The sequence below is a fragment of the Pygocentrus nattereri genome, chromosome 21 (genome assembly GCF_015220715.1).
Source record: "Pygocentrus nattereri isolate fPygNat1 chromosome 21, fPygNat1.pri, whole genome shotgun sequence".
NCBI classification, from domain to species: domain Eukaryota; kingdom Metazoa; phylum Chordata; class Actinopteri; order Characiformes; family Serrasalmidae; genus Pygocentrus; species Pygocentrus nattereri.
The window spans coordinates 3,681,119-3,741,753 of NC_051231.1; the positions used below are offsets into that span (position 1 = coordinate 3,681,119).

Here is a 60,635-nt window from a genome sequence, read left to right on the forward strand (position 1 = left end):
ATCGAGCCAGAATTGTTCACAGTGGTGGTGATAGGAACCAGACGTCCGAAGGCTTTAATGTAACTGTTTTGCGATGGTTTTAAGATTTAAGAAGGTTTTGGCCTAAAATCTTTTAAATCCATTCTTGGCGGAGGGATACACATAAGCCATGGTGAGGCGAAGAAAACATTTATTTCTCAGATTTATCACTATTTTACCATCATCAACATTACACTTCAAACCTCAGAAGACTTTGAGGTTTGTAGGTTCACTGGTGGTTTTGGATGGTAAAGAAAATGTCTATATTTGTGGTGTAGTCACGGCAACCCCTGGTTCCCATCACCCCCACTGTAAAGAAATCGGATTCACAGTTTCTCAACTGTCAACCATTTCACATCAAACCACTTTGTTCACATCTCAACCATTGAATTATGTAGATAATTTTAAAATTTGGTGGAGTTCCCCTTTAACTTTGAAGGTACTCTATGTAAATTTTGAAATCTCCCTGGAAAGATAACTCTCATGATTGTGAGTCATCAGGTCGTTATCAATATAATGTTGATTTTGCATTTGAGGCCTTCGTGCCTGTACGTGTGATTTTGATCGCATGGACCGATAAACTTCTGCTTTATCTGGCGTGATTTTTTTTTTTTTTTTTTTTTGTAAGTGGAGTCCAAGCAGTTTTTCTCGATGCTGTTTTCTAACATCACCTTTCACATACTGTGGTAAACAATAATGTTCCAGACCATATATATCTTGTCATACGAACATTTGCCCCCAAAAATGTCACTGGATCCTCTGACTTAGTCATTTAGCTGTGAAATGTGAATCATGCTACATGCTACCAGCATGACGCTGAAATGCTGTGGCGTGAAAATAAGTCTACCATTAAACTTCGACACTGATATTTACCAACATCAGCTATTTAAACCGCAGCCCACTGGAGCCAAAGCAGCTTCAATCGATCAATCAATCAACCTTCATTTAACCTCAGAGAACATTGAGGCTGACCCTCATTCCCAATGCGGCCGAGTTGATACAGGAAAAGAGATTGATAATGTCTAAAAACATATCAAATAATGAAAGGAAATCTAATAAAAAATGACTTAAATCAGGTAAGCATATAAAAAAAATGAACATTAATAATTGAAAATATTACAAATAAAACAAAAAGAGGATGAGATGAAAAAGAAAAGCTAAAAATGAATTAAAACGACTAAGATAATAATAAAATAATCCAAATTAAAATAAGAATAAGAATGAGCATAAATAAACAAACAAGTGAATAATAAAATAATGAAAATAAGACAATAACAGTAAAAAAAAAAAAATCAGCTAAAACTTAAAGAGGAATTCCACTGATTTTTACACATTTCTGCACAGTTCGATCTCTGATATGTAAACACAGTCATTCAGAGTGGTTTGACATGAAATGGTGTGTTTTAGAGAAACTTGGACTTGGATGTCTTTACAGTGGTAGTGATAGAAACCAGGGGGCGCAATGTCTACAACATTAAATATAGCCTTCATTTACTTTGCCTCACAACACCCTGCATGTACCTCTCCAGCGTGAATGCATGTAAAAGCCTCATCTGAGAGCTACCGTAAAGCAATGTCTCAGCAGAGGATTCATAACCTTTCCTTGTAATAAACCTTTTTTGTGTGGTAGTTTCATAGATGCATCAAACACTTCTGGTTCCTATCACCACCACTGTCACCGATTCTGACTCAGTATGCTTCTCTAGAAAGGAGCATTTCACATGAAACCACTCTGAACTCAGGCCAAACTCGCTGGTTCACTCATCATAAAATACGCCGATCGGGCAGATCATTATGACCACCTCACTGTCCACTTTATCAGCTCCACTTACTGTATAGCTGCACGTTGTAGTTCTACAGTTACAGACTGTAGTCCATCTGTTTCTCTGATACTTTGTTACCCTGTTCCTCAGTGGTCAGGACCCCCATGGACCCTCACAGAGCAGGTACTATTTGGGTGGTGGATCATTCTCAGCACTGCTGTAACACTGACGTGGTGGTGGTGTGTTAGTGTGTGTTGAGCTGGTCTGAGTGGATCAGACTCAGCAGTGCCGCTGGAGTTTTTAAACACTGTGTCCACTCACTGTCCACTCTATAAGACACTTCTACCTTGTCGGTCCACCTTGTAGATGTAAAGTCAGAGACGACAGCTCATCTGCTGCTGCACAGTTTGTGTTGGTCATCCTCTAGTCCTTCATCAGTGGTCACAGGACGCTGTTGGCTGGATATTTTTGGTTGGTGGACTATTCTCAGTCCAGCAGTGACAGTGAGGTGTTTAAAAACGCCAGCAGCACCGCTGTGTCTGATCCACTCGTACCAGCACAACACACACTAACGCACCACCACCATGTCAGTGTCACTGCAGTGCTGAGAATGATCCACCACCCAAACAGTACCTGCTCTGTGAGGGTCCATGGAGGTCCTGACCACTGAAGAACAGGGTATACAGGGTATAGAGTCCAGCTATACAGTAAGTGGAGCTGATAAGATGGACAATGAAAAAGGAGGTGGTCAGAATGTTGTTTTTTTGAAACGGTGATTAAACAAACCGAGCGATGAAGTTTTCCATCAACTTTTTTTTTTTTTTACTTTTCTAAGGTCAACAAAACATAAAATCTTCCAGACTTAAAACAAGTTACTCCATTAAAACCATGCACGGATTCTAATGTCAAACTTCTAAACTTCACGGTGCTGTGGATTCAGTGCCTGAAAAGCAGTGAATCACATGATCCAGCGCTTTAGACAGGACTTCATTCTCTGCTCTATACGCTCGCATTTGATAAGTGTGCCTGTGTGCACGGGTGAAGGCTGCACTGTAGTGGACAATAAAGGTCTCTTTTTTTTTCCGAGACGTCCTCACAGTGTGGTCAGAACGGCGGTGGCGGTGTATCTCCCAGTCTCGTCGCCACCTCACAAAGCTCCGGGCTCAATAATCCTTGGGGCCAAAGACATACGAAGAAAAGAGGGGGAGGTGGCACAGAAGAAAAAAAAAAGTCGCCAGCTTCACCTCAACCCAGCAGGAGAGACAAAGGTGGAAGACCTGAAAAGCGCAGGAGCGAACAAAGGTTGCAAGCGGTTCGGGATAAGCCCCGAGAGTTGCTTAGTGACAAGAGAGTGACACGGAAAGAAAGGGAGAAAGAGTGGTCAGGGAGAAAAGATGGACTTGGAGAGAAAGGTTGGGGGGGGGTGGACAAAGAGGGGGCTGAAAGAGAAAAGAAGAGATGGAGAGGGTGAAAGAAAGACATGGAGGAGAAAAAAAGCCAGAGAGAGAGAGAGAGAGAGAGAGAGACAGAGAGAGAGAGAGAGAAAGAAAGAGAGAGTGAAGAAGTGGGGGGGAAAAAAGCTTCCGTAATCCTGGAATAGTGGTTGTCGACCATTGCCATGGAAACAGGCACAAAGGCCTGTGGTTTCCTATTGATGGCTAATTGTATTCCTCACAGCTCTTTTGTTAATTGTTGTCTGCCCAGCTCCCACTTCCTGCTGGGCGGCCACACAAAGGCAGGAACAGAGGGGATTAGAAATGGCACAATGGCTTTAGACTCCGGGCCCTGCGAGGCTGCGGCTCACCCGGCACAGACCGGCGGGGGAAAAAGTGAGAGAAAAGAGACGTAACACAACCCCGGGGCTGCACTGCTTTGAAGGGTAACTGGCACCTTCACCTGGATAATTCACTCCCCCGCCTCAACCTCATAGGCCGATGCCACCCCTGTGCGTCCCAAGTGGGGCGAAAGGGCTCAGCAAGTGGTGCAGGGCCTCCAAAGAGGCTCAGAGTCTAATGAGGCAGCATGGGGGGGCATTTTCAAGCGAGGATTTACTCGATAATCACCCGGTATCATCCCTTTAATCGTAGTACGCCACTTTTTGTTGTTGTTGTTGTTGTAAGGGAGTGAAATATCACAAATATCTCATGAGGGGGAAAAGTCCCTGATTAATTCCATCAACTCACACAATGCCTACGAATGACCACACTTCAGCTTCTGCCGGTGTGAACGAGGCACTGTTCCCGTTTTCGACTCGCCAGCGGTGTAAAGCGACTTAAAGGCACAGATTTCACACAGAACGTCTTTCAGTTTTACCGAAGAACAACTAAACAGCCACTGAGGCGACCCGAGGGAAGTTAGCCGCTTGCTAACTAGCGCCATTCATGGCCCCTCTCCAGCAGCTTTTTTTCCGAAGAGCTTTCCCTTTAAGAGGGAGGTGAATGGCAGGAGACGGAGAATGTGGGGAAACAAAACGGCAGAAAGTGACTCCCGTGTGTTTAGGGAGACCGGACAGCGCTCGGAGAGGACTGTGTGTTTGTCTTCGAGTGGGTCTGTACCGTGTTATCGTCGCCGATTTGGATGTATGTCACTTGCTTAATAAACCGTCGTCTCTGCTTTGGCGGGAAGAGCCGCTGCCGTCTCCCTGACAACGAGGAGGATTCTGAAGTTTTGGGCTTCACGGCTTTTTTTTTTTAACTGCTGTGGTGAGTCAAGAAAACAAAACTCGAGCTCCAGTCACCCGAAATAAGTTTGAAACGGACCGAAACGTCGGCTTTCACGACGCGACGGCGCTGACTAACTTGTGTATGGAGCTATAACCGCGACCCCCCCCCCCCCGAAAACCGGGGAAAACCGGGGAAAACTTGGCCGCTCGTAACGTTTTCGCGATAACGTTCGCGTTAGCTTTAGCTCCCGAGACTCCTGAGGGGCCACCGGGTTCCAGGAGCTAATAACGGCGAATATCTTCGCACGGTTATAACGTTCGCCGTATTAGAGTGGACATCAGCGTCCAGGGGGGGCTGTTTTAACGATGTTTCGCCCACTCGTGCTCCTTCTTGCGAGTTGGTCCGCGTTAGATACGGACTTTAGCCTGTGGGCTAATCCTGAGAGCCAAATCCAGGAGCTGTCAGACCGACTGTAGTCACAATTTAAACATCTTTAGCAGCAGGCTAACACTTTAAACGCTGGCTGGCCTTTAACTTTTTCTTCCTTAATGCCACCGGCTTTTCTAGCACGTACACCTATAGCGTCAAAACTGGACAAATCGATTCCTAACAATTCCTGTAAACCTGTCCTGAGGGGGAAAGGTGAGCTACTTCTGAGGAGAAAGGGGAGCCAGTCGTGGTAGCGAACGCGTGTGAGAGCTTATGGAGAGCGTAGGGAAGGTTCTCAGCGTTTAGGGCGTGTTGAGAAGTGATCTGTTTGGGAAGGTCCGGGCTTATTTAGCGTTAAGTGACCTGTCAGATGACCGCGCTCCGCTTTTGTGTTTGTTGAAGTGTGAGGGAGCTGCGCACCTGCAGAGCTGCTGAGCCGGCTGTCAGATTCCATGGAAGAACTAAACGTCGCGAAAAGTCTTTGAAAGCTGCTTTTTGTGGCTCCCAATGCACCCAGTTCAGCTCTGCCGCCTCCCCAAAGACTCCAAGTTAAAACGGGTGCTAAAGTAGGAAAACGCCAATGGCCATGTTTGAGAGCCACTGAGTGACCAGATCAGAGGCTACTTTGGTTAAATATGTGCTCAGTTTTTTTTAATTTGACATGTTTCTAGTGCTGGGTAATATTGCCTGTACCTGTGCCCTGATATTGGTGCTACAAAACTGCACTGATTATAGCTTTGATAGATTCCAAACTTGTTTAGCTGCAATATATATATATAATGTGTGTGTGTGTGTGTGTGTGTGTGTGTGTGTGTGTCGCTGCTGTCGGAAGAAAACCTCACATTTTTGCAATTTTTCAGTTTTTAAAAAAAAAAAAAATTTGGAAGTACCAATTGTCCTTTACATTGTCTGTACATTTAATGATGAATGGACCAAAAAAACCAGCCCAAAATGATGTGGAAAAAATTCTGGTTCCATTGACTTACATTGAAAGTAAAGCGGGTTTTTTCCTTCTCCTTTAAAGTTACCATTTTGGAGATACGAGGTTTTCTTCCGACAACAGCTCGCTCGCTCTCTCTCTCTCTCTCTCTCTCTCTCTCTCTCTCTCTCTCTCTCTCTCTCTCTCTCTCTCTCTCTCATTCATATATATATGTATATATATATATATATATATATATATATAGCTGGGTGCTTCAGGTAATTTTAGAGGGAATAGATAAAAATACACAAGTAGTTCAGTCAAAACAGGCTGTGTCAGGTTTGTATGACATTCTTTTAGCACAGAGTGTCAAAATGGGTTCATTAACCTCATGAATGCACACTAAAATATCATTTTAAGCAGAGAAATATTAGGAATTGTACTGTTCAGTCTTCCTGACCGGCACTAACGTGTGTGTTTTGAAGGCTTGAGGTCTGGGGACATCAAACGGTCGCTCTCTGTAAGAGTTAAATCAGCCCTGGCTGCGCATCTGTGTGAGGTGATATCGTCCAGTCTGATGAGTGACACCTTTCGCATCGCAGTGCTGGGGATGGACGCTTGCCTGTAGCCTCCAGCCTCCAGCACCTGAGCCTCGCGCTGCCATTGTGGCCGGGCATGTTGACGGCTCATTAAAGGGGAAGTTGGCAAAGTGGCTGCAAGTGTTTGGCTTCACAGTGGCTGACTGCGCACAAAGCTGCCTGTCAGCGGGGAGTCCCTGACCTTTCCCTCTGCCATTCTTTCGTTCCCCCCCCCACCTCCATCTCTACATCTTTCCCTTTTTTTCCCATTTATGTTCCTCCTCTTTTTACCTCCTTTCAGTCTTTCTTTCTCCCTCTCTTTCTGTCTTTCTGCCCCCTTCTTTCACTTATTCAGCCTTTCTTTCGTTCTTCTTTGTGCCTTTGTTCCCCTGCAACACTGTTCAGGAGAGGGCAGAAAGGGGTTTAATAGCATGGTAGGGAGAAGAAATGCAGGATCATAGCTTCTCTCTGTATGTCAATTACTGTACGGCCCATTCTGCACAACCTGATGAATACACTCGCGCTCGTCTGTGACTGGCTAATAGACACTGACCTCAGAAACACAATGGAAAGCCAGGGGCAGCGCATGCTTTTGTGAAGTGCTATAATGTTGAACTCGCTGTGCAGCATGCTGTTTAATTTCTAAACATTCCTGTAGTTATTGCTGCTTCGCTCAAAAAATGGACCAGCACTGCATTCCGAAAGGGTCATCACGGCTTTGCAGCTTTCGCATGCTGGTTTTCCCACTTCGTGTCCATTCCTCCCCTCGATGGGCCTGCCGGTACGCTGTTCACTTCTGTTTGTGCTGCCAATAAGAAAGCGAACCGAGACTGTGGACTTCCGATAAAAATCTGCTTGCACCATTGACACCTTGCTTTCTGGTGATTTCCCAATGCAAACCTCTGACAGGGCACGTTTAAGCAGTCTGTTAGGTGAACCAGCTTGAACAGGAAATTCAAAGTCTATATAAAGTTTAGGGTAGTGGAGATTCATAGGTCAGGGCAGATTCAGTAGGGCAGGAAACTTGGTCTATAGTATTTACGTGAAGAGAGGAGCGGTGACTCATCTTAATGGGCCTGATGCCCTTCTGAACACACAGGTTCCCATACATTACACAAGGCAGCAGAGTAAACAGAAATGTTCGGTCTCGTATTCAAACTTTGACCCTGTCCGTTCGGCCCCGCGTTGTTTTTGGTGTCCTATTGAACTGGAGGTGCGTTTCCTTGGGCCTGTGGGAGCGTCAATGAAATCTGTTAAAACAGCACCGCGTCACATGCATTCCTTCATTGCTGCTGCCCGTCAAATCCTCTGAGCGATGCCCTTGTCTGAGTTCCCTTTGTCAAACTGTTCAAGTCTGAACTTAAGGCCTCAGTGTACTCAGGCCTTGGTAAACATACAGTATGTCATTGTGTCAAGTGAGATTTTAAGAACCTGTTCCTTTTTTGTGCTCTCAAAAACGTACAAAGTATGCAGCTTTTTTTTTTTTCTTTTCTTTTCTTCTGTCAAAGCGCTTTTACTTCTTCGATTTCCAGTTTTAAAAAAACAGCAGCAAAAGAAAGCCCACCCCCAGCTCTTACTCGTCTGCAGTAGCGCTTTAAATGAAACGTTGATATGTCAGAATTTGGGGTTGGGGCTTGGTTTTCCCGTTTGTATTTGGAAAGTGCTGTCAAACTTCTTTTTTTTTTTTCGCAGCCCACATGTTCCCAAACACTCTTCGCTGCTACCTACTACATCTCTCCGCCGCGGAGTGACACGAAGGCAGACCCGCAGCGGAAATTAGACAGCCTGCCATAAGAATAGAGCTCATTGAGTAGCTGCAGAAAAGGTGAACAAATAGGCAGCTGCCAAAGTAACCCATCACTATTGTCTCGCTGTCAGCAGAGAGGTATCTGCATTAGGTAAGCTTAAGAGTCTTTGAATTTACTGACAGACTTTGTGAAATATTCGCATTATAACGCTTGTCAGGTTGTTTTGGGAAATTTATTTATTTATTTTTTAAAAGCCCTTCAAAGGTCGTGACTCTGAGGGTTTTATTTTGGGGAGAACAATAGATATTGTTGCTTTGCAAGAACAGGCAGTTTTATAAATGTTCCTTGATGGTAATTTAGCTCCGTATCAGCAGCTGTTTGGGTTTTTATTATTGTTTTTCAACTTTCTGCAGCAGCAGTTTTGCTTTATTAAGCAACCTGTCAGCCGCGCTACAGGTTCCCAGCCACCAGCATTTTTACTGCAAAAAGCAAATTAAAAATAAACAAATTTCTTGTACTTTTTTTTTATTTTTAAATTGCGAATTTTTTTTTTTTTTAGTGAAATGCTGCAAAGAAACAGCAGCATAACTTGTAAACTTTGTCACTTTGTAAGTTTTCTCAAGGTTAATTTATCTCTCTCTGGATATGATTAAAGTAACCAGTTCAATCGTATTTTTTAAACTGAAAAAAGGAAAAACTGCTCTTAATTTTCTACACGCAGGGCAGGGCAGTGTGCAGCGGGTACATTCATGTGGCATAGTATTTACTAAAAGCCGTAAATCTGCCCGAACAAGAATGAAAGGAAACTGATCCCTTTGAATTACGGCTTCCACTCGCAAACCGCCAAACAAGTTTTAGTCCAAATAAAGAAGGCAAGACTGGTCAGTTTACTGAGCATATCATTTTTATCTCATGCCCCGTGCTTCCGACTTTATTTATTGACGCGGAGGCGTCGGCAGGGTTTCGCGAAAATCAGCATGCGAGCTTAATCGTGATTTTGAAGGACCCTTTTTGGTTTGGGGTGCTTTGCTTGACTGCGTGATAGAGGGTGAATGAAAACGGAGTAGTTTAAAATAATGCAGTGTTTTTCAGAATTCCCTTTATAATATATGAATAAAAAAAAACATTAAAAAGTGAAAAAACGTCAGTATCCAGGTCTTAAATATACTACTGTCCATTGCACTGTAATGCAAAAGAGCTTTTCGTTTACTTACAAATGGATCAGTTTTACTTCATATAATATGCAGCTGTTTTTGCATTCAGTTATTTTATTTACTATGATTAGTGGCCTCAGTTCCTCCTTCCATCGATCGCCGCATGAAGAAAAACACACCTCCACAACTGTTTACGAAGAGAGAACCTTCTGCACGGCCTCATATTTCTAAAAGCACACACACAAACAAACGCACTGTTTTTCATTTCACGAAACGCCGCACAATGCACGCCACTGTTGGCGGAGATGAGACAAGGAAGATGGACCTCGGAATAATTCTGATTTAGATCGTTAATGGTGTCGGTGCAAATATCACGGACAGATTTGTTTGGGCTTCATTTGGCTGATATAAGGCGGTTTTTTGTGCATTCATTCCTCGCACAAAAAAATTCACAACAGTCCTTTTAGTACAGCAAGGGCTTTCACTCATGAAGAATGCGCCATGGAAATATCACCACACGGATTTGCATGTGTGTGTCTATCGCGCACGAGGACACAGAGACTATTCGTGTAGTTTGATAACTTATCAAACCGCTAGAGCCTCATGATTTGGTTCAAATGAACCATAGATTATTAGATGCAATAGGCTTCACTTAGATGATGTGGGAGTCCAGTTCGGATTTCGCTGATGGGGACGGGCAGACGGCCGAAAACATGTCACTTATTTATTTAGTTCTTTTTTTCGTAACGTTTTAGCTCAATTACATTTTTTTTTTTTATTGCATCACATCAAGGAGATCCTTAGACTGACAGTTTCATGCCCATTACTGCACTGTGCTGGCACAATATCACAGTCTAAGTGAATAAGAAATAACTGGTTTGGTCGCTTCTCAGGCAGCCTCGACTGAGTCATCCTGCACTGTGATTGAAGCATGTAATCATTAGAGTGTGTGAAGTGAAAGGGTGAAAATTCATTGTAAAAGTAGAGGAAAAGTGTGGGCTGAAATTCTTCCTTCGTGAGCGTTTGTGCGTCAGTGCTGATAGGATCTCCCGTTTCTCAAATTCTGCAACCTATTTCTTTCTTTCTCGACTTGTAAAAGTTGTTAAAAGAATCAGAGACTCAAATACGGTTGTCCGTATCTGAACCAGGGACGCCGCAAACCGTCTTCACTTTTCGAGGCAGAAGGAAGTTTGGAGGCAGAGCCGAAACGTAACGGCACGCAGGCCAGGAACGGAAAGAAAGCGAACTTCTAGGCCTGAGCGGTTTTGGGAAAAGATCTAATTGCTAATAATATTACAACTAGAATTTGGATTGCGATTTTTCATTATAAATTAAGATTCAGGCCTGATTTATTTGGGCCAAGAAGACCAGAATATCCAGGCTTGAGGCTCGACCCCTGAACACAGTGAGCCCAACTGCAAGTAAGCTGTGGTTGTGATGTCACAAAAACGTGCTTTGGTTGCCTCTAAATTATATCTACAGGCATTTCCCCAAACTCTTATAAGGTTCAGTTTTCCCTCTTAGAACCTAAAACAGCAGTTCTGCTAATGCATATGCTTACAAAAGATGGTTCCTCAAGGGTTCTTTAGTAATAATGGTTCTATATAGAACCAGAAACACTCATCGACTCACTGTCATGCTTAAAAAGTTCTCTGAAGGCTGAAATGATTTTTTAATTTTATGGACACTGTGTTGTATATATGGTTCTATATAGCACATTTGTCAAAAGGGTTCTGTACAGCACCAAAATGTTCTTCTGTTGTTACAAACTTGACACTGTAACAATAGCAGAACCCTTTTTGGTTCTGTATAGAACCAAAGAACACACTTTCTTTCAATCTGAAGAACGATTTCACCATGCAGAGAACCACTTAAGCATGCAAGTGGGTCTTTGAGTGTTGGTTTGGTTCTATATAAAATGATTTACTGAAGAACCATCTGCTTTAAGAACCTTGAAGGACTATCTTTAAGAGTGTACGCTATAATTACAAACAAAAAAGAAAAAATAGCAGCTCTTGCGATTTGAAAATTGCACTTAAATTGCGATTTCGATATAAAATCGATTAACCTTTCAGTCCCTACGTACGTCCCACTTGCAGACTGGCTGTTGTGTTTGTTGCGCGGTACGTAGGTAAGTTAATTATGAGCTAATAAGTCAGATAACATCTTTGCCTTCTTAGAAGTTCGAATCGTTGGCGGCGAAATGTGAAAGTTGAGGATGTTTGGGTGGGGGGGGGGGGGGGGGGGGGCGGGGGTCGTGGGGGGGGTGTGAGTTTGAGAATGAGATTGAGGCGTGTCAGTGAAGTTGTTCTCACACCGATTCCTTTCCCTTATTGATGTGGTCAAGTGCAAACTTCGTACCTTTTCTCAGAAAAAAATATTTTTCCAGTCTGCCTCTTTTTTCCCCCCTTGGTGTTCGCTCTCTTGGCACTGTGAGGCTTTTAAGATGAGATGGTTGTCCACCCTTCTTCTCTATTTTGGCCCTTTCTCAACTGACTACGGTCTTAAATGTTCTGTTTTCTGATTATTACATTCGTAAACATCTGCCGGGGTCAACGGGGTCTCACTGCACATCTCAACATCTTTACTTACTGTAAGATGTGGCTGTTGTCGGAAGAAAACCTCGCATCTCCTTTTTTGTCGTTTTTCAGTTTTTGCCATAGTTTGAAAGTGCTTGGCGTTCTTTACAGTGTCTGTAAACTTCATGATGAATTGACTTAAAGAAATGACCTAAAATGGCTTGGAAAGACGTCTGGTTCCATTGACTTGCATTAAGAGTAAAGTCGGTTTTTTCATTCTCCTGTAAAGTTTTCCATTTTGGAGATTTCAAAGGTTTTGTTTCCCGACAACAGTGATGATGCTAAGTTGGCAACTTCTCTTTCGTTTTCCCACTTAATTCATGCAATATGTTTTAATATTCACTGTATAATTGCCGAAACAAGAGTCAACCTGTCTGCCCAACTGTGAGAAGTTTGTCGTAGAACCAGTTCAATTTGCATCATCCGCCTTCTACTCTTCAGTCTTTCTTCTCATAATCTACCTCTTTTTTTCCCTTTCAGTCCCTCCTAATCTTCTTTAGTGGCCTTTTATTCTTCCTCTGTAGTCCCTCGCTTTCTCTCGGCCAGCTCTTCTCTCGGCCTCCCTGCCCAGGCTTGTAGAGTGCATGTATCCTGTTTGTAGCAGGAGGCCCACACGTGCTGGAGGAATGGAAGGCGCGGAGGGGTGCGGAGGGGTGGGGAGGGAGTGGGCTGCTCTCAGGATGTCCTGAAAGGTGAAGGCTTCACCTTTTCTTCCTTTGAGCAATGCCATGTCAAAAAAAAAAAAGAAAAAAAAAAGGCAAATTGTTCTGAAATGTTGAAGAAAGTGCTGAAAATTAATTTCACATTTGTGTGGCTTGCAAATGAAGCATGACCGAGAGCTCTCGAATGTCATGTTGAAGATCTTGTGGTTGATGCATGACTGTAATACTGTAGTACAGAGGAGTATCCTGTATGCTACATCGAGAATATTGTAAGGGTTATGTCAAAACCTCATAACTGAATTTGCACCATTTGAAGAAAAATCGTTGTGTGAGCATCTCAGGATTTTTTTGAGACGCAAGGTTTTGTCATAACAGTGACAGCATAGTTTGTGGACTGTTTGCCATAACATGGAAAAAAGTACGTCCCCTTCGTTTCTTTAATTAAGGGGAAAAAAAGCAGTCGTCAGAAGAAAACCCCCTTATCTGCAAAACGCTGACTTTACAGGAGAAGGAAAAAATCTGCTTTACTTTTAATGTAAGGCAATGGAACCAGACGTCTTTCCAAGTCATTTTGGGCCGTTACTTTTGGTCCATTCTTCATAAAATTTATATGCAATGTGAGGAGCAGCAGGTGTTTTCAAGTTCCGTCAAAAAATGACAAAAACTGAGATTTTCGAGGTTTTCCTCTAACAACAGTGAATATATTTAGCAGAGAATTACTCAGAAGGCTCAACAACCAAGTGTCCATCCTTTTCTCAAGACTTTCTTTGTTTTTAAAGAAATGTGCAGGAATATTTCTCCACTCCGCTCCTCCAGTTCAGTCTTGCACTGTCAGAAATAAAGGTAGAAAACTGTCACTGGGGTGGTCCCCTCAAGGGTCCATCTCAGTACCTTTGGTCAGGGAGCATAACTGAACCATAGTCCACTGAAATGATCTGTTCTAAGCTGGACTGACTCCACACACCCTGCCTTGCCTCGCCTCCAGGCTTTTATTCTACTGCTCTGTTTTAAAACAGTCGGTTATGAAAAGGAACAAATACCAACTTTTCACCTGGAGGAACTGATTTAAGCTTCACAATCAGACCTTAAACCCGCTGTAGAACCTTTGAGGGAACATTTACACTGTTTGTACCTTGATGAACCAAAAATGTACCTGAGCAGAACCTTCGTTTCTAACAGGGTAGAAGTTGGGTGCATTTTCTGCTTCTCACTATCCAATTGATCTCAATGGCATGCAGTGATCTTGAGGTCATTGTTATGAAAAGATCAGCAGCTTCTTTGCTTGATTTATACAAATTTCTTCTTTTTGGTTTGTTCGCTTTTCACCAGGAATGGCTTCTTAACAGCTCCACCTCCTTTCAGAACCACAGCGCTGAGTGGTCTTCGCGCAGTGGAAGGATGGACAGAAACACCTGTGGACGTTTTCAGATCTGAAGCAGCTTGATGTTCTCCTCTCTCTCAGAGATGGAAGCTTTAAGTGCTGTTTATCTGATGGGGACAGTTCTACTGTTTACCCGGTCTTGCATGGTTGTTAGGAGGCCCATTTTTCTCAGTATCCTGTAGTCGTTTTTTCGAACTCCAGTCTTGGACACTCTTATTTTTACTTTTTATTTCCATCCATAACTGTTAATTTGGCTTTAGGTTGTTTGCAATGGAAATGAAGTGAATGCACATTTTTTAGAGCTAATACTTTTGTTTAAATCTCATTTCTAAAGCTTGAAAGGTGCATATTTCATAACGCTGAGCCCGAGTAGCAGCGTCAGCCTTATCAAGGCCAAGCGGCTGTCCTTTGACAGTGGTTAAGCTCTTTATTACCACGTGCACTCTTTCCTCAGTCAGCATACGAAAGAGTTCTTCGCAGCAACTTATTTGAGGATTGTTGTTGTTGTTTTGTCGGAAGCCACCATGAGCTTCGTCTTTTTCCTGCACCGCTGCACTTTATAGCGGGTTCAATCCTGGGACCAGCAGTTGCTTAGAATTACCTGTTGTGTTCTTCGGCGCGCAAGAAAGGATGGCCTGGTCTCCATGGCAACGCCACAGATGCACGGCCTCTCCGTCTTAAAGATCTCTGTGTTTATCCTGTGGTTCAAGGACACGCCGGCGAAGGGTCGAGTATTGTGAAGGTAGTGGTGTTGATGTTATGGTCTTTCTTCGCAACAGCCTAGTTCTCGCACACACACACACACACGCGCGCGCGCGCGCACACACACGCGCACACACACACACACACCATACAAAAGTAGTGCATCTAATGCAGGACTGGATATAAAAGTGCGCCTCCCTTTAGAATACATCATTTTTAATATCTGCTCCTTTTTTTTCCTCCGCTCTGCCCGAAGGGGGTGGGGGGGGTTGGTGGCGGAGGGCTGGTTTTTGTGCGGCTTTTATTTATTTATTTATTTTTTTTTTTTGCGTGAAAAGGGGCCCTTCACAAACATCCTTTATTCCCCTTCTCTTGTTATGTTTCTTTATTCGGAGTGTGTTTGTGCCTTCCCCTCATTCACTAGCCCCCCTACCCTCCCCACCCCCCTCCTCTTGTGTCTCAGATAAATGCCACACTAGCCTTTCGCTCGGCGGCACAATAACTGGACTGTTTCAGGCCCGGAGAGCCACGATGAAAGAGTCTGCTTTTTAACCTCGCGTTTCTGAAAAGCACAAGGAGAGGGGAAAAAAAAAAAAAACCCCAGCAGCAGCGCCACAACCCTTTCTTCTAACTACCCCCCCCCCCCAACCCCCCCAACATCCCACCCCCACCACCTTTCTTTTCTGTGTGTGTCCAGACCGCGTTTGTGTCATCGTCCTGTTTAGACGTCTTATTTAGGAGGTTCTCAAAAGAACACGAGCCCAAAGAACTGATCAGGGCTTTGTTTGGGGGAGATGACACACATGGAGGCCTGAATTGAGACGGTGGCGTAGATGCTGATTTGTAATGTTGGTGTTTATTTATTTATTTATTTATTTATTTATTTATTAAAAGGTTGGGGGGGGGGGTGGGGTGTGAAAAATACACATGATGATTAATTATTCTGTTAAGCATAAGGGACTAAAAGTTTGATGAAGTGGGTTCACGCCTGTGCCAGCCAAGTGTGCATGCGTGTTATTATATCATTATATTAATATATTATTATATGTTACCCTATATTAAAGGTAGGAACACCATTTCTTCTCGTCTGAAGTGACCATTCTGGAGATTTTTATGACATCGGTGCTTTTGGAACCGGACCTCGTGTCTCCGAAATGGTCATTTTTTACAGTAGAAGGACAGAACGTTCCTGATTTGTAATGGAAATTTAACGGTACAAAAAATTTGAATCAGTCAAGTCGTTTTAAGTCATTTCTTTTGCTCCTTTTATCATGGAACGCGATGGACAAGCGGAGTTTTCGAGTAGAATCAATCAATAAATAAATAAATAAAACCCCCAAGGACAAAAATGAGCATTTTTACACTTTTTGTACGAGGAGTGTTTTATATAAGTGTGCTTTTTTTTTAAAAAACTTATTTATTGAATAATTTAATTATTTGAGGTCAGAACCTGCGTAACTGTCCTCGCTCTTAAATCCGTAGCAGCAGCGGTAATTTGGGTTTTGTCTTCCCCTTCAGATCCTTGCTGATTTGCATTTGTTTTTTCCTTCTTTCATTCAAAACACAACAACCATACCTGTGCGGTGGGGACCGTTTGGGGCTGTCTCTGGCAGGGAAATGGAAAATCCATGAAAAAGGCCCATTATGGCCTAAAGCAGAGTCACTAATGTCCCCCATTGTGCATCGCTGTCAAATAATGCTGAGCTGATTTCCTCCTATCCTCCGAGCATGTGATGTATTTCTGTGCTCGCACGTGTTGGAGATGGTGTAGATTAGATCTACAGACTAGATCTGATGGGCCACCTTAGATTTCGTCATGTGTGCTAAAAGATTTGGGCAAATAATAATAAAAAAAAAAAAGCTAATAGTTCTGAGAATGTTCTTCATGAACGTGTGGGCAACGTCGCCCCTGAGTGACATAACGACCAGTGGCTTTTACTGGCAGTCGCTGTTTGATTTAAAGGTCACCGGGTGAATAATTACTGCAATTGCTCGAAATCATTTCCATTTTATTTGTTAAAGGGGTTTAACGACAAACGAATTTGTTTAAATAAGCAAGATGACACCTTTTTATTATTCATCAACTCAAAGGGCTTAAATACTTGAATGACGTCGGAGAGTCGCCCGACGTTTTTAGAAGGCCGTGACTTCGTTTTTTTGGCTTTGTGTGCAGCTTGTTTTGTTTCCCGCACTGAAACTTCAGCTCGCTACACCACGGTAAATCACCTGCTCCGCTGAGATCCTGAACTAGAAATTTTAAACGGCCGTGCGGGTTTCCTGTTGATTTTAAAGCATTATCGTGAACGTTTTCTCGTTTTTTTTTTTTTTATCCAATCAGAGCCCACAAATACGTAAAAAAAGTTCTGTTCATTCGGTGTTTATGCCTTCTTGATATGTAAGCACCATTTGTGCTGTAGTGCTTGATGACTATCTGCAAATAATGTTCACATCTGTCACATCGGCAGAAACACTTCATGCAAATGTCTCTGTTTGCTTTGGTTAAAGGCACGCTTTTGTGACCACAGTACGGCACATCCTGCAGAGAGCTCGAAGCAGAGGTAGAGGCAGAGATAGAAAGAAAGCTGAGGGACGTCTTCGTTACAAGGAGGTCGCTGGGTATCTTTTTTTTTTTTTTTTTTTTGCAGAGCACTGTTAAGGGGGGGTCTCGCTGCATGCCTGGTCACAGCATGACTTGCTCTACCACCTTCCAGCACTGGAAGATAGCACTGCATCTGAGAGACAAGCCATGGTCCGTGAGAGCTGACCACAGATTCTTGAGGTTGGTGGATATAGACACTTTGCACGGGTCAAGGCCAATGGTTGGAATTACTCCCCAGTTGGAGTGCACTTGTGAACAGGTGGATTTGTTGCGGGGCTCCAACAGCTGATTGGGCTTTACGCTTGGCCTTGCATGCTTATGGGCTCAAAAGTGTGTAAACCAAGCCAAAACTGTTGTCATCTGCTATAACCCTCATCAAGGCACCTTTTTTTGGTTCTAGTCTACTGTTGGCTCTTTTAAACAGGTCTTTGAATTTCTTGTACACCTAATTATTGCTCTAGAAGTGTTCTTTGCTGGAGGCAAGGTGTCTGTATTGTTTCTTGTAGCCCGGTATTAGAGGAAAGAAAGCAAACGTCCCGTCTTGCTCACAGCGCAAGTTCAAACAGGTCTCTTGTTATTCGTGTTATTACAACTCCTCCGTTTGTGTCACCATTGGTCTTGGACATCAACTTCTCCTCAAGCTCAAGGCTTTTCTTGGTGTTATTGGTGCCTCTTGAGCTATTGTTTAGACTTTCTGACAAATGTTGGGAAACCAAACATGTTCTAATGAGGAAATTAACGAGGGAAGAGAAGTCAAACGCAGCATTTGCATTGGCGGCGCCGGAGGTAGAATGTTAGGTTAACGCGTTACAACTTGTTTGGCAACTTAAGGCGCTCTCTCGCGCCTCTTGGCCGTGGGAAGGCTTCGATTTCAGTGGCGCTTCAGCCGAGCAGCTCACAGAGCCACTGAATCTGATGTTATCTCACCGCTCCTCTGCTTCCTCGCTCTCCTAGAGCGGGTTAATGAAAAGAAATGGCCCCTCATCCCAACAACAGGTAAGACTGACTTGCCTCATATATAGGCCTTTTCCAGTCAGCGTATTTCTCCCGCTAGATTTTTCACATCTTCACGCTTTCTTGGAACTCAGACAGTTGTGTCACGCCTTCAGATACAAATTTGATATATAATTCAGTATTATAGCTTCTGCTTGATCGCACATCTCACAGTTTGGCCCAAGGCAAGATTAAGACTTCCTAAGAAAGTTTTTATTAGCATCTCGAAGTACTCGGGCCATTATCGGGAATTGAGGCGGCTGTCGAGTTTGTTTGTTTGTTTGTTTGTTTGTTTGTTTGTTTGTTTTGGTACACGGATTCCAGATTATCCAGGATGTGAAAACCTGGAAAGTTAGATTATGTCCACTTGTTAGCTCTGTGGGTGGTCAGTTTTGTCTTCCATCAACTACGCAACTGTTAGTCGACCCATCGTGATCATATCTGTGTGGACTTTGGTAACTGGACCGCCCACCTGCTGCTAATGCCACTTTGCACTTAAGGCAGCTTGTGTTGAGTGGGACCTTGAAAAGAGCATTATTCTTCAGTATCAGAGTCTCTCTCTCTCTCTCTCTCTCTCTCTCTCTCGCTCTCGCTCTCTCTCGCTCTCTCTCGCTCTCTCTCGCTCTCTCTCGCTCTCGCTCTCGCTCTCGCTCTCGCTCTCGCTCTCGCTCTCTCTCTCTCTCTCTCTCTCTCTCTCTCTCTCTCTCTCTCTCTCTCAGTCTCTCTCTCTCTCTCTCTCTCTCTCGCTCTCTCGCTCTCTCTCTCTCTCACGCTCTCGCGCTCTTTCGCTTCTAATTGCAGCTTCATTGTTCTGACTTTTCAACAGCTTAAGTCCCCGAATAAATACCCAGCATGCCTCTTTAGCTGCAAGTGCACTAGGAATGAGCTGATAAGTCCGCGATCCCTGCACCTGGCGGAGCACCGTTGCCTCCCTCATCTGGGAGAGAACTAGGAATAGCTTTAACTGCATAGCAATGGAAACTTAATGGTGGTGCCCCCATGTATGTTCTTCTCTGTTAAAGACCCAGAAGAGGTGGCTAAGTGTCATCCTACAGTGTGCTTTTGGCCTGAAGGAGGGAGGGTGGTCTGTGTCTTCTTCCGCAACCCTGGCTAAAAGTTCCCTGTATAAACTCTGAAGACCTGCTGGCGTGCTTGCTGCATATTGTCTGGTCGTATCACAACCTTTCTACACTGTTTGAAAATGATAGAGAGACGGAGAGAGACGGAGAGAGACGGGGAGAGAGAGAGAGAGGGACGGGGGGACAGAGAGAAACAGACAGACAGGGAGAGAGAGGGGGACAGCAAGAGCAAGAGAGAGAAAGAGAGGGACGGGGGGGGATGAGACAGAGGGAGACAGACCGAGAGAGGGGGGGGACAGAGAGAGAGAGAGAGAGAGAGAGAGAGAGAGAGAGAGAGAGAGAGAGAGAGAGAGAGAGAGAGAGAGAGAGAGAGAAGGACAGACAGACAGACAGAGAGAGAGGGAGGGGGAGAGAGAGGGAGAGATACGGGGACACACAGAGAGAGAGAAGGACAGACAGAGAGAGATAGTGAGGGAGAGGGACAGAGAGAGAGGGACGGGACAGAGAGAGAGACAGACAGATGGAGAGACAGACAGAGAGAGAGGGGGACAGCAAGAGCAAGAGAGAGAAAGAGAGGGAGACGGGTGGAAAGAGACAGAGAGAGAGAGAGAGAGAGAGAGAGAGAGAGAGACAGACGGAGAGACAGACAGACAGAGAGAGAGAGAGAGAGAGACAGACGGAGAGACAGACAGAGAGAGAGAGAGGGGGATAGAGAGAGCAAGAGAGAGAAAGAGAGGGACGGGTGGGAAAGAGACAGAGAGGGAGACTGACAGAGAGGGAGACGGACAGAGAGAGAGAGGGAGACAGAGAGAGACGATTGGACTGATAGGAATGTGTAAAATGACGAACTAAATTAAATAAAATCTTTCTAGCATTCAAAAGTTTGGAATCGCCGTTCAAGAGTTCGGATTGAATGTTTTCAACAATAACAAACCAGTCTGTGTGTAGAACGCTGCTAATATGTGAGTCCGGTGCCGCTTCACTGCTTTCAAACAATTAGAAGAACATTAAGAAGCTGGAAATATAATAAAAATGTTGTTAGCCGTGTCCAGTTTGATGAACTGAGATGCAGAAGTTTCCAGAATGGCAGGAAGAGCAGTGTTGCATTAAAAAACTCCTCATATTTCCAAATTGGTGATCAAATCTCAATTGCATATCAAATCTTCCTGTTTACTATTAAATATCTGTAATATAAATGTTTAAATATACCATTTGGTGAACAGTTTATACCATTTAAAGCCAAACTATGTAAGTTATTATTGAAGAGAAGTAAAAAAAATTTTAACATGCGATGCTTTTAAAATAATTTTCGTGACCTTTTGATCGATTTATAGTAGTTCCAAGATATTAAGTCCTAAGATTAATAACCGAAGCCTAGATCTGTATGAAATTTGAATAGGTGGCTTGAGAAAGTTAGTTACCCCTAACTCTTCGTTATCTGTATTCGTCTTATCTGGTCGTAGGTGGTGCGACTCTATCTTTTCCCTTGCTCTACAGAACGCTGGTCAGAAATGTACGGAAAGAGCCGAAGTCCTTTTTTGCGGCTCCCAGGGCAGTTAAGTAGCATCGCTACAGTTACTCTGAATGTCTTTCATGTAATGCCTCTTTACGTTGTGAGTCCAGCCGTACGGCTCTGGTGAATAGCCGCTGCTCAGGAGCCTTTGGCCCGTGCCTCGTCGACTCGCCACGACGCAAAAGCATAGGTAGCTATTGTGTTGGCAGAGTTAATGAAAAAAAGTGCAGGAGGAACTGAAGTCATTGTGCTTTTTGGCAGCGCTGCGAGTCTTCCGCATTTTTCTTTCCCCTGCCGTGGCCCATCGGCACATTCTGGCGGCATTGTTACCCTGCTGCGTTCCCCGCAGCCTATTGCTTTTGTCCGTCTCCCTCCCATTGTTCGAGCTTCCTTTGTTCCCTCTAGACAACAAAACAGCCTTCTTTTTATGTGTATGTCCTTATACACACAACATAAAGTATCCCTATGTAGGATATCTTGTGTGTATTTTTGCATTTGCTCACTTCTTCCGTCTTTTGGTTTGCTCCCATTTTTCTTTTCGCTTCTTTAGAAGCGGTGGGGAAGGGAGCAGGACTGTGGAGTTTAGCCACTTCAGCAATCTCTCACTTTTTCTATCTCAGTCTCTCCCTCTCTCTGTGTGTCTTCCACCCCCCTCGTCCTTCATCGCAGTCGAGCTTGGCCGGCTACTTGAGACGAGTTCTAGGTGGAACTTGATTCTTCCATCTGTCTTCTGCCACTGTGTTGATAGACTTGAGTCCTTGAGAACTGTGTACACACACATGCATGCATGCACACACACACACACACACACACACACACACACACACACACACACACACACACACACACACACACACACACACACACACACACACACACACACACACAGCTCTCCTTCCAGGCTCGCATGCTCCAGAGTTCCTGGAGTTCCTGAAGAAGTGCTACCTTATTCTGGGCTTTGCTGAAAAGCGGCTGAATGGAGGGGCCTGTGCTGGTGCCCACAAAGCCCTTCTGTTGCTCATGCAAAGCAGTCAGCTGTTGGTCTGGCTTCTCTCAGACAACCAATTACAGCACTGGAATGCCCCCATTAGAGATTTCTCATCCTCGTATCACAGAAGGAGCCCTATCGCTGTCTTCCTGCTGTAATTCCTTAAACTCGTAACGATCCGTCTGCACTGTTAGTTTAAAGATAGTTCCATATCGTGGGGTCAGTTCTGGATGCCGGGGTCACGTTTCAGTGATTGAATCAATATTTGAAACACCTTTATGTTTGCATTGCGGCAAGACAACGCCACAGTGAATAGTTACATCCCTATTAAATGGTTTTATAGTAGTTACTTCCCTTCCTCTTACTTGTAGCATGGTCAGTTTTATCTAGGTCCAGTTTTCACCTGGAAGTGGCAAAATAACCAGAATGAATGGTTTTGTTGTCTTTTTGGTCATTTTGAGCCACTCTGAAGTGTCTAATTTGGCTAATTAACTGCCTTGATTGCTAGTTAGCTTGCCACATTAACATACCACATACAGCAATCTAGTTTGAATTCTGTTGAACTTGCTGCTCACAGTGTTTAGTGACTCCCTTCTAAATGTGTAGAATTCGCTAAATTACTGAATTCAGCTGCAAGTGTGTTACGGAAGAGAGTGGGGAATGGCTGTGAGTGTCATTAGTTGTTAGCCTGTTGGGATGAATCCTGGAACCTTAGGTCCTGGACCAGTGGCCCACGGTTCCAGTGATCTGGAGCCAGAGGTTCCGTTTTTTTGTTTAGTGGAAAAACACCTTGAACATGAAAACCGTATATTTGCTTGTTCAAAGTTCTAAATCGGTGGATGTTGTTGATTTTTAACAGAATGTGTGAGCCCAGCCCTCCTGCGCTGCCTCCCCATGCAAACGGTAATGTGACCATGGTAGGCGTCGGTGTCAAGCTGGAGGAGGAGGAGTCAGGAGACGGAGGCGGAGTCAGAGAGCGCGAGTCACAGCAGTCTTCACCGTCGTGTGACTGGTCAGCACGGCAGCAAGGGGATGGTGAGAAGATGACGCCCCTCAGCTCTCAGTCCCCTTTGGTAAGACTGATGTGTTTATTAACATGAGTTTCAAGATGTTTGTTCTCCTTTCCCTGGTTGCAATAAACATCTTAAGTTTTTTGCTATGAATGCACTTAAAGGGCACTTAAGCTTGATACACAGCTTAAGCGTAGCTACATATCGTCTCTGTCCAAGGAACACAACGTTAGAAATCTGCTCGTGAATAGGCCGATAGAAATGCTTCAGAATCACTTGGAATAAAGTCTCTTTACGTTAACTTACATTAAACTGTTTTGGAGATTTTTCTTGTTTTTCTTGTGTCAAAAACTTTAATTTTGCAGATACCTAGGACAATTATGACGAACTTTACACTAAATAAAACAATAAAAAAAAAAAAAAAACGCTGTTAAAATTCAGTACTGCTTTAATATCATACTTTGTGTCGGAGGCTTTTAATGTAATGTTTTTTTTGCCTTTTATTTCACAATTTGAAAGAAAAAAGTTCCAATTATAACAATGTTAATTCTACAATATCTTCTAACAATCTAACCCCACTTCCCCCAACCCACCCTACTCGCCCTTCCCATCCTACTCACCCTCCCTACCCTTCCCACCTAACCCTAGAAACCCCCCCCCCCCCCCCCCCCCCCCCCCCACACAATGTAATGTTGTGTTAAATATGTTTCTTGCTCAGTTTGGGTCGAATCCAAAGCCCAGCACAGGGTCACATATATAACAGAACACGTCCCTGGGTTAAACTCACCCAGCACTGCTGGCTTTTATGAATGACGCAAGAGGCTGGGTCACAAGAGTTTCCCTAAAACATGTTCACTTTGAACCAGCACAGGGATATTTTTAACCTGTCGTTACAGTCTAAGATTTTTATTGTTTTTAATTTTCATTTTTTAACATGATTATGTTCTTTTTCTTAATAAAATCATCAAGGTCTTTCTCTGTAATGAAAAAGTGTTTCATTAAAATTTAAATATCTATTTATTAATATCTAGTCTTGCTCAGAAGTGGATATTCCTGCATGTTTTTCCAGCCTGTGAAGAGAAAATGACAGAAGTTCAGGGTGTTGTTATAAAATGTTATAAATGTTATAAAACGTCTAGTTTGCTTGGTGAACTGAAGCCCTGTTCGAGCTGGTTTAGAGGAGGTCCAGTAATGTCGTCTGTAGGATTTGACTGGCTGATTTGTATAAAGTGTCTGTATAATTTTCCCAGATTCATCCGTACTGTTTGGATTTTTTCTTCTCCATACAACATCGATTACAATGAACTTCAAATCAGGCCATTTCAGTTGATCGATTGTGTGTACCTCAGATAGCCTGGATCAAAATGTCGTAGCTCAGATGTTCACTTCAGTGTTAAGATTTGAATTAAACAGATCCAACAAAAACAAACTTCGGGTAAATACCACATAGGCTGCCGATGGACTAGTAAAGTGGGCTCATTTAACTTAATGTCACCTAATATGACAGAAGTCGCTCTGCCAGGTACATTCGGATATTAGTTTCTGGCAGCGCTCTAACCGTGTTGTTATTTCACCATAACAGCTCAGTTTTTTCCACTGCGTCACTCCACTGAGACGCCGTTGCTATGCAGCGACTTTGACATCTGTAGGAGACGCTCGAGCCGTTTGAACCTTTTTACTTATTACTTTGCCACAAACAGAAAACAGACGCTGTTAAAATCACATCTGACCGACAGCCAATTTGGTCCGACTCTGAAGACGAGACGACGCTAAATTCCCAAACTGTCGTCACCACTGAGCAGCTTTTCAGTCGGCAGCTGTGACAGAAGAACAGCTGAACAACCTGGAATCAGCCAGAAATGAACCCAACACCATTCGCCAAACTAAACGGGCTGTAAGAAGCTTTACAGACCGGCTGGAGCAAAACAACATTAATACTGATCTGGAGAAACTGACCAAACTGAGCTGAACCTGATATTAGGTCAGTTTTACGGCTCAGTCTGATTTGGTCCGACTCTGAAGATCAGACACGTCTGGCGAATGGTGTTGGGTTCATTTCTGGCTGATTCCAGGTTGTTCAGCTGTTCTTCTGTCACTGCTGCCGACTGAAAAGCTGCTCAGTGGTGACGACAGTTTGGGAATTTAGTGTAAGGAGCTGGAGAACGAACTGCCAGCTGAGCAGCGAGTGGGCGGAGCTCGTTACTCTGACGTAGCAACAAGCTGCTCGTTAAGGAGCTCTAATTAGGAGGAAGGAACTGAACATTAAAACATATTAAACGCCGCGTTCACGGCCAGTTTATTCATTTCTTACTGTATTTATTTAACTGCTGTATTAAAGCAGTAGAGCACTCGAGGAGGGAGTTATCACCAATAACATCACGGCTGTGATGATCTACTGCCACCAAATCACAGGCATGATGGTGTTTGGTGATAACACACTCCCTCTGTGTTCTGTTGCTTAATTAGAAACTGGGTTTGATGTGTTTTATCCAGTCTGTTCAGGTAAAGGAGAAAATCCACAACAAATGACGGATATGAAAAAGCAAGATGCCTCACAGCTGAAATTCAAGCCTGATTTAAACCCCATTGAGATCTTATGGGAAATGCGTGGGGAAGAAACATCCAGTCCAAAATCCACTTTAAATGGCTTAAAAAAATGCTGATGAATGCTACGCTGTCAAAAAAGTTGTTTTTGTTATGATGACTGATGCCAACAATGAAACACATGCACAGTTTATGGTGTTTATCAGCATTTTGTAGCCCCTCTGGTCTTTAAGAGAATCTCACACTGCTTTGTCATGCGATTTAACGGAACTGCTTCCCACGCATTCCCACACAGATCATCCATAGTGGTTGGATTTGTCTTAATCATAGATCTCAATGGATTTTTGAATCGCGCCAAAATTTCATTCAGTGAATTGTGGGGCATCTTGCATTGCCTTGCAGGAATATCCATCATTTGTTGCGGTTTTCCTCGTTCAAGCGAACAGACGGGACAAACACGTCTCAAACGGTTAACATCAGCGTATGACGTGAGCAGACCTTCTATGACATTGTGTAAAGTAAGAACTTCAGGTTTTACAGTCTCTTTATGGTTTATGCACAGGCAAGTTCTCCCAGTAAAGAGCGGCCACGCACACTCAGTCCTTCCAGCCAAGACGGAGCAAACAGGGCCCAGGACAGGCCTGAAGCCCAGCCCAATGTTAGCGAGGGTGAGTACCGCCTTTGAGAATTAAAGGAAAGTTTTCGTGAGCTGTTAATTTCATAACTTAAGAATTGCATTATTACAGCAAAATGAACCAAGGCCATCTGCTGCACAAGCATGAGACTTTCAAGAGACATTTGGAGTTACAATGGAGGCCTATTGTGTCTCTTAGCTCGCAGGCACTCGTGGAATCAAGTGGTTTCTCAGTGGCAGGTTGAGAGGCGGTGTGCAGTGGGTTCAGTCTGAAGGTTGATTAAAAAAAAAGGTCCATGTTTCCATTTGTTTTCGTTTTGCAAAGCGTTTTCTTTGACTAAAGGCTGTACAAAATGTTCGAGGGTCATGGTGAATAACCCATCATCTTTGAAGTAAGAAACACAAAATACTTGCCTTCTTGATTTTCTTTCTTTTTTTTTTTTCTTTTACCTCACGAAGCCGTTGGTTTGTTGTATTCACTCATTTTTCTAATTGTATAAGAAAGGATCAAGTTGAAGGCTGTGTTCCTTAGAAAGGTGTAGGTCTTTTGTTAGTGAACTGTCTTTTGGTCCGTCTCCATCTCCTCCGTAATGGAGGGAGACGGTTTCCTTTCTTATGGAAGAGGAAATGTTTAGTTTAAATGCTGTCATTATTTGGTGTGTTTGGTCAGTGCTGCCCACCATCGAGAAACTCCTGAATGCAGACTGGAGAGAGAAGATTTTGGGGAAGGGATTCCAAGGCACTGCCCATGTGAAAGGTGAGAACGAAAGCATGAAAGAGTCGAATCTATGATCTACACCGGTCAGGCAGAACATTCTGACCACCTCCTTGTTTCTACCCTGATTGTCCATCTTATCAGCTCCACTTACTGTATAGCTGCATTTTGTAGTTACCCTGTTCTTCAGTGGTCAGGACCCCCATGGACCCTCACAGAGCAGGTACTATTTGGGTGGTGGATCATTCTCAGCACTGCAGTAACACTGATGTGGTGGTGGTGGTGTGTTAGTGTGTGTTGCGCTGGTCTGAGTAGATCAGACACAGCAGTGCTGCTGGAGTTTTTAAACACCTCAGTGTTGCTGCTGGACTAGTCAACCAACTAAAAATATCCAGCATCCTGTGGGCAGCATCCTGTCGGCAGCGTCCTGTCACCACTGATGGAAGGCAGCAGCAGATGACCCTTGTGAGGGTCCATGGGGGTCCTGACCAGTGAAGAACAGGGTAACAGAGTATCAGAGAAACAGATGGACTACAGTCTGTAACTGTAGAACTACAGAGTGCAGCTATACAGTAAGTGGAGCTGATAAACTGGACAGTGAGCGTAGAAACAAGGAGGTGGTCATGATGTTATGCCTGATCGGTGTGTTATCTATGATAATAAATTAGATTGCCAGTCCAGAGGTTGGAGACACCTGGCCTCCTTTTACAATATGAACTTTGCTCTCAGTTGTTGATGGGAAATGGATGTTCCATGTTATTTAACAGAGCAATGACAACTTTATTGCTTTAACTTTAAGAATTCCATCAAAATGTTTATTGACAGCTGTGGAATAAACCGGATGTTATCTGTTATTTGTTTTCTGAAAACACTGGCGCTTTATGCTCGAAGACCAGGTGTAACCGTTTATGTACAAGCAGCGTTAGGAACGTTAGCATGGGTTCAAAACACTTTTAGGGTAAATTAGTGTCTAACATCATCATCCAGCACTTGGACAGGATGCTGCAACTGTTCTGGTAAAGCTAGAGTTATGTGCACAAGTCTGAACGCCGCCTGGTTGAAGTACATGGTTTTTTTTTATTTTCTAAGTGAAGGTAGCGCATCTCTACAGAGAACACACTTAAATATGGCATGTTTGGCTAGTTTACAGTACTGTTTCTATTTATTTGATGAGTTTAGTGCATTAGGAAATAAACAACACAATAAGAAATGTGCCACAGCTCTTGCGTATTGTTTTACCCTGTATGTTACGGAGAAAAATAAACGGGAATTGAAGAGGATGTGCACTTATTTTCACTTGGAAAGCCAACGAAACATTTGACTAAGCTTTTGCTTTCGGCTGTATCACCATGGCAGCGTTATGTGGCTGCGTGCCAGCATTGGTCACAATATGGCACTTTTTTTCCCAACGTCAACACATAATCACAGCATTACTTTTCTATTAAAGCAATGGTTTGTTGGAAAAATGCACACAATTGCTCTGCATGTACTAAATGTTAGTCAGCCAAGGCGTGTTTGGTGTCCACATTCGGCTTCTTTAGTTGAGTGCTGGAGCTACAAAGCTGTGTCCATAGAGTCTGGCTGCAGACGTGCTCTCCCAGACGGATGCACTCTCAGCCCCAGTGGCGTCATGTGCACATGCACTCTCTGCCACAATGGCAGAGGCAGCCCAACATCACGGTAACGTTTGGCTGCTTCAGCTTACCGAAATCATCACTTGATCCATTTTTCGTCCATAACACAGCTGGAGAATTCAGTTTAATGTACCTTCCTGATTAAAAAAGTCATAGAACATAAGTCACAGATGCATTTGTTCGTTTCCCAGTGGTCTCAAGCGAAAAGCATCAAGCCAGTTCCCGTTAGGAGGCTAAACCATCAGGTTTTATTCCTAACGGTTCTAATCGTCTTCAGCATGGCCTGTGAGTTCCAACGGTAGACTGACTGTATTTTTCTGGGAAGAAACCAGACATTGAAAGTTTCCATATTTCATTACCTTATTATCGGTATTAGGCTTTGCCTAAATAATGAATTGGTTTTCTTTTTCCAAACTACTGTTAAAGGCACATATTTTGGCTCAGAAAACACTTGAGTGGTTTGAGTGCTGACATCACAACAAGGGGGAGAAATGGGTCAGCTTTTTTAACTAAACAGTACCACCACAAATACAAATACTGCCGCTAATGCGTGACGTTTCCTTGGCATCTTACTATGAAGATCATCGTAACTGGTAGAAAACCGGTCATAATGTCCCCAAACCTTTGATGCTTTGGTCCATTTCATCATCAGTAGTCCTTGTGTTTATGGAAGGCGTTTGGAGCTTCTCACGGATGGGATGGCGTACGCGTTCATCGCTTTGTTGAGCATTCTTCATCTCGTCCTGAATTCAGCCCTTTGGACTGACCACCTGTGTATGTATGTGTGTGTGTGTGTGTGTGTGTGTGTGTGTGTGTGTGTGTGTGTGTGTGTGTGTGTGTGTGTGTGTGCAGGCACTCCAGAAAGCCTGGCTGAGAAGGAGCTGCAGCTGTTGCTGATGATTAACCAGTTGTCCGGGCTGAGGGAGCAGTTGCTGGGAGCGCATTCGGAGCAGAGGAACATGGCCGCCCTGCTGCTGGAGAAACAGCAGCAGCAGATGGAGCTGGCACGGCAACAGCAGGAGCAGGTGAGGTGGCTTTCAGACAGTGGACGAAGGGAGGGCCGTGGAAAGTAAGCAACCAGGACTGCAGCTAACTGAGTAAACCGTGGAGTATTATTTGGTGTCTAATCAAACCGCTGTGCCTTCTCTGGTTCCGTCAGTGACTGAGGTGTATCGTGAACATTGCACAAGTTCAGAGCAGCATGACTGAGTCAGGAGGAAAACGAAATGGTTAAAACACGGTGAAAGGCAGAGGCGTCAGGTCCGTATCGTACGTCTTTACGTGTAAACGTCACACGCACTGGCTCATAATCGAGCCTCAGGTCCAGCTCGATGTTCAGGTCTCAAACACTTGTTCAACATGTTCGTAATCATCAGATTCGGCTCGCGGAAAGAGTCCGAAGCGGCATTACAAATTGTTTTTCCAGACGTCGTGTGCCATTGCGCATTTCCGCAAGGTTTCCAAACTTACGTAGTGTAGCTTTACGTAAAATTCAGTTCAGTTCAACTTTATTGTCATTATACAATACAGGGTAGTACAGTATAATGAAACACTATCGGGCTACTTTTTCAGTGCAGTAATAAGAGATAAATAGCAAAGAGTGCAAAGACAAGAGACAGTAAAAGACAGACAAAATGTGCAGTCAGTAAGTACAAATATCAGACGTATGTGCTGGTGAACTGCAGTACAGTACAGTAAATGCAGAAGTACTAGTGGTGTAAACGGTGATCTGTATATAAAGTGTACAGTGCAGGCAGAGAGTATGTGTGTGTGTGTGTGTGTGTGTGTGTGTGTGTGTGTATGTATATATATATATATATATATATATATATATATATATATATATATACACACATGTACATATATGATGCACTGATTGATGTAGAAGGTGTGAGAGCACACGACAGCAGAGGCATATCCCATAACTACGTCTCAACAGTTCAAGCTATTTTTACCTACAGTGCAGTAAAATGATATCTAAGCAAGTGAGAACACCTTAAATCTAGTCAATAGATCCAATATTTCATAAGATTAAGACTATTTAGGCTATTTCTAAACATTTTGACTCAAATATGTCTTCTTGAAGAGTGTAAAAATGATCTGCATAAACCATTAAAATGATCTGCCAGTGGAATAAGACGCTTTGTCTAGAAAAAAATACTTAAAATTTAAAGAACGATGTTAAAACATCTTAAGACGTTCTTTCAGCAAGCTCATAATGTGATACGTTGATGTCTGCGTTTAAGGTGTTTTGAGTTGCTGGTATGAGTGCACACAGGCGTGGCTTCTTTTCAAACCTTGATGTTCCTGTGTGTGTTCTAGATTGCCAAGCAGCAGCAGCAACTAATACAGCAGCAGCACAAGATCAACCTCCTACAGCAGCAGATCCAGGTGAGACCTCCATCACTACTCACCTTAAGACCCCAAGGCAGGAATGTCTCACAGAGCTCTTTTGCTTTTAATCCCTTAAGCTCAAAATAGTTTAAACTCTGAGGAGTTTAAGGGGGACGACTTGCACAATTAGGGTTCATCAATGGGGTTAAGAGGCAGGGGAGTGTGTTTTGCTTTAGCTGAACTTCCAGGGCTGATAGGGCTGATTTGTAGTGACCATGTGCTCTTTGACCCTTGTCTCAGCAGGTGAATTTGCCCTATGTGATGATTCCTGCCTTCCACCCCAACACACAGCCACTGCCCGTATCCTCGGATGCACAGATGGGACTGCCCCTTCAGCCCATCCCCTGCAAGCCAGGTGAGCGTCTCAGAATATGGGACGTTAGATTAAACTTCTGGTAGCACTTTACTGTATGGATACTGTTCATAGGGTTGCATAAACTTGTCATGACAACTGACATAACCATACATCAATACTTATAAATGCTTATTCCAACCGGCGTCACCTGTTATAAAGTCTATTTTAGCTGACTTTGATTAAAAAAAAAAAAAAAGCGAGTGCAGTCTTCCCTGCGAATGACATCTATTGGAATAAGCATTTATAAGCATTTATGTAGGGTTATGTCAGTTGTCACAACAAGCTTATGTATATCATGCAGCCTTATGAACAGCACCCGGCAGCAGATTGTTACTAACCTCCTTCTTAAAGCCTGTTGGAGAAGCTTCCCAGAGCACTCCTCATGACACTGCTTAGGAGAATGCCAGAAGAATTTAAGGCTACATAAGGGGGGGTGAGGGGAATTCTGGGTAGCCTCCTACAATATATATGTTATTTAAAGGGGAATTCCACAGATTTTTCAGAAGTTCTGCATAATTGCGTTATTAAGATGTAAACAAAGTCATTCAGAGTCTCTTTTCTAAAGAAACTTTCCAAGTCAGTTGTTCACAGTGGTGGTGATAGTAACCAGATGTCTGAAGAGTTTAATGCCTCTGAAAGTCCCTTCACGCAAAGTTTTATATAAACGAGATACAGATTTGGGCCCAATCCCATTTCATGTTTTTACCCCTAGCCCTTCTTTTTGAGCGTCAGCTTGTCCCTTGAAACTGAGTTATAATGGGTAGTGGTTAAAACCTTCCTCTATGAAGCAGGAGCCTCAAATAGAGCATCACTTCATTAACAGCTACCAGCGCCGCTCTGTAGGCGACCCTGCCCGTCTGCAGGGACAGCAGAGGAGGGGAAAGTCCAGCTCCTCACTGCTGGGCTTTAGTTACATTTAGGGATCATACGCCTTCAAAGAGGGGGGCAATTATTTATTATCACCCCCTAATTCTTCAGTCATATGAAGCTGAAGTCGGATATTCTCCAGATTCTTGCTCGAATTTTCCCGTTCCACCTTAAATGGAGCAGCCGTTACATTTTGCCGGTTCATGCGTCAGAACTGCTGGACTATTTAAGGTGGAACGGGAAAGTTAGATAGCTAGCTACCAAGACATTAGCGTGCTATTAGTGATTTAAAAAATTTTTTTATGCTTGTTATGAAGAAAAATGACCAAAATAAACTGAAACAACATTAAACTAAGATAAAACAGTGGATATCGTAACTGATTAACAGAGAAAATTCTCACATCTGTGGGTTTCTCTGGTCTCTTGTTCTCCGTCTTGCTGCTTTTTCTTTTTCTCTCATCTCTCTCTGTTTGGAGTCTCTGAAAACCCTCCGTTTGGAGGGTCATGTAGCCCCAACACTTCACCCCACCCCTCTATCTCAACAAGAATAGGGACACCCCACCCCACGCAAAACGGAGGGCTAAGGGCTCAGTGGTAGGGATGAGGGTTGAATTGGGACTGGGCCATGTTATCTGAAACATTTCATCCATCCATCCATCCTCAACCGCTTATCCGAGTCCGGGTTGCGGGGGCAGCAGCCTAAGCAAAGAGGCCCAGGCTTCCCTCTCCCCCGCAACCTCCTCCAGCTCTTCCGGAGGGATACCGAGGCGTTCCCAAGACAGTTGAGAGATATAATCCCACCAACGTGTCCTGGGTCTTCCCCGGGGTCTCCTCCCCGTCGGACATGTCTGGAACACCTCCCTAGGGAGGCATCCAGAGGCCATCCTTACCAGATGCCCGAACCACCTCAGCTGGCTTCTCTCAACGTGGAGGAGCAGTGGCTCTACTCCGAGCCTCTCCTGAATCGCCGATCTTCTCACCCTATCTCTAAGGGAGAGCCCGGCAACCCTGTGGAGAAAGCTCATTTCGGCCGCTTGTATCCGCGATCTCTGAAACACTGATTTACAATAATTCTCTCATAATGTTTGACATAAAAAGTATTGTTTTCATCTATTCATAGCAGAGAAGGTTTTTCAAAGCAGAATAGTCTACAAAGAAAACTTGTTTTTCCAGATTTCCCGCTATTTCACCATCATCAAGATGATGTATAAAAACGCTGATTGGGTTGGACGGCAAATGAAAAGGCTTCATTTGCATTGCAAACCTTGTGACCTCTGGTTCCTATCACCACCACTGTAAAGACATCTAAGACATTAGGTTTCTCTATAATGAACCATTTCACATCTTGAAGGACTTTGTTTGCACCTCAGTGACTGAATTCTGCAAAATTCCTGTTTAAAACTCTGTTGGTTTATAGGCTGGTATGTATAGGTAGTTTATGTACTGAATGCCTCTCATTGTAGGTGTGCTCTTAAAAACTGCGTAGAGGCTTTGTAGACGGACGTAGACGGTCCTTGAAGCCCTTCTGACCTTCTTTTCTTCTTTCTTTCTTTCCCCATCACTCAATAAACATCCTTTGTTCACACATCCTGATACCGTTCATGTCAAAGAGTATTTCACTGCCTCGTTGTGTAAGTGTTAGCTTTAACGCCGCGAGTCCATGGACGAGAGCAGCCTGTTCTCCTCGCATTGATCAAATGCTTTCTGCCTAAAAGATCTGAGCGATTGACCTCAAATATTAACATCTCTCATGCCTTTAAAGTTCTTGTTTGTACTGGTGTCTTGTGGGCAAAGGTTACCGGCTGCAATTTGCGTCTTTTGTTAACGTGTCGTAACGCGCAGCACTTTCCAAAAATAAAAAATAAAAAAACCCCACGTCGGCCAGGTGTTCATAGGCAATTTTTTCCTTACAAACAAAAAAAAGAAAAACACAATTCTCAGAGCTTATGACCTCAACGCATCTCAATTTTATGATTTTCCTTTCTCCATCTTCTTCATCTACGTTCATCTCAAGGTCTAATTTTAATGGAAGTAGTTATTGTGCAAATGAATTCTTGTTGATGACTGTGTTGATGGTGGTTCCGCCTTTGGTGCTCTTATGCAAAAGATGAAAAAGCTTGTCTAGAGGTCACCCAAGTTGAAACACTCCTCAGCATACACATGGAACAACGCCTGCCGAAGTCTCAGGGTTGTCCTTTCATTTGGAGTGGGTATTGATCATAGCAGAGCGATCCGCTCCGCTCTGTTTCCCAGAACGCCATTGTCTATCCGTCTGTCTGCTCAGTACAGTTTGTTCCTTCAAGTAATAAAAAAAAAAGACTGGATTCATAATATCTGGATAAAAAATGCACACTCCTGTTTTCAAAGATGTCTCATGGACCGCAGTGCGGTGTAATAGTGTAATGGTAGCAGCTGGTCAATGCTTTGGTTTTGAAGGACTTGTGCTTTGTGTTGCTAAAGCCTGGGGCAAAGGGACCTGGTATTACGGACACTAGAGGTACACTGAGCTAATAATGTCTTTGTGGACACGGTATTATAGAAAGTTAAAAAAAACAACAAAAAAACAGTCCTGCTTTTTTCCTTTTAATGTTCTCGAGGAGTCAGAAGCTTTTTAATTCCCCTTCATTGAGTTATTGGAAGGGAGAATTTCATTCGCTCTAATTGTCGTTTATGGTAGTTGGATACACTTCCGCACAGAGATCAGAGACCAACCTTCATTTATTTTCATTTTCAATCAAAACAGCCTATAGATCATGGGATCAAACAACCGCAGGCGGAGATTTCAGTAGAAAATTGGAAAGAGTATCATTTAATTACCTGCTGTATTAGCTGGAGGGACTTTACATTCACGGCATTTCAGCAGATGCTCTTACCCAGAGCGACTTACAATGTGATCATTTTACACAGGTAGGCGAAGGTGGTGTTGGGAGTCTTGCCCAAGGACTCTTATTGGTATAGCGTAGGGCGTTTACCCAGGCAGGGGCATTAAACCCAGACTACTGCGTAGAAGGCATGATACTTCAGAATCAGAACACCACGTATAACTAAGAGGATGGGCTCGTCTTCATCGAGTTTCTGGAGGAATTGTGGAGAAACTGAAGCGAACTGTGAAACTGAGGAAGTATCGGGAGGATGTCTACAATCCTCTCAACTCTGTCTTTGATATTCCAGTCCCAAAAGAAGCTTTAGTGTCATTGCTAGGAATTGTCCCCCAGGGATTTGATAATAGGTGCCAAATCTACCTTCTCCACATATTATTTGCAGCAGCCAGTGATGGTATAACTGCTAATTGGCTGAAAACTACAGTCCTAAGATTTCAGTCCTGGATGCAGTGTCTATGGAAAATACATAATATGGAAGAAGTAATACATCATTTGAGACTACAGAAGCAATAATTTGTTGAAATATGGGGTCCAGTAATGTCAGTATGCTGTAGGTATGGGTAGTAGGTATCAATCCTAATTCTTCCCTTTCGTCCAGGTTATTGTTTTTCAAGTCTGTTTTTGACAAGTATATGTGAACCTCAGAGTGTGTGTGTGTGTGTGTGTGTGTGTGTGTGTGTGTGTGTAAACCTGACTTACTGTGGCCTGTTGTCAGAACAAAACCTCATTTTTCCATTTTTATCCTTTTTTAGTTTTGATATAATTTGAAAATACTTGTGTGTAAATTTCATGAAGAAAGGACCAAAAGAAACCTGGATTACCCAAATTACCTGGAAAAAAATTCTGGTTTCATTGACTTCCATTAAAAGTAGGTTTGTTCCTTCTCCTTTGGAGATGTGAGGTTTTGCTCTGACAGCAGTGACAGACATATCTAACTAAGGAAAGAATACTATGAAGAAACACAACGGGCTGTTAAGTGTGCGTTAAACAGGATGAGTTAAGCTTTCTGAGGCTCGTTTTGCAGATAATTAACTTAATTGCACCACGTTGCTGATCTCCTGTATTTGTGAGGGCAAAGAATTCATCCGTTTTAATGCTGTTGTCTGTTTTCAGTGGAATATCCCATGCAGCTACTCCCAAATCCTCACTCCACCCCTGTCAAAAGATCCAGCAGTACAGTCTTTCGACAGGTATGGGGGTCAAATTAATTCCACTATCATTCAGTTGTTAATCATATGACTTATTATTCAGTAACTAATATGAAACTGGTATGTAATTTGAGAGTAAATCATTGGGGTTTAAGGGGTTACCAGTTTTATGGTATTGACTTTTTAAAATTTCATCTTTTTGTATTATAGGAGAGCAGTCAGCCCCTGAACCTCACAGCCAAACCCAAGACCCCCAGCCCACAGACTCTGGAACTGACCTCTGCCCACTTGCAGTCTAGCTATAGACCCAGAGAGCTGCCACACAGCCCCCCCAGAACTGCACTGAGCCTGGGTGGGTAGTAGACACATGCATACACGCGCATGAACTCAGTAAATATTGTTTTACATACCGTCAAAACAACTAGGAGACCTTAAAGAAATATTTCAGTGTTATTTCAAGCTGATCTCTGTCTGCACCAGCTGTGTCAAACCTCCAGTTACCAGAGATAATAATGATGCACTTCACTGTATTTAGAAAAGAACAGAAAACCTATTGACATGAAAAACACTAACAGCGAATGACTGCTGTGAATAAAGGCAGGAAATATGTTACTATATAATATGTTATATGTCATATAACATATAATAAATATGTTAACATGAATTTGAAGCAACACTACAGGTGTTAGGATGAGACAGACATGAAAGCTTATCTTACGAGTCCTATCCACCGGTACGGTTCAACCCTGGACTAAAACAAAACAAGCAGTTCTAACCATTTTCACTTTCCCTGAAGTCTTCTGGTCGGGCAGGAACCAATGAAAACTCCACCCATGCCGCTTAGACTGGTGAAATGTTGCCACAAATACTCTTCCTTCTCAAAAACTAGTTCAGAAAGAACAAACTGCAGATTTACAGTGTAATTTATAATTAAATGATATAATTAACTGAAGAATTAATGAGCGTGTTCTACAAAAAATATGCCTCACCAGTCCGGTGCACATTTATGGGGACAGGAGAGAAAAAAGGGCAACATGAACAGGAATTAACATAAATGAATTCAAATTTAGTTTACTGTAAATTGCAGTCGGTCTTATTAAGTGAGAAAGTGTAATCATGTTTCAGATTAAAAACAAAAAGTATTCAAAGCTACAAGCGCGGTATCTGTGCAGGGGTTTAACATCAGCATGGAAAGCTGTGGCACCAATAACTACACTATTTAATTACTTCTCAGGACAGGGGTCGGCAGCATGCGGCTCTTTTCCTGCCCTGTTGTGGCGCCACAGCAGAATTAGGTTGGTAGGTAATAATAAGATAATCCTCCTTTACAGTAAAACAAAGCTCTGCTGATCGTTCAACACGGTTTAACAGTAAATGCTCTTAAACGCTGGAGTTTACCCTATAACAGCTAATTCACCCACCTTTTACTGTGAAGGTTGGCATGCAGACTGCTGGTCACCATAGCAATGCACCATAGCAACCTCGCTTAGATAATAGCCAACGAAAAGGCAAAGTGAGATTTAAGACGAACATCGATAATTTGGAGACCTATGGATTTATTCGCGTTTGTAATCACTCCAGCTGGTTCCCCGATACGTTTAATCTGCAAAGACAAACTGAAAACCACGAAAAAATTGCAAAGTTGAAGTCAAACTTGTGCAGTTTTCCCATTCCACCTTAAATGGTACAGCAGTTACATTCTGGTAGCATTTAAGGTGGAACGGGAAAATTTGAACAAGAAGTTCAGCCCCATGAAAATCAAATGTCGAGAGACGTTTTAAAAGAAGCCGTTCTACTTTTGAGGAAAGGTTTCCTGCTGGAGATGTGAGAAAAGCAGCTATAGCTGTGCTGAAGCTTGGAGCAGAGCAAAGTGAATCTGCCTTTTATATATGAATATTATATTTTTATTTCATTATTTCAATATTATACAAGGACATTAGCACATACTGAGACATATTCAATTCAACTGTATTGTCATTATATAATACAGGGTAGTACAGTATAACGAAACACTATCGGGCTAACTTTCCAGTGCAGTAATAAAAGATGCATAGTAAACAGTGCAAAGACAAAAGACAGTAAAAGACAGACAAAATGTGCTGGTTAATTGCAGTACAGTAAGTGCAGAAGTACTATTGGTAAAGAGATGTAAATAATCTGTATATAAAGTGTACAGTGCAGGTACAGAGTAGCAGCGTGGCCAAGAGGTTAAAGTGGACATAAAATATGGTGGCTCCCAAAGCGGACTGATTTTTATTAAAAGGACAAAATTACTCTTCTTAACATTTGGGTTGCTGACCCCTGGTGTAAGAGCTCCGCCCAGTCTTATTTAATTCCCTGATTTTTACATCATCTCGCTGAAATGGATCTTGAAGGATGGTGGCGGTGATGTAGTTATTAGACACACTAACCAAGAGGGTACTTGTACGGTCTACGGGGAAAGGGACAGGGAACCAAGACCCTCCAATCCGTGCATGTGCTTCCACTTTAGGAAGGTGACTAATAGAATTCAGCGAATAGTCAGTTTCAACATGCTTCATGGTACTCAGCGGTACTGTCCCGATACAGCAGACACAGATTTGGCTGAAAAACATTGGCGTATTCTTTTAACCTCTTTCAGCCTTTGAGAAAATAAAAAAAGCTACATTTGTTTGTAATAAAAGAGAGTTTTTTTTCCACCGAATGTCCCTTCAGCATCACAATTTTGTCATTTGTCAGGACATTTGGCCACAACAAACAGCAAAACAAAGTCTTTCTCTTTATCTCACTCGCAAAAAAACCTCTGCGCAGTGCCGAAAGATTACACCGTCAAAACGAAAGGGCTGCAGTCCAAATACAGCGAATACGCTCCAGCTGGTCCTCACTGCAATTTATCACACATTGATTGACAGTGATTGTTTTGCTGTGTTGATCTAAAGGCTTGTTTTAGTGGGACATGTGGAATAATCAATATTGAGTTCCTCCTTCTGTTCTGTCCTCCTGAGCTTCCTCTCCTACATTTACATTTACAGCATTTAGCAGACACTCTTATCCAGAGTGACTTACAAGACGTGCTTTGTCTGTCTAGAGAAAGTATCTTTGTTAGTTACCAGTAGGTTAGAGAGAAAGCCGGTCCTGAGCTCAGGTAGGAGCTGAACACAGAACAGTGTAATACAATATAATACAATACAATACAATACAATACATAAGTGCAGTATGTATTGTCCTCTCCTCATTGCCACACTCACTTTTAAGGCCTAGTCACGCTAAGAGTGTTTTCACGGGTGGGAAAGAAAGAAGACGTGTGTTAATGCCATCTATTGAGTCTCAAACTGACGGACTGCTCGATTATCTGCCTGTGCGAAGGCTGACTAATAAGAGCTCGCCTGTGGTTGCAGTCTAAGCAGAAATGCGTCAATATGGTGGTAGAACAGCTCATCTTGCTTGTGGCAGAGCACAGATGCATATATGACAAGCAACTCCTTCTTCTTCTTCTTCTTCTTTCGGCTGCTTCCTTTAGGGGTCGCCACAGCGGATCATCTGCCTTCATCTTGCCCTATCCACTGCCTCCTCTACTTTCACACCAACCATCTCCATGTCCACCTTCACTACATCCATAAACCTTCTCTGAGGTCTACCTCTTCTCCTTCTACCAGGCAGCTCCATCTCCAACATTCTTTGCCCAATATATCCACTATTCCTCCTCAACACATGTTCAAATCATCTCAACCTGGCCTCTCTGGCTTTATCTCCAAACTGCTCCACCTTCACCATCCCTCTGATCTGCTCATTTCTAATCTTGTCCATCCTCGTCACTCCCAACGAAAATCTCAGCATCTTCATCTCCGCCACCTCCAGCTCAGCCTCCTGTCTTTTAGACAGCCACAGTCTCCAAACCAAACATCATAGCAGGACGCACTACTGTCTTGTAAACCTTCCCTTTCACTCTTGCTGCTATCCTTCTGTCACACATCAGCCCTGACACCCATCTCCACCCACTCCATCCTGCCTGCACCCTCTTTCTACACTGTCCATTGCTCTGGATGGTTGACCCAAGATATTTGAAGTCATCCACCTTTACGACCTCTACTCCTTGCATCTTCACCTTTCCACCTGCCTCCCTCTCATTCACACACATGTATTCCGTCTTGTCTCTACTGACCTTCATTCCTCTCCTCTCCAGTGCAAACCTCCACCTCTCCAGATTCTCTTCCACCTGCTCTCTACTCTCACCACAGATTACAATGTCATCTGCAAACATCATGGTCCATAGAGCCTCCTGCCTGACCTCATCTGTCAACCTTTCCATCACCATTGCAAACAAGAAGGGGCTCAAAGCTGATCCCTGATGTAACCCTACCTTCATCTTGAAACCATTTGTCACTCCAACTGCACACCTCACCACTGTCTCACTATCCTCATACATGTCCTGCACCACCCTAACATACTTTTGAGCTACACCTGACTTCCTCATACAGTACCACAGTTCCTGTCTTGGCACCCTATCATCTGCCTTCTCTAGATCCACAAAGACACAATGCAGCTCCTTCTGACCTTCTCTGTACTTCTCTACCAACACTCCCAACGCAAAAATTGCATCTGTGGTGCTCTTTCTGGGCATGAAACCAAACTGCTGCTCACTGATCTGAACCTCTCACCTTAGCCTTGCTTCAACAACTCTTTCCCATACCTTCATGGTGTGGCTCATCAACTTTATACCTCTGTAGTTACTGCAGCTCTGCACATCACCCTTGTTCTTAAAAATGGGGACCAGTACACTGCTTCTCCACTCATCAGGCATCCTCTCACTCTCCAGGGTTTTGTTAAACAACCTGGTTAAAAAGTCCACTGCCTTCTCTCCTAAACATCTCCATACCTCCACAGGTATGTCATCTGGACCAACTGCCTTTCCATTCTTCATCCTTTTTAAAGCTGCCCTCACTTCCACCTTACTAATTCTCTGCACTTCTTGATCCACTATCTCTCCCCCGTTGTCCTCCTCTCTCTCTCGTTTTCCTCATTCATTAGTTCTTCAAAGTGCTCCTTCCATCTACTCAACACTCTGTTCACTCACTAGTGCATTTCCCTCTCTATCCTTTATCAGCCTAACCTGCTGTACATCCTTTCCAGCTCTATCTCTCTGTTTAGCCAAACAATACAAGTCCTTTACTCCTTCTTTACTGTCCAGCCTCTCATACAGCTCATCATAGGCCTGAGCCTTTGCCACCATTCTTTTTGCTATGCGACAAGCCTCACAGCACTCCTGCCTACTTCCTTCATCTCTCTGGTTATCCCACTTTTTCTTAGCTGCCTTCTTCTTCTGAATACTCTCCTGGACTTCCTCATTCCACCACCAACTTTCCTTGTCTTCTTTCCTCTGACCAGACGAAACACCCAACACATTCTTGCCAGTTTCTCTCACCACCTTGGCTGTAGTTTCCCAGTCCTCAGGTAGCTCCTCACTGCCCCCAAGGGCCTGTTGCAATTTTTCCCTGAACTGCCTGCAACCATCCTCCTCCTTCAGCTTCCACCATCTAATCTTTGGCTCTGTCTTCACTCTCTTCCTCTTCTTTGTTTCTAATCTCATTCTACAGACAACCACCCTATGCTGCCTTGCTACACTTTCCCCTGGTACCACTTTACAATCTCCAATCTCTTTTAGGTGGCATCTCCTGCTAAGGATATAATCCACCTGTGTGCACCTCCCTCCACTCTTGTATGTCACCCTGTGTTCTTCCCTCTTCTGAAAATACGTGTTCAGCACAGCCATTTCCGTTCTCTTTGCAAAATCTACAACCATCTGACCTTCCGCATTTCTGTCTTTCACACCATACATACCCAGCACCTCTTCATCCCCTCTGTTCCCTTCACCAACATGTCCATTGAAGTCTGCACCAATCACCAATCTCTCCTCTCTAGGGACACCATCTACCACTTCATCCATCTTACTCCTAAATTCCTCTTTCTCCTCTAACTGACAACCAACCTGTGGTGCATATGAACTGACCACATTCAGAATTTCACCATCAACTTCCAACTTCAGGCTCATGATCCTGACACTCTCTTTACATCCAGAACACTTTTCACAAGCTGTTCCTTTAGGATAACAAGTACCTCCAAAAGAGTAACTTTACAGTAGAAGGCGAAAACCTTTCACTGCAAGTCAATGTAAAGAGGCTTCACTCCAAGTGATTTTGACGCATCTCTATTTGTCCATTATGGAATTCTCACAAATCACGAAGGACAGCTAGTGTGTTGAAATGATGCAAAAAAATAAAAATTGACAAAAATAGAGATGGTTTTTATTGGCTAATGCAGGACACGATAAACTCGCCACCGTGACGAGAGGCTTCTAGATTTAGCCATGCAAAATGTGGTGGTGTAGGACGAGGGAGAAATGCTTAGCAACAGCCTAGTTATGCTTGTTGGTTAGTGAGTCATATACAGTCATGCAAAACGATGTAAAAATATATTTAGTTGATTTTCTACGTGAGTTTCTTGCCGAGTTAGACCAGAAAAATATATATATAAAATACACAGTATTTCTCTTTTCTCAACTCTTTTCTCAGAGATGTTGAATTTGGCAAATAAGCAGTAGTTTTGCATTAATACGTGCAGATGTGTGTTCTGTGTACATGATGTAATACGTGATGTATTAAGTTATTATCGCTTAGAAAATCAGTAGCATGTTTAATTTGACCTAAGGCGGCCAAACTTTTGCATACGGCTATATTTGGCCGGAGCATTGTCTTTTTTTTTTTTTTTTTTTTTTTTTTTTTTTGTTATAAGATTTTGAAATTGAAAGTAAATCTGTATCTGTGTGGTCCTTTCGGGTGGGCTCATGATAAAAGTGGGTGGGCCTAGGCCAGCTGGGTCTACTCATCCTCGCTGCCACTGATTTAACACATTGGACTTGATGTGAAGTTTCCACTGCGTTAAAAGTCATATATGCGTGGTGGGATTAGGCCTCTATTCCGCAGAGGAGGGGAAGGTGACGGTGCCACACTTTGTGTGATCGTAGTAGACGCAGTGTGTTTATGTTTGAGAGAGCGAGACATGGAAAAAATATCTCCTCACCATCTGATATTACCTCTGAGGTTATTCGAGTGTCATCGGTGGCCAAGCTTAAGTGCTTAGTCCTTGAGGCGTGGGCTCAGGTTCTATGGAGAGAAGAGGGAGACAGTGAAAGAGAGAGAGGCTTGGTTTTTAGGCCTCTGGAGGAGTAGCTCCTCTTCTCACACTGCAACACAAGCTTGTTCAAAAGCAGTTGTCAGCACCCCAGAAAACCAGCTCCTGAGCATGACAAGAAAGAGCACCGGTCCCCTTGGGCATGACTCGTTTGCCTCAGGACTTTAGGCTGAAGACGTGTTTAACCCTTCTTGCAACTCTCCCACTGTGTTGTAGGCTAGATGACATGTTCTGAAACACATCCCCTATGGAGAACGCACTTCTGCACATTTCAGTACACAATTATTGCCTATTTGCTGAATCGAACATATTGAATATTAAAAATAAACAATAGGAAATCTAAAAATATAGCCTGCGTAAAAGTTACAGCAACTTTGTTTCATTTTTCCCCCCCAAAATGTTAAACTCAACAAATAAATAGAAACTATGCACTGAAATATTTTGTCAATGTCATTAAATAAACCCAGACTAATTATGCAACATAAAATTAATGCAGTATGGCAGTATATTGTTGCTGTTGGAATAAAACCTTGTATTCTGCTGTTCTTTGCATTGTGTGCAAATGACCCAAAATTACTTGGAAAAAAATTCTGGTTCCATTGACTTACATTAAAACTAAAGTAGGTTTTTTCTTTCTCGAGAGCAGCGATATATTGTTATCACAATAAATTGTCACAATACAATATAATATGCTTCTCTGACCGTATTGTCCACAGTTGGTGAACACTGACCAACCGCATGTTTCATTATAAAGAGAGCAAAGGTGCCTGTTTAGTGCAACACAGCGTGCCAAATTTAGAATATAAATCTCTGTATTCACAGTTTATCAAATGTGGTTCGACTGCTTTTTTTTTCTTTGTTCCAACTGAAATAAATATTTTGATGCATTGTGTGTCCTGATATTATATTATATTTTTGCCTTATTGCCATCCTCTATGTTTAACATATTGACAATAACAGCTCTGGACTTTTAAGAGTTTAAACACTGTGTGCTTAACGATGTTCTACCATGTGCTACTTAAAGAATGAGCCAAGTTCCTGAGGTATTACGTGGAGGCAGGGAAGAGATGAATGACCTTGTCTCTCTCTCTCTGTCTCTCTCTCTCTGTCTCTCTCTCTCTGTGTCTCTCTCTCTCTCTCTCTCTCTCTCTCTCTCTCTCTCTCTCTCTCTCTCTCTGTCTCTGTCTCTGTCTCTGTCTCTCTCACTCTCACTCTCACTCTCACTCTCTCTCTCTCTCTCTCTCTCTCTCTCTCTCTCTCTCTCTCTCTCTCTCTCTCTCTCTCCCCTTCTCCCCTCTTTCTTCAGGCTTCTTGGGTGAGGGGGACGTTGTGACTCAAGCCATCCATGATGCCCAGCAGCTGTTGCGCGGAGGCCAGGGTCCAGCGGGCCGAGAGAGGGACAGCAGCACAAGGCTGGTGAGTCAGCATCTTAAAGTGGCAAGTATTGTCTGTCTGTCTGTGTCTCTCTCTCTCAAACACACACACCCACACACAGAACTGTATGTAGGGTTGTATGTATGTATGTATATACTGCATATATCACAGTTTAGGAAGAAAACATTGTATTTCCAAAGCGGTAACTTTACAGGAGAGGGAAAAAACATCATTGACTTACATAAAAAGTAAAGTGACCCAGACCATTAAACCATTTTGGGCTGTTTCTTTTGGTCCATTCATAATGAAATTTACATACAATGTAAAGTGTATTGTGTATTGTATGTGTATTTTTAAATTGTCAAAAACTGAAAAATGCCAAAAATGGAGATACGAGGTTTTCTTCCGACTATATATATATATATATATATATACACACACACACACACACACACACACACACACACACACACACTCGCGAACAAGCCTGGGCAAAAGTCAGATACTATTTATTCATTTCATTATTTATTTCATTTTCCACGTCTTTGAAGATATTTTTTCACACCTCCAAAGTTCAGTCTTAGAAGTTGATTGCTTTTTCGGCTTTTACGTCCAAGTAATGCTAAACACACTTAGCTATAATGAGGATTGGGCTCTGGGGCGGTCAGTCCTTTGTTCTGAAAACACCAGCAGCTTGTTTCCTTGTTCTCAGTAACAGCTTCTTAACAACTAAACATCCTTTCAGACCCACAGCGCTGAGTGGTCTTCTCACAGTGGAAGGATGGACAGAAACCCCCCCTGTGGATGTTTTCAGATCTGAAGCAGCTTGATTTCCTCCTGTCTCTCAAAGATGAAAGCTTTAGGTTTATCTGATGGGGACAGTTTTGGTGTCTACCAGGTCTTGCGTGATTATTGGGAGTCCCACTTTCTCTGTATCTTTTAGCAGTTTTTTTTTTTATCTCCAGTTTTGGCAGCTCCTGTTTTTTAAGTTATTTTTCTTTGACTTTCCCCTTCCTTATGCGAGTGGATCATCTTATATGTTATCTACTCAGAAATATCTCTTGAAGACTGTTGTGAACAGAAATTAAATAAATGGAGGGTAGTTTCTGACTTTAGCGCAGCACTGTACTTGTAAAAGTGTTCAAATCTTTTTTTTTTTTTAGGGTCTAAACCTGGCCTAAACCTAAGCTTTACCCCAGTAACTCAAAACAAATGCTTTTGTAAAGGTTTCAAAATCAATTTTTGTCTTATTTTTTTGCTAGTTTTCTTGCAAATTCTATACATTTTTGTCCTGAAAATCCATGTAAACACACACACACACACACACACACACACACACACACACACACACACACACACACACACACACACACACACACACACACACACACAAATATCTACACACAGACTCCAACCCTTTGAGACTCCTCAGTAACACCTGGAGCTTTCTGTTTGTCACTGCTGGTCATGCTTGAAGGCCGAAACTCCAAGACGAGAATGTGTTAACGCCTTTCTCACGGAACACACCACCCAGGATGGGCCGCCACCGGAGGGCTATTGAGTTGGGGTCAGGGTCGAATATAAGTTTACACTGGGTCACGTTATCATTTAAATAGGGGTTGTGTATGCTCAGCTCCCTCAGGAACAGCTGTTCTTAACCCCACCGCACAAATGGCTTCATCCTATTCTTCACTCGGAGCCTCTGTTTTTTTTGTTGGCGTGGCAGTTTCTGAGGCCCCGACACCTGTTAGCAAGACACATTGTTTCTGCAGTGCTTTCAATTTTAACCGCAAGAAGATATGACAATAATTTACCCTTTGTTTGTTGTGAATGGAGGTTGTTAAGCATTCTGCTCAAACCTGTTTTGATTACCTGTCACCCTTTAAGACATCCTCAAGCCTTTTCTTTGCCTCCCCGAAAATGTGGGCATACTTAACCAAATATGCAGAAGTGTTTAGCAGGAAGAGATACTGCTGTTTTCTTGAGATTCTTTGATGATTATAATATTTGAATTTTTCCCTTCAGGGCTCCTTTTGTCATCAAGCGTAGGTATGCATGCGTGACAAGGGCCTTCAGCTTCAGCAGCCTCAAGTTATGTCAGTGTGCAAAACTTACTCAATACAACTCTGTTTTTTTTGGCCCTTTGTGTAGAGTGATTATAAGGAGGTCTCTCGAGCTGACCGGCTGCCCCATGTGGACCGCGGTGATGATGGACAGTCCATGCGAACGAACGAGGAGCACCTCAGCAGTGATTCTGAGGGTACGGCTCACTTAAAGATTCAGCCCTTTTAATTCCTTGGAACCAAAACACTTCTTCGTTATTTACTTCATAGCTTTCATATCCTCTAAGCTTTATTCATAAGGTGGGTGTCATAAGAGAGCGGTAGCTGTCTTCTTTCCACTCAGATAGACGGGTAATTTTAAAACTTCATAATAAGAGAAGCTGAACTCTGTTTTTCTACTAAAAGCCGACATATTTTTCCACAAATCTGAGCTATAAATTTAATTTGTGTGACCAAATTGTAAGGCAAATTATTCAGTGACTACATGAAATAAATGAAATTTTTAGCTTGTTTATTTTTTGTAAAAGCTCCACTCAAATGATCAGAACGTGTGTTTTATGATCTCCACATATCACTACACGCTCACAATTTACTGCTGAAAGCCACGACGCTCCGATTTACTGACCGCCGCTCTTTGTGTTATTTTCTAAAAGTGATGTTTCCAGAGCAGATCACTGAAGAGACGCCGTCTGTTTATAGTTTAGAGCCCAGATTTGGGGCAAAACGGGTCGACTTTCAGTAGAAAAACTAAGTTCAGCTTCTTTTATTATAAGGGTTTAAAATGACGTCACCGTCTATTAGACTGGAGAGAAGAGCTACAGCCTCACACGACGCCCAGCTTCTGGATGGAGCTTATGGAATATGAACGTTATGAAGAAGTGCATTTTGGGAGGCTATGCATAAAATATAGCGTGTGCACATTTTATATTGTATGCAAATAAACACACATTGTGGGCTAAAATTTGCAGAAAAATGTATGTTTAGGTTTGTTCCTGCCAGAGGACGTGTTGACTTACTCTTTATCTTAGAAAGTCAACGTGTTATTTGACCAGGGTCTTCAAACTGTTGTGTAGGACTGTATCGGTCTCAAAGGCACAGTAACAAAAACAGCCTGTTACTGTCAGTTCTAATATATGGAGAGGTAGCTAGAGAGGTTGGAAAGTGGTCATGCAAATTATGACGTTTTGGTGCATGTACGTATTCTCACATCAATGTGGTCATGAGTGGATCTCGGCAGGGTGGGGTGGGGGAGAATAAAATACAGGAAAATTGTAGGATTCAGGCACTGTTAGAGGTTAACACCAGGACTTGACTTGCTGTAGCATTTTAGGCTGTGCCATTCAGTGTCACAGTAGCCTTATTAGGCAATGGGTAAGAGGGATTCATGACAGCCATCAGGGTGATAATTAAAGGTTCACTTTGGGGCTTTGAGTGAACAACAGATGCTGAAAAAGGCCCCTAAGGACTAATTCTCTTGTGTCATTGTGTCCTTTAGGCCAGATCACTGTTCCTGGAATGGGCTACGGCGAGAGCCGAACCACCTCTTCTGGCCACATCAAGAGGCCCATGAACGCCTTCATGGTGTGGGCCAAAGATGAGCGCCGCCGTATCCTACAGGCCTTTCCAGACATGCACAACTCAAGCATCAGCAAGATCCTGGGTGAGAACTTAAGCAGAACTTAACTAGATCTGCAAGTAGTCAACAAATTTGGTTAGCCGTCGCCACTTCTAGTTACAGACACTAGTCCATCTGTTTCTCTGATACTCTGTTACCCTGTTCTTCAGTGGTCAGGACCCTGATGGACCCTCACAGAGCAGGTACTATTTGGGTGGTGGATCATTCTCAGCACTGCAGTAACACTGACGTGGTGGTAGTGTGTTAGTGTGTGTTGTGCTGGTGTGAGTGGATCAGACAGCAGTGATGCAGGAGTTTATAAACACTGTGTCCACTCACTCTCCACTATATTAGACACTCCTACCTCGTCGGTCCCCCTTGTAGGTGTAAAGTCAGAGACGACAGCTCATCTGCTGCTGCACAGTTTGTGTTGGTCATCCTCTAGTCCTTCATCAGTGGTCACAGGACGCTGCCCACAGGACGCTGACGGCTGGATATTTTTGGTTGATGGACTATTCTCAGTCCAGCAGCGACACTGAGGTGTTTAAAAACTCCAGCAGCACTGCTGTGTCTGATCCACTCAGACCAGCGCAACACACACTGACACACCACAAGCCATGTCAGTGTTACTGCAGTGCTGAGAATGATCCACCACCCCAATACTACCTGCTCTGTGAGGGTCCATGGGGGTCCTGACCACTGAAGAACAGGGTAACAGAGTATCAGAGAAACAGATGGACTACAGTCTGTAACTGTAGAACTACAGAGTGCAGCTATACAGTAAGTGGAGCTGATAAAGTGGACAATGAGTGTAGAAACAAGGATGTTGTTTCTAGACACAGTAAACAGGCAGGACGGTGCAGCACTGACACATCGCTTATTTCTGAGCATGAGGTAGTGAAGATAAGGTGCTGAGAGAAGGATGATGCAGTATGTAAACATTGGTAAAAACATACCTTTCGCTCTGCTGCGCATGCAGTCCACCTTTGGTGTTCATTGTTTTTGCTGTGTAACATAAGCCGATGCTTTTACAGCCTGTTCAGCCCCACTTAGCCTACTGCGCTGAAGTTATGAGTGTTTGAGCTAGGACTGCTTTTTGAATGAGTTGCCAATCAGCGCAAAGGTCTCTTTGTTTATTTCTGGAAATATATTATTGCATGGTAAAAACCAGTCTCTGTGTGATACTAAGGGATGGGAAATGGTCATTTAAAATAAATTATGGCACCTTAACTCAGCCAACCATCGTAAGTAGACCTCAGGGAGGAACATGAAATACAAGACCTATGTAAGGTGTGGGCCCTTTGAGAATAGTTGCGGTCCTAGTTTTAAATCCTTAAAAAAAAAATTTTGGCCTTTTTGTTTGCCCTGTATTAACCCCAGAAGAATTTTGCCTCAGCACCTGTTTTGGCCACATTCCATCTCTTCTTCTGTATAATTCTGCCTTGGTCGAGGCAGACGCATTGTTCTCCACATTACATTCTCTCTCTCTCTCTCTCTCTCTCTCTCTCTCTCTCTCTCTCTCTCTCTCTCTCTCTCTCTCTCTCTCTCTCTCTCTCTCTCTCTCTCTCTCTCTTTCTCTCTATACCTCTCCCCCCGCGTTGTTGCCCGGTCCTTTTTTGATCTGGGTGTAAATGGTCCTCTATTTTGGTGTGTGTCACCTGCTGCTGCCCTGGCACTGAGTGAGTGCCGGGGGCTGGGAGGTGGGCAGATTCTGAAATTAACACTGCCACCTGCCAAATTTGGCTGGTTCATGGGGCGTGGCAGGTCATATCATCCACTGCCTTGGCAGATAAGCTTTTCATATCACATTAACAAATTTTGGGCTACGTGTGTGTAGGTGGGAATATAGACGTATTTGGGTGTGAAATTTCTACTGCAGTCCAACGCCTCACGAAGACGGAGCTCAAAGTAGGGGACGTTGGTGTGCTCGCCAGAGTTGATGGGCTGATAGGTTGATTGACTCATGGATGTATTTTAACCTTATTCTCCAGGGTTTGTTTTGGCAAATTATTCAGTTCAATTTATTTATTCTTGTGAAAAAGCCCCTCAGATGATCAGAACGTGTGTTTTATGATCTACACATCACAGATCACTGAAGAGACGCCGTCTGTTTATAGTTTAGAGCCCAGATTTGGGGAAAAACGGGTCGACTTTCAGTAGAAAAACAAAGTTCAGCTTCTTTTATTATAAGGGTTTAAAATGACGTCACCGTCTATTAGACTGGAGAGAAGAGCTACAGCCTCACACGACGCCCAGCTTCTGAAAGTAGCTTATGAAATATGAAAGTTGACGAAGTGCGTTTTGGACCCACCGGTGGTCTCATGGAGTTGAAGAGGTTAAGTTAGCCTGGCTGAATGGTCCTCCACAGAACAGAATTAGCTGGATATTAAGATTAAACAAACCTTCAGTTTCAGTTTATTAACTCATCACTGTCGCAATAAAACCTGAAACTCACTTTTTACAGCAGAAAGGAAAAAAAAGTTCTAAAGGTACGTTGTGATTCAAAAAGATTCATCCGATTTCAAAGCGGCATATTTTTACAACCGTGAGGCGCCGAGGAACCAATCACAGTCCCATTGAAAGTGAGAGTCATGGAGTTTCTGACTGTGGCGTTGATGTAGTCCAAACAGCTGGAGGAGGTTCATATAAAATTACATCATAAACTTTCTGCTCATGTAAACCATTTAGTCTGCTGCATTGTTCTGTAATGATTTACAAGTGATATGAATCATTTTGAAATCGGATGAATCTTTTTGAATCACCCTGTAGGGTGGATGAACTTGTCATGAAATGTAAACAGCTGGCTTTTTCAAATGGTATAAAAAAAAAGGCAGGAAATTGATATGACTGTGACCAGGGCTTGATTTGTGGCAGAATAAGCCCGATTTGGATCGAGCACTGGATATATAACATAAAACGTGAGAAAAATGAACTCGTGTCACATGCAACATGCACATGCAGACGGTAGTAAAAACAACACACTGTTTATTTTGTTTTCGATTTGTTCCGGGACTTCCCACCCCATCGACCTGCTGGATCCATCATTAATCAGTGTTTTGGACGTCGTCATATGCAAATAAAGTCCTGATACAGTGAGCAACAGTGTGCAGCGACATTATTCAGGAATTGTGGAACCTCCAGAAAATGCCATAGATGAGCAGAACCATTACTGACCTGCAACTCAAATCAGAAAATGCATAAGTTCTGGCAAATTTGACAATTGCTAAGGTCTTATTTTGAGGCACGGAATTAATTATTAAATCTTCTCTCACCCCCCCCCCCCCCCTTTTATTTTATTTTTCATTTTTTATTAATTAATTTATTCTCCCCTTCCTTCTTTAGTTTACCATGCTCACTGTTAACCATGAGAATGTACATTCCAAAATATCTGCATCTGCAAACCTGTATGTGCAAATAAACTGTTAATTGTAGAAAAAAAGTTTTTAAAAAATGATTTTTTTAAAAACTTGGAATTCCCCTTTAAATATTAGTATTGCTGTTGTTATTAATGTAAGCACATACTGTTAAGGATAAGTTGATACTAACATAATCTCACAATCCTGAAGCTTTCATTATCATCAAATTCACAAATGCAAGAATCTTTACTCCGTCATTGTATTTCCGCTCTAAAAGACCTGTAATAATACAATAGGAAATCATAAGAGTCAGTGTTGTGTAGTAATTAATAATAGTGATAATAAGTAATAATCTATTATATTTTCACCTCCTGTGTAATTTTTGTGCAGAAACCTTTAATAAACTATTGTGATCGTCTCAAAAAAAAACGTGGGAGGACATTAAAAACAGGAGATTCTTAAGTGGTAAATTAAGAATCTCTTCATTGAAAAGGAGGAGCTGGCGTGGTTGGCCAACTTGTGGATTTCATAGTGCTGATTTACCTGCAATAGTGGCAGGTGGGGAGAAAGAAGTTCATTTCAGAGCATAGAGGTGGGGCAGTTAGGGCACGAACTGCCACCTGGCTCCCTGGGCAACAGGAAAACAACACCCAGAGCCACCCCCCCTGCTCTCCTACTGCCTTCCTCCCCCTCTTCCTCTGACAAAACACTCACATTCCATTCCATTGTACTGAGGCTGAAATACTCACGCCAGCCCTCCAGCCCTCCAGCCCCAACCCCCTCTCTAGCACGTCTGAGTCACAGCTCCAGGCTTCTGAGCTCTATACGGTTATCTATCATCCCCTCAATCATCTTCACTCTTGGCCTGCAGCGCATTTTTCATCTGACCTGAAGCAGTGAAGCATGCGTTGAGTGCCTTTGTGGATACACTCCCTGTTACATTCTTCTACAGCATTGTGTTCTTCAGTCATTAGTCTCTACTGCAAGTTAAAGGTTATATAAGTGTTTTTAGCTTAGCTCTATACCTGTGACAAACGTTCAACACTCGCTTTTACGCTCATCCTGAGCCACATTAGCAAAATGTCCTTGACATTTTTAAACTCGTTATTTGAGAGGAGTTAGAAAGATGCATGTTGAGCCGCACTACTGTTTAAAAGTCTCTTTTTAATAATGTAAAATGAGTTTTGTTGAAGATGTCACACTGAGCATGAGTTAGAAATCACACTCTTCAGTCAAAAAGGCCATGAAGTTTCACATTTTTCAGCCTTTAACTGAAGAAAATAAAATCTCTTCAACTCCATGGAACCACCAGTGGTTCCAAAACGCACTTCGTCAACTTTCATATTTCATAAGCTCCATTCAGAAGCTGGGCGTCGTGTGAGGCTGTAGCTCTTCTCTCCAGTCTAATAGACGGTGATGTCATTTTAAACCCTTATAATAAAAGAAGCTGAACTTTGTTTTTCTACTGAAAGTCGACCCGTTTTTCCCCAAATCTGGGCTCTAAACTATAAACAGACGGCGTCTCTTCAGTGATCTGCTCTGGAAACATCACTTTTAGAGAACAACACAAAGAGCGTCGGAGATTTTTGGCTTTCAGCAGTAAATTTTAAGTATATAGTGACGTGGAGATGATAAAACACACGTTCTGTTAATTTGAGAGGAACTTTTACACAAAAATAAATACATTTTTAAAAATGTACATTTCATGCAGTTACTGAATAATTTGCCTCATGATTTGGTCACAAAAATTCAGATGGACAAACAAAAATATACCCTGGAGAATAAGAGGTTGACTGAAAATGACCCAGAGGCACAACTAAAATATATTTTTCAGTATTTAGTCTGTCCCTCTTTTGCCTTTGCTACAGGTTCTGTTCTTCTTCAGAAGATTTACTTTCATTTTGTTAAAGAAATCTGCAGGGATATTTTTACACACCTCCGCAGTTCAGTCTCAGAAGTTGGTTGCAGTTTCAGTTTCTCACAATCTGAGTTTTAAACATTATTTTTTCTTTTCAGGAAAGCTTGCTTCATACTTTGATAAGTAGGTAATAACACAGTGGATCTGTATTGAAAGAAAATATTTACATTTTGATTTTTTTTATTACACAAAAATATGTATTTTGAAATTTTAATTCAGTCTCACAAAACCCCTGCAATGCCACCATCGTTGGGAAACCGCGCCCTATAGAAAGAAATGTTACATCAAAGTGATTTAGTCCCAAATTTCAATAGATGTAGAATGTATTTGGGTATTGTTTGGTACGTACATAAAAATATTGGATTTTTTTTTTTGCACAATTCCAGTATTGATGCATCCCTCAATTAGATGTATCCAGAATGACCAGCAGAACAATAGAAGATTCCATAGTAACTGAGAACATTGGAAAAGTGGTGATAACATCTTGGGGCAGATAACCTGACAAGATATTACTGTAAATAGACAAACAGCCAGATAGATAAACACACAGTCCTGTGGATGTTTTACTGTTTTACTGTCCACCCACGCTTTCTGTGGCCTCACTCGTGCCTCTCTGCCGCCCCCTTCAGGCTCACGCTGGAAGTCCATGTCCAACCAGGAGAAGCAGCCCTACTATGAAGAACAGGCCAGGCTGAGCCGACAGCACCTGGAGCGCTACCCAGACTATAAATACAAACCGCGGCCCAAGCGCACCTGCATCGTAGAGGGCAGGCGGCTGCGCGTGGGCGAGTATAAGGCCATGATGAAGAGCAGGAGGCAGGAGCAACGCACCTCATACCCACCCAGGTGAGTTTCTCAGGTGTTTGCTGATCTCTCCAGAGCAACAGGTTAAATAAGTTGGTTAGTTTATCGCTGCATGCATGTTTTATACATATGCAGAGCAAGTTTAATTATGGATGTCCTACGAACTGAGTTTATGAGAATAACATCATGTTAATTAGGGGTGGGCAGCGTGACGGTATTCATTGTTATTGTGACCAATTCTCAGATTTTGTCACACTTGAGGATATTGTGAATATTTTAAGTGTTTAAAAATCACTGACCAACTGCATTTTGTCAGTAAAGGAGAGCATAATTCATTTCGTGTAATTGGATCTAGTACAGCTCAGTGTGTGAAACATTGAATGAGAGCTATACTCAATTTATTTGGGACCAATAAATATATATATATATATATATATATATGTATGTGTAGCTGAAGTTCTGGGCAGCTTCTGCATGAAGCTTTTTGGACTGTGGAAGGTCTGACATAGGACTGAGGAACAGGGAGGACAACCGAAACGTAATCGAGGGAGATGAAGGGTAGAGATGGGACCTTTACAGGGCGTCACTTTCTTTCTCAGCACATAATAGACTCATTGCACATGCATTAGACTTAGACTCTGGCAGGTGGTGTGGCTGTTTGTGTAAGCCAGAAGTGATCCAGATGATGACATACACTCTCAGAAGATCTCTAATCTGCTGCATCTTCAGGATTGAGCTGATCATCATGGACAATCATTTTGATGCGCTTCCATGCAAAAAACAACAAAAAAACAAAACCATAACATTTTAAAAACATCTCAAAAGATGTTTACATTAAGCTGCACTTTCTATTTATTATTAAATTGCATCTGTAAATAGAAATACTCCCTTTCACAAATGTGCAGTTCCCTCATTAGATTAAGTGACCCTTATTAGTCCCACAACAGGGAAATTTCACCTCCGCATTTAACCCATCCGTGCTGTGAAACACCACATACACACTAGTGAACACACACACTAGGGGGCAGTGAGCACACTTGCCCGGAGCGGTGGGCAGCCCTATCCACGGCGCCCCGGGGGCAGTTGGGGGTTAGGTGTCTTGCTCAAGGACACCTCAATCACGCACTGTCGGCTCAAGGGATGGAACCAGCGACTTTCTGGTCGCAAGGCTGGTTCTCTAAACTCCAGGCCACGACTGCCTCATGTGCAATACCATAGCTGATACCATAGCTGCTACGATCTTTTATATCCACTCTCTTTATTTTACTTGTTTCACTTTTAAAATTTGATTTCAATTAATATCTTAACACTTAATATTTTAAATTAGCATATTTTTTGCTTTATTCCTAGTTTAATATTTTTCTGTTTATGCACCGTTAGGATTGCTACCCAGTGCTGTTGTACACTGTGCAGTGACGATAAAGGATCTTGAATCTTTAAAACAGACTCGTAATTGGAGTTAATCGTGCACCTGCCTGTTGGCTTCTACTGTGGGTGTATTTATATTGAACAGGAATTTTGGGGGGAATTATTGTCTCTGATCATCTGCAGGCTGCAAATATGGAGGATAAAGATTAGGTTGAAAAGCTTCCTAAACGACGTAAATTTTCCACAAAATATTCCAGTTACCTAGTGACTGTTTCAAAGGCATGTGATTGAATGTAATATTCTCTCTCCTTCTTTCAGCCAATCAGAGCAGCAGCTGCACTACCCCTCAGCTGAAGGTCAGTACCCCAGCACCCCGGTCTCCATGGCGCTGCCCCTGCACCCTGCGCTCCTGGAGCACTACCTGCCCCGCCCCCTGGAGCCCCCGCAAGGCCGAGGCCGCGAAGAGCCAGAAGCCAGAGTCAAACAGCCCTACAGTGAGGGAGAGGAGAGCGACGGCGGAGAGCGGAGTGAGGGGGAGCTGGTGGTCCTCACCGATTGAGCAAGAGACAGAAAGAGAGAACTCGAAAGGGAACAGACTTTCTGTACATGCTGTGAGGAAATGTTTGGGTTTGTGGGGAAAAAAGGTGCTTTGAAGTGGTTACATTTGAGGGTCAGTTCACAGAGGAGTGAAGCTTTGCTTTACATAGACTAAGTTACTTACTTCAGCAGTGATGACTTAGATGTTCAGGGAGATCATAGTTAGTCCAGAAGCCTGACCAAAGCCTGCTCAGTCGAGGTTTGGTTTTATTGCGTTTATAATCCAGATGCTTCTGTTAAGTACGGCAAACGCTTGGGAACTTTTTGAGACGTTCGTTTAAAAGGTAATTCCGCCAATTTTTATTTTCAAAATTCATGAAAAATTTAGTAGATAAGATGTAAACAGGGTCATTCAGAGTGGTTTGGTGTGAAATGTTGCACTGTAAAGAGATTCACTGACTCTTTACATGGTGGTGAAAGGAGCCAGTGGTCTAAAAATGCCTAAAAGCAGTGAACTAGAAAAATACGTATTGCCTTATAATGTCCTGCCTGTACCTCTCCGTCATTCATGGATGTTAAAAACACATCAAACATTCTCAGAAATGTCATTGTTTTTGTAAACAAGTCATCTAACAGCTTCTCTGTTCAGACGTCTGGCTCTGTCACCACCACTGTGAACAGTTCTGACGCTAGTTTCTCGATATCGCGGAGCATTTCTCACTAAAGCCGCTCTGAATTATTTTATTTACATCTCAACCAATTTAATATGCAGAAAACATGAAAAAATGGTGGAATTCCCTTTTTTTCCGGAGCGTTTTAAAAGGCATATGACATCACTTTTTGCTCATTTATGTGTTTTAGTCAAAGTGAAAATGTAAAACCTTTGGAATCAAGACTGTGATACAGTTCAGGCAGCCAAACGTACTGATCTTGAACCACATAGTCAATGTCTTTGTAGTTGTTTTATCCAGAACTCCAGGCGTCTGTCTGACGAAGCAGTTATCTTACACAGGGGTCCCGACTGAGTTTCAGCTTCAACAAGTCTAACAAACGTAACGTTTTATGACGACGGTTAACAGCATTTTCTGTTGACCCAGGTTTAGACAGAGAATTACCGCTACGTCTTCTGGGTATCAGAAGCTAGAGGGCGCTCTCAAGCAACTCCAAATGTTACTGTGGAGCATTTGAGCAAAATCAGTTTGGAAATACGTAAACATTTTTATACAGAGTAGTGCATTCATATCCTGAACACAGAACAGAAAACATTTTAACACTGCTGTTATATTTTTGAGCGCTTTGGAACTTTATGATGGAGCCAGAGCCGGTTTATGAGGCGTCTGGCCACTTCCTATTTCCCCCGTTATATCAAAAGCAGGACTGCGGAACAGCAGATGGCGCCAGAGAGAGTCCTCAATAAATGGGAGTGAACGGAGCTCAACGACTAAAAACAAAAAGTTAAAATATTCTCTAATCACTCGCCCAGAACATTTCTTTAATTTTAGACAGCAGAAAGATGGATTTCACTAAATAAACAAAGAAATCTGACCTGGTTGGTGAGCGGAGCAGCTCATTGGCTGTTCGCGCTCACTGACATCATGAACGTACACGAGGTGCCGTTTTAAACTCCTATAACTCGAGTTTAAAAGCTCTTAAAACATAATAGTGTTAAAATGTTTTACGCTGTTCAGGATATGAATATTCTTTTAAAAAGCTTTTAGAAACTATGATTTTGCTCAAGTGCTCCATCATAACCTATGCATTTTGGACTCAGGAGCGCCCTCTAGTGTTTAAGAAACCCAGAAGACATTACATAGTGGAAGTTCTCCTCTCTACAAGTTCTCTGATGGTGCGTCAAAGTACGTTGAGTACGACCAATCAGCACTCGGTAGCGGTAATTCCAACCAATCAGCACTCAGTAGCCACAATGCTAGGGTGCTACTGCCCGTATCCCATTTGCTGGAGAAAAAAGGGGAAATATACAAGTAGGTTTTCTTCACTTTTTTAGATAAATACATCCCTCTACTTGCCAAACTGAACAAGTGCTTAGAGACCATTTAACTTAGTTTTTAGCTGTTTAGCTGATTTCACCCCTATTCATTTCACTGAAGACTCCCTCTCGGGCGCCCTCTGGCGTTGCCAGCCGCCCAAAACCTTGTACTGCCACATAAATACTATGTCAAAAATAGTACAGCACCAATAAAAGTCCCTTCGTTAGTGTAGTGTGTGTAAAATAGATGCTTTTGGGCGCAGCTCTGCTTTAGATACCAACGTGACGTTTATGACGAACAGCCAATCACGTGAGACAGGAGGAGGAGTCGAGCGGCTGGTATGAGCTATGTCGAAACAAAGCTGTGTTAACGGTAAAACAGCAGCGATGACGCTTATTTGAGTAATAACCTTTACATTCTTGATATCTGTGTAGTGTGACGAGTTCCCTCCCAGAGTATTTTTCACGTGATTGACACCACAAATGTCACAAAGAAGATAAAATGAGCTGATAACGATTTAGTCATAAATCCTTGAATCATTCAGGCCCACAAAAGCAAACTCAGCGTGCAGATCTCCCTCAGAAGCATGTGTGCAAAAACACAGCGAGTTGGTTTTAATGAAAGGATGTTGAAGAGTGAAAGATCTCCAAAAGATCTCCAAAAGACCTCCAAAAGACCTTTTAAACCCCTGTTGGTTCGTAATGAGACATCATAACCTACTACAGTGGTAAGGAAACAGTCTTCAGGTCGAGATGGAGAGGTGCTGGGCTGGATGAAGCTCAGCTGCTGTTTGCTGGTCCTGCGTTATTACCATTGTTAATGTCATCCAGGCTTTCCGGCAAACACTTCCCCTGCCTTAACTTAGAGTTCCTGTTAAGAGTGAGCTGAGGTACTTTCCACGCCTGGAGGGCAGAAAGATAAACATTCAGGTTTTTCGGCCGTGAAGGAAAAGGGAATGGATGTTTCTGGACTTACCCAGGCTTCTTTAATTCTAATGACTCATGAAATTAAATTTGACAGCTTTGGGAACAACTTGGGGAGCAGCTCACTGTGAAAGTGAACCGGCCTGAGTTCTGTTTAAGCTTTATGAGGAGCCTGGCCGCTTCCTATTTCCCCCGTTATATCAAAACCAGGACTGCGGAACAGCAGAGGGCGTCCGCGAGCGAGTCCTCAATGAATGGGAGTGAATGGAGCCCAACGGCTAAAAACGAGCAGTTAAAATAGTTTCTAATCACTCGCCCAGAACTTTCCTTTAGTTTTAGGCAGTAGAAAGATGGATTTCCTTTAAAAAGCAAAGGAATCTCACCTGTATGTTTCCTTTTTTTTCTACAGCAAACGGGTTTTCGGGCAACAGGAGGCGGGTTTTACTGCCAGATCATGATGATTGATGGGCGAGCGGAGCAGCTCATTGGCCGCTCGCGCTCTCTGATCTCATGAACGGACACGAGGCGCCGTTTTAAACTCCTATAACTCGAGTTTAAAAGCTCTTAAATATAACAGCGGTGTTAAAATGTTTTCAGGAAATGATTGAATTCTTTTACATTAAAACCGTTTCAGCATTTATAAAGTATGATTTTGCTCAAATGCTCCATATCAACCCATTCATCCTGAACTCGCTCGGGAGCGCCCCCTAGTGTCAGAGGAAGACGGAAGACATTGCAGAGTCTCAAGCTCTCTTTTAGCCTCCCAACAGTTTCCAGTGACCATGTCTCTTAATGCTGTTCAGAACGGGTACTGCACTCACGTCTCATTAATCATAACCTGTTATCACTTCATCTGATTCTGTGCTCATGTTCATGCACTTTTTTAGTCATAAACCCCCCCCCCCCCCCCCCCCCCAAAACCCAACTCGGAGTACAAAATTCCCTTGGATGTATATATGCAAAAGAGGAAAAAAAAAAAGAATTAGGCAGGTATGAAAAGCTTTGTCCGTACATTTTCTTTTCATTTTGTTTGTGTGTATATAGTGTGAGTTTGCGTTTTAAGTATGTAACTGTTTGAAATATCATTCCACCTCATTGCTCATGACTGTAGCCCGTGATGTGGGGCTGCTAGCTGATCTGAAGTTTGCCTAAAACACCATTTTAGCGATAAAAGAGATTTAAAAACCTAATTTAAATTAAGAAAAAAAAAGAGACTGGACTATCATCGGCTGGCATTTACACAAAAATGCTGGAATCATGTACATAACGTCGAGTAGGAGCTGATACTGTTTGTATCTTAACTTGTAGAATCAATATTAAAAATTTTAAAGTCAGAATTTGGTCTACTGTTGGAAAACCAGCTGTTGTAAATATAGATAGACTTTATTTTGTTTATAAAAGTGTATAATTTAAAGGTGTACATTTTTCCCTGTATGTTTTGTGGTTTGTTTTTGAAGCATAATAAAACCGTTGTGTTCCTTTTGCAGTTCTGTTTCGTCGCTTGCTGCTCACCCCGATGTTTTATTTAAATATCTAGTGTTTCGGCCTAAAGTTCACAACTTTCACATTAC

At 42.8% G+C, this 60,635-nt stretch overlaps 1 protein-coding gene across 6 annotated transcripts; it reads left to right on the forward strand.

Annotated features, from left to right (window-relative positions):
- Positions 1-3,939: 3,939 nt before the first annotated feature.
- On the forward strand, positions 3,940-56,748 carry LOC108438630 (SRY-box transcription factor 13). 6 transcript variants are annotated; one of them, XM_037532015.1, is made up of 14 exons: positions 3,941-4,483; positions 22,628-22,841; positions 25,885-25,990; positions 26,627-26,713; positions 29,158-29,330; positions 30,628-30,696; positions 30,940-31,054; positions 35,917-35,993; positions 36,162-36,303; positions 44,425-44,555; positions 46,644-46,752; positions 48,051-48,215; positions 54,074-54,290; positions 55,935-56,748. In XM_037532015.1, the coding sequence occupies exons 2-14, from the start codon at positions 22,629-22,631 to the stop codon at positions 56,173-56,175; spliced, it is 1,845 nt and encodes a 614-aa protein (XP_037387912.1). In that variant the 5' UTR covers positions 3,941-4,483; position 22,628; the 3' UTR covers positions 56,176-56,748. The 6 variants fall into 6 exon arrangements, with proteins under 6 accessions (XP_037387916.1, XP_037387912.1, XP_037387915.1 ...); XM_037532018.1 differs by having other exon boundaries at positions 30,943-31,054; XM_037532017.1 differs by lacking the exon at positions 3,941-4,483 and adding an exon at positions 8,079-8,268.
- Positions 56,749-60,635: the final 3,887 nt, after the last annotated feature.

What these genes read in the sequence shown, in the direction of transcription:
- LOC108438630 (XM_037532015.1), top strand. Translation starts at nt 22,629, where the DNA reads ATGTGTGAGCCCAGCCCTCCTGCGCTGCCTCCCCATGCAAACGGTAAT. An exon ending in CACGGCAACAGCAGGAGCAG is followed by an intron (nt 29,331 to 30,627) that starts GTGAGGTGGCTT and finishes TGTGTGTTCTAG; the next exon opens with ATTGCCAAGCAGCAGCAGCA. An exon ending in CAGAACTGCACTGAGCCTGG is followed by an intron (nt 36,304 to 44,424) that starts GTGGGTAGTAGA and finishes CTCTTTCTTCAG; the next exon opens with GCTTCTTGGGTGAGGGGGAC.